This window comes from Macrotis lagotis, chromosome 1 (assembly GCF_037893015.1).
Source record: "Macrotis lagotis isolate mMagLag1 chromosome 1, bilby.v1.9.chrom.fasta, whole genome shotgun sequence".
In the NCBI taxonomy this organism is placed as follows: Eukaryota; Metazoa; Chordata; class Mammalia; order Peramelemorphia; family Peramelidae; genus Macrotis; species Macrotis lagotis.
In genome coordinates, this window is record NC_133658.1 from 25,135,500 (window position 1) to 25,207,588 (window position 72,089).

A 72,089-nucleotide genomic window follows, 5' to 3' on the forward strand; every position below is an offset into this window, starting at 1 on the left:
AAAAAAAACTATGTTTCAATCTGTATTCTGAAGCCCATTAGTTCTTTCTTTGAGGATAGATAGCATTTTTTTTTTATCATAAGTCCTTCAGAGATGTCTTGGAACATTGTATTTATACCCAATTCTTCAAGAGGCCTTTTCTAATTCTCCCAGTTTTTAGTGTCACTTCCTACTCACCATCCTCACCTAAAATCCCTCCCAAAATGCACCAAAGCAGCATGGGGTTGCTGCTGATAGGATTCAAGCTAGACTTGTATTCTGGCTCAGTTGAATTGCACACGCAGTCTGATAGGATCTTAAACAAGTCCAAATCTAAGTAAGGGAGTTGTCTGGAACCTTAAGCTTTGATTTTGGCTCCAAGCCTAGGAATGGAAAGGAAAAGACTTCATTTTAGTCTAGGCACATTGTCTGTCGTTTTAGGGGCTGTGGTGGTCTGGTAACCTGCACTGGCAGCCTATCTCTATCAGGGCGATGCTCCACTTGAGTGGAGACTGGATCCTGAAGAGGTGAAGCCCAGCATCCTACAATAGCGGGTAATGCCTTACAGGCTTGGCATCCAGTAGCCCATGAAACAAGGACTCAATGCTCAGAAGCAACCTGAGACCAGTAGAACGATACTTAGTGGAAGCTACTATGCCTCATCCACCATGAGATCAGTGGAATAAGACCCAGCCAGAAATAGCGGGGCAATGTACTCAGTGGAAACAATGGAACAGTGTGAGAGTAGTATGGTCTTCTCATCAGAAGGCCTCAGTTGTGCTGAAATGTTGCCCATCGATGTATATGCCCAGGCCATGGCTGTTCTCTATGAGTGGGCCCCTCATGAATAATCTTTGTTTGCCCTACCTTTCCATTAATGTCATATTTGTTGGGGAATATTTTCCCTAGGTTCATGTTAAGTTTATGAAGGGGGGATGTTCAATCGCAAGTTTTCTTACTATACGAGTTCACTTAACAACTTAGTATGTCTTTTGATTGACTGGGAAAAAGTAAACATATTGCGAGGGGGCTCATGATTTGCAATTTTAAGTAGCTAGAGACCCATGGAGTATTTTGAACTGGGGTGGCTATTTTGGGGACCAGATTTGTGCCAGGGTGACTCAAGTGTGACATTTGTTAATATGGTATATTTATTTATTTATTTGTGACAACTCCATCTTCTCCCTGTGATCTCTCACATAGTTGTCATTTAATAAATACTAATTGATTTTTTAATTGATTGATAAGACCTAGAAATTCTGGGAAATGCAGGGGTTTATTGAATCATAAAATCTTAGGCGGTCCTTCAGAGCTAAGCTAATTTAATTTCTCACTGTTGCAGAATCGTTTCTTTGATATCCCTAATATGTTATCATCTGACTTTTACTGGAATGCTCCCAACACAGTGCCTTCTAAGACAGCTCATTCTTTTGCTGACAGTTTAAATGGTTAGATAACTCTTTGTTTAGTTAAACTGAAAACTGATCTTTGCTTCCCTCTTCCATGTTGTAACTTCTATCTACTATTCCTAATTCTTTCATCTGCAGCTATAGAGAATAAGAGGAATCCTTTTTTTCCAGGTGACAGCCCTCCATATATTTGAAGGCATCAGCTATCATGTCTCCCTTAAATTCTTTTGTCTCCAGGCTTAACAACCCCCTCAGTTTCTTTGGTTACTTTCTACATGACAAATTTCCCTTTCATCACTTTCCTTTGGACAATCTAAGGTTTTCAAATCAAGGAGGAGAATATAGCTGTGATATAAGAACTATCCTCCCAAACCCCAACAGTATTCTTCTTGGCAATTAGAACTACTGCAAGGTAAAATGGGCTGCCTCGGGCGGTAGCAGATTCCTCATTATTGGAAGTCCTTTGGCAAAGGGCGATGACATTCATTAGATATGACGTAGAAGAGATGTTTATTTGGGTTTAGTTGGACTACATCACTGTTGACATCTCTTTCAACTCTTCCAACTATGACTGAGTCTGTGACATTAAAAACGGGAAAGTGACCAAAGGTTCTTGAGTTCTTTTCCCCAACCCCATGATTTTGATTTCTGAAGTGGGATGTTTTGAAAAGAAGGCAATTGTGACTTAGACTTGACTGCACCAACTAGGAAGAGTGATAGAGAGCTTGATGGAGCCAAGCATGAGGGCATCTAATGTATTGAACCGCTGTTGACTCTTGCCGCTGCACTTTCCTTTCCGCTGTGGCCTAAAAATCATCACACTCAAAATTCTCAGGACTGATTTCTCTTGGGGCTAAGATTATCATGATCTCATCCCTTCCCTTTTTGGTGACTGAAAATCATTTGGATTCATGTGTTCTTTGATTGTTCTGGTCACCTGTGTTCTTCCTTTTGTGGAATCTTGTATGATGTAATAAAAGACAGAATCTCAAATTCAATTCAATTCTGGAAACATACATAGTAGGTCCAGTTACTGAAAAAGCTCTATTCTGTTTTTAGTGCAGGTAGTTTTTCCAACAGTTGAAGATGAGGAACCAAGGGTGGGAGGTCCCTGGGTAAGAGACTAAGAGTGAACAAGTTCTAAAGTAGGGGCCCATGTTCCAAGGAGACCGGATAGAAATTCAGAAATGGTCAGTACCAGAGGAAGATGGCATGTCTCTGCCTGGCAATTTTCTGTTTTGCTTCAATTAATTCTCTGATTTGGGTCTTAGGCCAACCTCTACTCAATGGGGTCATTTATGGGATGAATTGACTCTCCTGTTTCCTTTAAGCAACCCCCACTCCAGGTGTGTGATGCTGGGTGAAAACAGGCTCAGGTGATCCGCTTCCTTCCTTTCCCCCTTCTCAGACTTGAAAAGTCTCCTTCCCTAACCTCCTCTAATTCCCTCTAAACAGGAAGGTTTTGTGATTGTTATTTATACCTACTGTCAAACTAATCAGTTGGAGCTGTGGATCAGAAGGTTGGGTTAGAGGTAAATCTATGGTCAAAATTAGGGGTTAGCCATTGTCTGGGTTCAGGGGTCCAACAGTGTCCAAGGTTTAAGGGTAGTCTGTGGCTGGGATTAAAGATCATTTTGGTCCAAGGGTAAGACTTCGTGTCTGGAGCTATGGGTTCAGTCTGTGTCCAAGGTGAAGGATCAGTATATGGGCAAGTTTGGGGCTAGAGTCAAGGTCCAGTATCTGATGCATCAGCATTCTATATTTCCATGCAGTGAATAGAGCATGACCCTGGAGTCAGGAGTCCCTGAGTCCAAATGTGACCTCAGACATTTAATAATTATCTAACTGTATGACCTTGGGCAAGTCACTTAACCCAATTGCCTTGCAAGAGCCTCAAAAAAAGAGAATATTTCCAATTCTTTCCTTTTTAAAACTTACCATTAGGTGAACTAAACATCACTTAACTGACCCAGCAATGAATAATCTATGGATTGGCACTGATTGATGTGACTCTTGAAAATCAAGCAAATGATGACATCAAAGTCTGCCTTGTTTCCTTCTTCAGTACATAGAAAATTGATGGAACCGGCGGCATCACCTTCCTCATGGCATGGTCTTCTTTAAGAACAGAGTACAAACTACAACAACTATATAGCAGGGAGTTTATTTTGAGAATCTATCCTCAGTAGATGAGGACACACTGAGAAGCTGACCATAGACTGCCCCTGTAACCTTTCCACTGACCTTTGTTAATCCTGATCATCGGTTGACCTCTAACCTTGTCCAGAGACTCACCTTTAGTCCTGTCCATATACTGGCCATTAATTTCAGTCTGACAATGACCTCTAATATTGAGGACAGAATGACCTCTAGCCCTGGCTGTAGTTTGAATCCTTATCCTGGACACAGAATGACGTTACCCTTTGTCAGAGCCTTTTCTCATACTGGTCACCAATTGACCTCTAACCCCATCCACAGAATGATCCCTTGCCCTGCCTTCAGAAAGAGACAGCTTCATCCGAGACCATTCATGATCTCACCAATCACCTCACAAATTAGTGCCATTGGTCAGAATAGGGAGTGAAATAAGGAATATGGCCTGGTATAGGCCATCCCATGCTGCAGATATAGCTCGGGCTGTTGGTTCTGCTCAAACTGGAGCCAGAGAGGAGTCTCTCTATCCTGAGCATCTTGTTAGTCTCCTCTCTCCACTCTTGGGTCTCTTCCATGGTCAGACATCTCCATTGGCTTGACCTTGATATCAGGTCACCACACACCTCCCGGCTCACAGTTTGTTTCCACAGCATCCCATCTGTTCCCCCTGAAACTGGGACACTGCTACCCACTAAAGTAATTAAACAGCAATTGGAAGGAACCCAGCAAGACTGGCCCAAGATTCAAAGAACATTTGGCTCCAGGAAATCCCATGAGAAGAAAAACTGATGAATAATAGCGAGCTTGAAATGGATTAGAGTCTTAGTACAAGTGATTGAGGTGAGACACTGGGAAGGCAAGTTGCCCTGACAGTGAGGGATGTCCTGGAGCCATGTGGGGGGATTCCCCTTACTCATGGTCTTTGAAAATTGGAGAGATTTTCTTTGGTATGAGATCATAGGATTTAGCCATGGAAGACATTTTAGAGCTCATTTGGTCCAACCTTCCCTCTTTTTTTTAACTGAGGTCAAGAGAAGGTGGCATAGTGAGTAACTAAAGCTTGTGTGATCCTGGGCAAGTCACTTAACCTTGTTTGCCTCAGTTTCCTCATTTGTAAAATGTGCTGAAATGACCAACCCCTCCAGTAGCTTTTATGACTCTATTTGCTAATCCTGGAACAAGACTGGGACTTTTGATGACCTATCCTCATGACCAGAACACACTCTCTCCTTGTCTCTACCTCCTAGCTTCCCTGGCTATCTTTAGGACAGTTTAAATGCTCCCTTGTACAGGAAGCCTTTCCCAGTAACCTCCCTTGTCTATGATCACCTAGATCTTCCATCAGAATACCTTTCATCAGAATGTAAACCCCAGGAGGGCTGTTTCCATTGAGATCTGACCTACCTAACCCCTGCTGCCTCTTGCTCTGCCTCAGAAAGCCTGGCTGGCTCACCTGGCCTGAGGGCAGCACTTGGGTGAAAGCTGGTGGGGATGCCTGGCCCTGTCTCCACAGTAACTATTTTGCTCAGATGATGTCTGTGAGAGTTGCCATGGATTTAAGATTGGCACTCTGAGGATGCTACCTCTTCCGAGGCTCTTCTACCTATCTGTCCCTTGAAGCCAGTTAGTTGTTGAATAGAGGAGACCCTTGTCTAAAGTGAGTTCTTCCCTCAAAGATGGTTGTGGCAGCTGGGCTGGAAGCAGGTCTGATGTACAGAGGAGCATCACTTTTCCCAAGGCTCAGTCTTCAGAGTTCTAGGCTTTCTCCATTAGGGTCTGAGGAGAGATGGTGGCAAGGTGATGGCGGTTTGACTGCCCACTATCTCTCCCTCAGGCTGCCCTGCTTCATATGTGGATGCAAGGGCACTGTGCTTGTATGTGTGTGTGTGTGTGTGTGTGTGTGTGTGTGTGTGTGTATGAGAGAGAGAGAGAGAGAGAGACAGAGAGAGAGAGACAGAGAGGCAGAGACATAGACATAGACAGACAAAGAGACAGAGAGTGAGACAGAGCCAGAGCCAGATAAAAACGAAAGACAGAGAAACAGAGAGATACAGACTGAGAGACAGAGAGAGACCAAGACAGAGAAACAGAGATGGAGTCAGAGAGAGAGAAGGAGGGAGGGAGAGACACAGAGAGAGACAGAGAAACATGCAGAGTCAGAGACAAAGTCAGAGAGAGAGAAGGAGGGAGGGAGGGAAAGAGAGAAATACATACAAATACAGAGACAGAGAGACAAAGAAACAGAGAGAGAGGAGGGAGGGAGGGAGAGCCAACAGCTGAGAAATATGGGAGCTTGGACCTTTCCTCTGAGTCTAGTCCCTAATATGTTACCCAACTTTCTCATGGCAGTTGTTGGTTGAACATAACATGTTCAAGCCAACATAACATAACATAACATAACATAACATAACATAACATAACATAACATAACATAACAACATAACAAACATAACATAACAGGAAGAACACTAGAGATTATCTAGTTCAACTAACTTATTTTGTAGCTGAGAAAATAGAGGACTAGAGAGATATAATGACTTAACCCAAGGTCACATAGCTAATAAATCCAAGAACTGGGCCCAAGGCATTCTGAAGCCACGCTTCCTTGATACATGCCTATTAAATGAATTAATGACTGAACACCAGTAGGGGGATGGACTTGTTGGTTCCTGCAGCTGAGTTGTTCCCTGTCTCCTCACAAATCTCCTTTATCCTGTGTGAGCTGGTTAGGTGGCTTGGTCAGCCAGAGGCTTCATTGTTTCCTGGGTTATAAACTGGAGCATTTTTTGTCCAAAACACCCAGCCTTGTCCATTCCTGAGTCAGAATGGGCCTTGCTCTCCCCAGGGCCTGTTTTTCAGGATTAAAGGGTCATTTTCTCAGTCGCCCTGTATATCTTCTTACTGTTGGAAGTACTGGCAGCCCTGGTCAAGGACCTCCCCCTGGGTCTGGAGAACTGAAACCATTTTCTTCAGGTTTCTGATCACAGCAGGGGTGGGGGGCAATGCAGCTGCTTCCCTGGCACAGGAATCAGGGCTTTAGCAGTGTGGAAAGAGCCAGGAGAATTGGATTGGAGTCTGGATTCTGAAACTCGTTGGCCCTGTGACCTTGAACAGGTCATGACAATTCTATTGGCATCAGTTTCCCCCTGTGTAAATAGAGTCTACAAAATGAACCTCAGATGTAAAGTGGAACATTTTGTGGGATTTAGAGTTGGAAAGGAGTCCAGGGGCCACAAACATCAACTTTCTCTTTGGTTGTATGATCCTCACAAGTCACTCAGACTCCCAGGATTCCCAGCACCAAAGCTACGAGTTGCAGAGGAGGTGGTGACCCATATTTGTTGGGGATTTTTCCACATGTGGGAATTCCTTATTCTAATGAAACTCAGGTCTTGTCCCTATCCCTTATTTTACAGAAGAGTAAAATGAAGCCTAGAGAAGTGAAGTGATTTGTCCAAGGTCACACCACTGGAATCAAACAAACATTGATTTAGGACCAGAAGAGACCTTTAAAGGCTATCTAGTCTAATCCCTTATTTCATGGTTGAGAAACTGAGGCCCATAGAGCTTAAGTGAATTGTTTGATTTCACAGGGAGAAAGTATTCGGTCTCCATTGTTTGTTCCTCTGCATTGCCCTGTTTTCACCAATGTGAGTGATGTCCAAGAGTGAAGAGTTCCTCTTATCCAATTTCATGAAATCACAGAATATCAGAGTTTAGGACTTATGCAATTATCTAAGGATTGGGACCCATTTTGGAGAAAAGACTCCTTTCTATAGAACAGGTAAGTGTTTCAGTTGATAAAGGATTGGACTTGGAGTTAGGAAGACCTGAATTCAAATCTAGCCTCAGATACTTACCTCCTATGTAGCTGTATACAAGTTCCTTAAACTCTGACTCTTTCATTATCATTATTTATAAAACAAGCTATAAGAAAGGTTCCTACCTCTCCGGAAGACCTAAGTTCAAATTTTCCTTCAGACATTTTTGAGCTATGTGATACTGGGCAAGTTACTTAACCTCTGCCTACCTAAATTTCTTCATCTGTAAAATGGGGATAAGAATTGTGCCTACCTCCCAGACTTGTGAAGATAAAAATGCGTTAATCTCTTTTAAATTCTAGCTGCCATTATTGCAACACAGACAAGAGAACAATTCTTTTCAGCTGCGTCTTTCCCTCTTCACTGACTCCTTCCTATCAATCTACAAGAGTTGGGATTCCTTGATTAAAAATAACAGCAACAACAAAAAACAGTCCCAAAACCTCTTTCCCTCAACTTTTCAAGAAATATTTTTTTGTTTTTTTGGTAAGGCAATGGGGGTTAAGTGACTTGCCCAAGGTCACACAGCTAGATACATTATTAAATGTTTGAGGTCGCATTTGAACTCAGGTCCTCCTGACTCCAGAACCAATGCTCCATTCACTGCGCATTCTAGATGTCCAAGAAACATATTTTATGGACATCTTTTGTTTGCATATCACTTAAATTTCTGAATCACTCCTCTCCCTTACTCTGTGAAAAATATAATATTTAATATTTATAATAAAGTAATAGAATAATATAAAAATGAAGGGATAAAAGTTCAGCAAAAATTATCAACTTATCACCCAGGCTGATGATCCGCTTGAGTTAAACTTCAGTCACTCATCAACCTTTCATGAATGGTGCCAGATATCCTGCCAGGCTCTGTGGTAGGGATAGGAGCGAGCCCTGTAGCTTCAGTGGCATAAGGAAGTCCCAGATGCTTAAACTCCCTCTATCAATACCAATGGTCATCTTCTCTGCAACCTCATAATCTTTGTTATGGAGATCTGAAGTGGATAAGTGACTTGAAAGGTTTATAGAACCAGCATCCTGTCTGAGGTAGGACTCAAACCCTGGGCTCCCTGGCCCTGATGACAGCCCATTTTGTTACACTATCCTGCCTCTTTGGGCTCTATTGATACAAAGATACAAATAAAACAATCTCTATCTTCAAATACCATATGTTTTGGGGAGGGCAGAGAGAGGAATGAAAGTCTATACACATATAAATAACTAATAAATACAAAATAAATAGTTAAGTAAATACAAAATAAAAACAATATTTGTGTTTTTTAGGGGGTTGGTTACTAGAAAATGAGGGGTCCCATTTTAAAGTTAACCCTGGACTTGAATCTATTTTTTTTTAGTTTTTTTTTGCAAGGCAATGGGGTTAAGTGGCTTGCCCAAGGTCACACAGCTAGGTAATTAAGTGTCTGAGGTTGGATTTGAATTCAGGTCTCCTGACTCCAGGGCCGGTACTCTATCTACTGAGCCACCTAACCACCCCCTTAAGTCTCTTTCTAACAAACAGAAGAAGAGGAGTGAGTGCATTCCAAGCCTTTGCAAGGGCATGGAAAGGGGGAATATAGAATGTCATTTGTGAGGGACAGCAGGAAGACTCTGAGGGAATAAGCATTTATTGAGTGACTATTATGGGCCAGGCACTGTGCTAAGTACTTTAAAAATATGCTCTCATTTGATCCTTATAATAAGCTTAGGAAGGAGATGCATTTCACAGTTGGAGAAACTGAGGCAGACTTGCCCAGGATCACACACCTAATTAATGTCTGAGATTGGATTTGAACTCAGGCCTGCTTGATTCCAGGAAGTACCATACCCAATGCCTCACTTAGATTAGCTGAAGTAGGTAATGGGTGAAGCAGAGTGATTGGAAGTAAGATTGGAAGGTTGCCTGAGAAGATATTTAAATGCCAAATAAGAGTTGGTATATAAATGAGCTCCTGGAACTTCCTGAGAATATCCGTGTCACTTTGGAAATTGTATGAACTGCACTGGTGACAAGCCAAATAGAAATAGATGCCTGCTTCTTCATATTGATTTAGAGAGCTATGATGCTTTATGTTATATTTATGCTTATAACTATAATTCTATTTATAAACCTCTATAAATATAAATATATCTTTATAGTTATAAAACTACTATCTATATAGTGTATCTATATTATATTACTATATTACTATATCTACTAAAATGACTATATAGTATATGTTATATTACTATTTTATGGTATGTTTATATTTTATATTATATAATATTTGTATGTAAATTTATATTTTATTTGCTATATTTTACATTTTTATTATATTTTGCATTTATATTTTATATTTATTACAGTTTTATTTATTTTGTTAAATATGTCCTGATTACATTTTAATGTGGTTCTTGGGAATTGGAGCCGGGAGTTTGTCATCTCTGAGGACTGAGTTGAGGTGTGTGTTTGTGTGAGGAAGAATTGAGATAGGGGACCCTCTCTGGAAGTTACTGAAATAATCCCGGTAAGAGTTGATAAGAGTTTGAGGTAGTCTGGTGGTAAGGTGGGTGCAAAGGAGAGGAGTGGATATAAAAGAAGTTTTTGAAATGCAATCAAAAAAACTTGATAACAACTTGAAAGTATGGGGGTGAAGGAGAGTGAGGAGTATGACATCCTACATATTTGGGTGGCTCAAAGAATGATGGTGTCCTCTGTAGAAATTGGGGAGTTTGGAAGAGAGGTGGATTGAGGTTGGTGGAAATAATGAATTCTGTTTTTTGTCTCATTTTTTTTAAATCCCCAGAGTTTTAGCATATCTGTCACATAAGTTAATTTATGTTTATTGATTAGTTGGCTCTTTGGGACTTGTTGAGATTTTAGATGCTTATGGGACATCTGGTTGAAAATGTTCAATATATAATTAATTGTTGGTACAGGATTAGAGCTCTGGAAAAATGAAAATTGAATTCACAGGAAATGATGAGATCACAGAAAGGGAGCAGAGATGACCTAGGATAGAACCTTAGAAAACTCCCAAAATTAGGGAGTGAGATAGGAATGATGATCAAACAATGGAGACATGGAAAGATAGGTCAGGCTAGAAGGAAGAGAACCGGGAGAAAGCACCGTCTTGAAAACACAGAAAGGAAAATGGTAAGCACTGTCAGATGATGCAGAAAAGCAAAAAATCAGAAAAAGGTTGAGGTCTAAGAAAATGCCATCCAATTGGGCAATTCAAGAAGACTGACAAATTTGGAGAGAGCATTTTTAATTGAGTGATGAGACTAGAAGCCAGATTATAAAGGGTTGAGAAGCAGTGAGGAGGGGTAGTAGAGACAGTGAATATAAATAGAATTTTTAGGGCACTTCACTGCCAATGCATCCCTCTCCTGCCTTCCATTGTAAAAGCTGTTGAAAACCATGCTTTCTCCTGATGACCCCATTTCCTTCCTACCTGCTCTCATCGTGGTCCTCTGCCTTCATGGTTATATGAGGATTTGGATGAACTGACTGAAAAACAGGGTGGTATAGTAAATAGAAGTCTATATTTGGGATCAAAGTCCACCTTCGAATCTGTATAGCCATGGGTGGCACTTTTGTCAGTCTCAGTTTCCTTATCTGTAAATTGAAAGGATTGATTGGATAATCTCATGCTCTAAATCTATGATTCTATGAATTAATCAATCATCAAGCATTTATTAAAGTCCTTTATGAGCCAGAATTAGGGATCCAGGGGCGGCTAGGTGGTGCTGTAGATCACCCTCCCTGGAGTCATGAGGACCTGAATTCAAATCTAACCCCAGACACTTCATAATTACCTAGCTGTGTGACCTGGGGCAAGTCACTTAACCCCATTTGCCTTGCAAAAAAATCACAAAGAAGAATTAGGGATCCAAAGGAAAGATAAAAATCTAGACTCTGCCCTTAAGAGATCACATTCTAGTAAGGAAGATGATGTTCTAACAGTTCTGCTCTCAAAGAACTCATATTCTAGAGGGAGTCACCATTTCAGTAGTCCCTTCTCTTGAGGCGCTCACATTCTAGCGGGAGACAGACCCCGATCTCAAGGAGCTCATATTCAGGCAGGGAAGACAGTGTTCTTACAGCCCCTGGTCTTGGGGAGCTCATGCTCTAGAGGGAGACAATATTCTAATAGTCTCTAGTCTCAAGGAGATCACATTCTGGGAAGATGATATTCTAACAGTCCCAGCTCTCAAAGAGAGGAATGCTAGTTGGGAAATCAGAGTCCTGCCTCTAATGAAGGAAGGTAAGACCCTCTACTGTCACCAAGGCAGGAACTGAGGAGAGACTAGACTGTGGGAAAATTGAGCAATCAAACCCAAGTGCCTTTCTCCAGATATTTGTCTGTAAAGGGTGAGGGGTTGGGGAAGAGATGGCGTGGTAACTGAATGGAGTAAAACTACCATTTACCCTTCCTCTCTATCAATCCCTTATTATCCTCCTTCAGTCTAGTTTCTACACACTTCATTCAGCTAAAACTATTCTCTCCAAAATTACTGATGGGCTTTAACAAATAGGTACATGCATGATTTGCTCCTCTGTAAAATGATGATGATAATAATTGTGTTGCCCTTCTCAAAGGGGGGTGATATGGATTTGATTTTTAATTTATTTTTGTTTTTTTTGCAAGGCAATGGGGTTAATTGACTTGCCCAAGGTCGCGCAGCTGGGTAATTATTAAATGTCAGAGATCGGATTTGAACCGAGGTCCTCCGGACTTCAGGGCCTGTACTCTATCCACTGAGTCAAGTTAACTGCCCTGGATTTTAAGTGAGATAACACAGGATGTCTCAAAAGTCTTAGTGCAGTTTCAAACTTTGTGCTAAATATTTTTGGGACATCCTATATATCTAAGGCACTTTGCCAACTGTCAAGATCAATATGTGTCAGTTATTATTTAGGCATCTCAGATTTTATGAGCACTCCCTCCTCCATCTTCCTCTGCCTCCTGGACACTGTCCATCTGCCAGCTGGGCAGGGGACTTCTTGGACCTAGACCTGGGTACAGAGCAAACACTGGCTCTCTGTGTTCTCCAATAATATGGGCAGTATGGGTCAGCTGCTCTCCTGATAGTTCCTGGCTCCTAGAAGAAATGATGACCCCCCAGTCAGTTTGCTGCATCAGTCAAATAAATTCTGCTTTCAGGGTCCTGGAATCCTGGCATGGAATGATGATCTCAAACTTCCAGAGTCGTTCCAAAGACCCCTATTTGCTACATTTTTTCTAGAGCCAATGACCTCTTCCCTGGGTTTGGAATGTTTGTTGTGCGACCTGTCTGCCCTATTAATGTTGCCTTTGGAAAAGGGCTACCAGCCCTCCTGGGGAAGGAGGAGGGTGCTGGCTGCAAATTCAACCCCTATTGTTTTTTTGGGTGTAGAGCTGATAAACGACTCAACTTACCTGAAGCCAAATAAATGGGTGGTCAGATAAAAAAATGCAATGCTTTGGTCAACTTTTCCTACCTCCTCTATTGGCCGTTTCCTCATTTTCCTGTTTAGAAGTTTTCTTATTATAGGAGGTTGAAAAAAATAAGGGGGCATCTCCTGTCCAGCAATCAGTGGCACCCCCAGCTCTGGTCAGCCTTCTTATCAATTGTGTTCAAGAGAAGAGTGTGGGTCGTGCCATGTCAGCCTTTCAGGTTGAATCAAAAAAAAGCACTCAACTCAGATTCAGGCCTGCATCAGGGTTCAAATCCTCCAAGTAACACTAACTGGCTGTGGGGCTTTGGACAAGTCACTTGGTCTCTTTGGCTCTCAGTTTTCTCAACTACTAAATAGAAACAATAATGCTAGTATTTTATAGTGACTAGAGATCCAGCCCCTTGATGTCAGGAAGCCTGGGGTGCAAGACACACCCTGGCTTATGACTCTGAGCACAGAAACTTTCAATGCCCTGAGTCAATTCTCTTAAACTGTAAGTTTCAGTGAAAATGTTAACTTGCATTGGTGGAGGGACCTTCATCCCTTGGGAATTCTTTATACCAAAGAAATCCCAAGTCCTGTAGGGTACAAAATTTATAAATATTACTATATATATATAATATACAACTATTTAATAAATATAAAATAAGAGAAATGTATAATATTTAATAAACAATTATAAATATAATGAAAATTTAGGGATATACATCTATATATAACACACACACACATATATATATATATATATATATATATATATACACATATATGTGTATATATATGAAATTGGCAGAGAGGTTAATTGATGGGTGTCTAAGCCTGGCTTCCCTTTGGTAGGTCATCAATCTGTGGTAAACACCTACTCTTATATGAGGACTGGAAATTCAAAGACAATAGCCAAAACAGTCCCTGGCCTTGAGAATTTGCATTCTACTGGGAAGGAGGATAGCAGGTGAGTAATCAGAAGATAATTTGACATTTCCAGGAACGAGGATGATCCTTTCTCTGTTCTGCTGTTCCCAGGTCAAACCACATATGGAGAGCCATGCTCATTTCTGGATGCCATATTTGCCAGAAGAAAATAAACAAACTAGAAATCCAGGGGAAGGAAGCAAGCTGGAGAAGGGCCTTGGGAACATGTTTAGAAGATTTATTGAAAGAACTCATGATATCTAGCCTGGAGAACAGATAACTTAGGGTAGACATTTCAACTCACCAACCTCAAAAGTTTATACCAATTTTGTGATTCTAAGAGCATCATCCAACCTTTACTTCCCTTTTTTAGAACTTGTTCCCCCCTCTTAGATTTTATAATTTTTTTTTTTTGGTTTGTTTTGTTTGTTTGACTCCTCAAAGTTTTATTGCATGTATATAAACGATAGCCCAAACAAGTGTGTCAGTCTAATCAGAATAATCTTGACCAGGAGCAGTATGGCTTAGTGGAAAAATCCCAAAGCACCAAAATGATTTCTAGACCTGGTTCTGTTGCTAATGTGTGAGTGACCTTGGGTAGGTCACCTAATTTTTCTGTTTCCTCTGGGTCCTCATTGGTTCACTGGGAGTGGTCGCCCACTTCCTGGGTTTTTTGTAAAGATCAAAAAACAAGTGTTGTTATGCTTTTCAAAACATGTGTGTTAATATTTTTATTATTACATAATGATTATTCCAGTTACCCTTTCCAAAAATAATAAAACTGCTCCCGGTTCCATCTGTCCCCAGTAGCCAGGACCAGCCCTTGCCCTTCAGAGATCACTGCAGACACAGAAGGAGGTAAAGGAAACTGCAATAGGCAGCAGATGATGGACAGCTCTGGGTCAGAGTGGTTGTTACCTCTGCAGGGGAGTCATAGGGCATAGTTCTACAGTCAAACGGTCTCACTCTAATACTCAGCATTAAAAGAATTAGACATGGCAGTGAATGCAAATTTGCTTGCTCCTTTGAGGCATTCTTTTTTTTTTTTTTTTTTGCAAGGCAATGGGGTTAAGTGGCTTGCCTAAGGCCACACAGCTAGGGAATTATTAAGTGTCTGAGGTCAGATTTGAACTCAGGTACTCCTGACTCCAGGGCCGGTGATCTATCCACTGGACTGGTGTTCTATCCATTGTGCCACCTAACCACCCTGAGGTATTCTTAAATTCCAGTCCTTCTATTTACTGAAGAGAAAACCAAGGACCACTGGCACTAAAACTCATTCAAGATCACTCATGTAGTAAGTGGCCAACCAGTGCCTAAAGTCCAGCTCAAATGCCTCCAGGAAGGCCTCCTTGCTTAACATCAACCAGATGTGATCTTTTTTCCTTTGTGCTCCCCATTGCTCCTTTCTCCCCTTTTATTTCACATTCACATTTTATATTATGTTATGTTTTGTTATATTATATTAATTATATTATAGATATATTAAATATATTAATTAATTATATAGTTTTGTTATGTAACATTATATAATTATTATAGTAATTTATACAATCTTAAATCTTTATAATAATAATAGTTAGAATTTGAAAACACCTTAAAGTGTTTTGCAGAGTGCTTTACAAATATTATCTGATCTTATCCTCACAGGAATTTGAGGAGGTATTTTATTATCCTTATTTAGAAGATCAGGAAACCAAGAGACTTGCCTAGGGCACCCAGCTTGTGTCTAAGGCTGAACTTGAACTCAGATCTTCCTGGCTCCACCTTGGTCCATCCACCCACTTACTGCCTAACTCTTTATAGCAGCAGTATTATCTGGACTAAAGCCACTATTTCAAACTTTCCTTTTGTCTTCAACCCTCAGCTTCATCTCACCTAAATCTATGAAGCAGAACTGCCAGAATTCCTTTCCTTGGCTACAGTTCCCTCAAAGGTATTCTGTCTTTCATTAGAATAGAAGTCCCTTGGGGGCAAAGACTTTCTCTCTTTTGTATTGGAAAGCCCTGCTCTTGGGCACAATTATTGGAACCTCACAAGTCTTTCAATGCTTAGTGATTTCCTCAACTGCTGGTGCTCTGACTCCCTAACTGCCTTGAATTTGCTTAGAATTTATTCATTCTGTATCTACTCATGTATGATCCTTGGTTCCTCCATAGAATGTAAGTCCCTTCAGAGGAGGGGATGTTTTAGTTTTATCTTTTTTCCCCCAATACCTATCCCAATCTGAAAGGACACTGTGGGAAAGTTTCTTGATTGAAAACAACCTCCCACTTCCAAAGTGAGTCACTCAAGTCATTCTATGAGTCTTTCCTCAGTTTACCTTCTCTCATCTTCAAATTGCATCATCCTTCATTTTCTTCTTATTTATCCTGTTCTCTGTCTCTGTCTGTCTCTGTCTCTGACTGTCTGTCTCTCTTTCTCTCTGTCTCTGTCTGTCTCTCTCCTTCCCTCTCTCTCCTTTTCCCTTTCCCCTTATCTAAACTTATGATTTCATCTGAATATAGTGTTCTTAATTCAGGGGACTCCCTTTGCCAGTGAAGGTCATTGACTTTCCAGCACTTTGTAAGTCCTTAGAGAGTTGCCTGGGGACACTGAGAAACTGTGACTTTCTATGGGGTCAAGGCATCACCCTGTTATGTCACTGGTCCTCTTTGAAAATGAAGACAAACAACCACCCAGCTAGTACAGGTCAGAGGTAGGGAGTGAATCCACAATGGTCTTACTGATGCTAAGGCTGACTTTCCATAAACCTCTCCATTAAAATTAGAGAACATTTGTGTAGTGCTTTGCAAATATTAAAATGTCATATAAATACAACTTGTTTATTATTGCTATTTTAATTATTTTTATTTGTATTTTTTTTTACTCCTCACTAAAACCAGTCCTTCTATGTGAGCTCTCCCCCTGCAGTAGGAGTCATGGCCTGTTGTCCTTATCTGTATCTCCCCAGCTGGCTCTGGAGAAGAAATGAGGCTGCTGACTTTACCTAGCCCTCCCTCAGTTAAGTTTAATTCACTTGAATGTCATGGCATTCTTGATGTCTTGGTCCTCTTCAAGAACTAATGACGAGCCATACGATGATGAGAATAAAAAGAGAAAAAAAGAAACAGTCCCTGTCATCAAGGGGCTTGCATTTTATGCTCTTCTGTCCTTTAGCCACCTTTGGATTCTTGCTCCAGTGTCATTTTCCCACCTGCTTCTTCAATCTCTTGCTCTCCTGGGTTTTAAGCCTTTAGACTGAGGTCAGAAATGTTCCCACCAATCTAATTTCCTAAGCTGCTGATGTGGGGGTGACATATGTCTGTTTTATCTCCCTGCTTCATTTGATCACAATGGTGAGACATAAGATAGGAGACCCATTTCTTCCAGACACTCAAGACTGGAGTGAGCTACTCAACTCAAAATGTTCTAAATTCTGCCTTCTTTTCAACAAGGGACCAGGTTGTCAAATGTGTATGTGATTGGAAATGGAAAGAGTCAATTTTGATAGAATTTGAAGATGGATCAGCTATAGAAAAGATGCTGACCTGCATTGACAAAGAGAGTTCCCTCAACTAAGAACCATATGTACAGAAGAAACTATTTGTCCCCCATTTCAAAGAGGACCAGTGCTATTACAGGTGATATGTTGACGCCCTTGGATTTAAGAGAGGGAGAATTTCACAAAATCACGAGCCTCATTCTCTCTTTCAGTCATGAGATCCCAGTGGCAAAGCCCATTCAGGATTGGTGACCTTGGTGTCTTTGATATCTGATCAAGCTCCAAGCAAAGCATCAGACTCTGCTTCCTGCCTTTGTGACTGTCAGAACAAATTGTTCTCATCCACCCATTGCCCTGGGGAAAGTCTTCATCCCCTCCCAGCCCAACCTTGAAGGACTTTTCAACCACACCTTTTCTCTCCCCTAATTTTCCTTTGAAGCATCCATGTCACTTCCCAACTATTTCCCAGCAATAATAACCTCCCTGGCCATCTTCCTCTTGATGTGTTGTCCTCTCCCATTAGAATGGAAACTCCTTGTTGTTTTTAGGGTGGTTGGTTAGGATGGAAATGGTTGATATTTGACTCTCAGCTGCTTAATGGTATGCTCTTGGCAACCAATATGTTCCCCATGATGTCTAGCCCAGCCAGAGTCAGACCAGTTTACATTCCTTAAACTAACCTTGACCCAGGAGAGAAGGGTGTATCTGTGGGGATGGGGTGGGGCCGTGGTGTTTTGGGATGAAAGGGTTGCACCAGATCATCCTGAAAGAAGAGAAGACTGGGGGGAGACGATGCCTTCTGCAACCATTCCAGTGGGTGGCCCTCCCATTGCCAAGGTCATTCAGGGGCCTGGGCCACCCAGGGGTTTTCTGTTATTGGAGCTTTAGGAATAGCAATGATGACCCCAATGTCATGGCTCTCTCCTACTGCAGTGGCAATGACATGCGGTTCAGAGAGGTCCTGGGCGTGAGAAACACATAGTTGTTTTGTGCCCCTCTGTTAGCCTCACCCAGCGGGGCTCCCTGACCTTTGAGGGACAAACAGGAAGTTTGTAATCTTTCTGGGGTGGGGGCAGGGACAGTTTTTGGTTCCCATTGCCCTGCACAGTAGAATCCTCTTGAGATGATTTAGAGAAAATAAAAACAAAACCCAATCACCAAACAACTCACAACTCCTTAATATTTTACAGTTACAAAAATTCTTTTCTCATGCCAGACCTGTTTTGTTTATTGTATATTTAACATATGAGGACCCTGAGCTTAAAAGACATGGAATGACTTGTCTAGTTTCACATAGCTTGGAAATGTTGAGCCCAGTACTCAAAGTCCGGCCATAGAATTATGGATTAAAAAAAAGGACCTGAGTAGTCATTGAATAAGAACTCTCTTCATTGATGGATGAGGCCCAGAGAAGTTAAATGACTTGACCCACATCACACAAGAGACCTAGAATTCTCACCCAAATACTCAATATAAGTGCTCTTTCCACGGAGATGTTGAAACTGAAGTGACCTGATACAGTCACTTACTGTACTCATAGAAGAATGTTACTCACCGTCTGCTACTTACAGCTCAGATTTAGGAATCTCAGAAGTCACGTAGCTCAACCTGTTCCTTAACAAGAATCTCTTCTATAATGGAGTCATCCACCTTCTGTTTTAAAATCTCCAGAGTGTGTGAATCCAACCACCTCCACAGTCATTTCTCTCTTGTATAATTAATTGTTAGAAAAGTCTACCTCATTCCGGGGCTAAATTTGCACTAATGATTAGGGACATGATCAGGAAAGACCTCTTGTAGGAGATAGCACCTCAACTGGTTTCGAGATTTAGAAGGGAAGGGCCAGACTGGGTCTCTCTTCTGTGTCTGACAGAACATACTCTTGTGTGTCTTCATCTGGAATTCTCATGATTGAGCTAGTGACTCTTTTGCCTTCAACTGTGGTCACTTAGATAGGAGTTTACACCAAGTTTTATCCTGAAATCTCCCAAAGACAACTCTAGTTGGGGTTCCATCACTTTGGAGTTAGTGTCATTCTATTGTCTGAGTTTGGGGGCCATGGGTTACAAAACATATTGATGGTTGTAGTGTTGATAATGAGGATAGTGATGAATTTATTAATCAAGTTAATTTTAATAAGTTTCTGCTGTGAAAGGCATACTACTAATTAATACAAATAAAGGCAATAGACAGACCCTGACCTCAAGGAGTTCACAATTAATGGGAATTAAATTCATTGGGTAATCAGATAACAGACTTTTGAAGCATTTTCAGATTTATAAACCCCCCCCCAAAAATCAGTGATGTGGATTTTGTAAGTATCATTCTCATTTTACATGTGAGGAAACTGAGATTCGGAAAGATTATATTACTCCATTAGAGTTGGGTTGGTCTTTATTCTGTCATTTACTAGCTAAGACATCAGAGATAATGACATTTTCCCCCTTTCTCTGTGCCTCAGTTTCTTTTTGAGGTGGTCAACCTTGATGCTTTAGGGATAATGTGGTATAGTTGATGTTGGGCTGGACCTGGATTCTGTGTGGTCCTGGGTAAGTCCCTTTGCCTCTTGAGGCCTCAGTTTCCCTTATTTAAAAGGGGAGGGGGTTGACTTTGCTGACCTCTAGGGTCTCTTCTCACTCTGAATCTATGTTTTTCTGAGCTCTAAGGTCTTCCATCTCTCATTCCAAGATTCTCTGCTTTTGCATTGTTACACCCATGCAAATGAACTCATTTCAAATGAGGGAGATGGTGTCCACAAATCAATAAATGGTCCTGTATGCTCGTCTGTTATGAGTTGGGATCACGAGGGTTGTGGCTGACTGCTGGAGTGGCACCTTGGCCATACTCCAGTCTCCTGAGTACACAATTCCTGAACACCAGAGGACTGATAAAAAGACATAAAAATAAACCCAGTGGGCCAGCTGCAAAGTGTCCAGTTGCCCAGGCCTTGTCCCCTGAGCTGCAGGCCGGAGTCCCCAAGGAGTGTGACATGCGACTCCACCAGAAAACAGCATTCTCCAGACCCTTCTGTTCCCTAACCCCAGGTCCTCTCTGGCCAAGGGCTCTCATCACATCCTTTGAAGAAAATGAAACACCCAGATTAGGACTCAAGATTGATTGACCCTAAGTCATCAGCACTTATTCTGTAAATAAGTTATTTCTGAAAAAGCAAAACAAAACATTAAAACAAAAACAAATCTCTTTCAAGTGAAATATTTCCTTGCCCCATAATTTCTTGGTGGGGGAACTGGAGGTCAGAGTGGAGGCATGAAGAGGTTTTTTTTGTTTTTTTTGTTTTTTGAAAATGGTTCCCACACAGCAGAGCTGAAGATCAAAATCCCTTGAGCCCTTTGTCTTCTCTGGGATAGACTTTGAGATGGTACATTACAATGATAGACACTTCTACCCTGGGAAGCAGGCCAAGGACCCCAGGAAGAGCATCCTTTTTTGCATCACTGTCTGGAGGTGGTAAATGAGTTTGGGAGTGGTGGAGAGCGAAAAGCAGGGAAGGGATGGGCTGATCTTGTTTTTTAGATACAGATCCAGTTTTACTCCACTTGGGAAGACTAGATTTTTGGAGACACAGGAAGGTTCCCCCATCCCCTTAAAACTTCCCTTTGTCTTATTATTAGTACCTGATTTTTTGTCATTCCAGTGTAGTCATCTGGTTAAAGATATTTTCTCCAGAGGACCCTGTTAGAAGATTACCTGGGAGCGAAAACTATAGTAATATTGTTGTGTATTTCAATGACATTTTTGGACTTATAAATCAAGCCTTTATTGATATTCTTTATTTAATATGCTTCTCACAAAACACATATAGAAAAATGACAGCAAAGGGTTATTATCTCCATCTAGCTGATGAAAAAATTAAGATCTTTTCCTTCTTCCCCACAGTTATTTCTTTGTCTCTCTGACTCTTTTTCTTGATTTCTGTCTCCATCTTTTGCTCTATCTCTCTATCTGTCTCTCTGGGAAGGGGGAGTTTGTCTCTGTCTATCTATCTGTTTGTCCTTCCCTCCCCCTATCTCACTCTCCCTCACCCCCTTTTCTCTTTATTTTGGTTTAAATCCCCCCACAGTACCAGAAGGTGAGATCAAGATCCATAAAGATAAACTGCAACATTTAATCTGAAGAAGGCCTATAGACAAGAACAGGGAGGGTTCTTCCCTTCTCAAATATAGGAAGAGCTATCACACAGAAGATAGGCATAATGGGAAATTGCAAAGAAGAAAACTTAAGCTTTGTGTAAGAAAAAAATGTACTAATAAGGAGAATGATTTCAATGCAAAATCGGTTGTCTTGGGACATATTGAGTTTGTTCTCTCATGAGAGGTCTCTGAGCAAAGATTGAATGACTATTTGTCTGATAGGTTTAAAAGGAGATTTGAATTTGGGTACAGACTTGCCTAGGTCAAAGGATCATGGATTCAGAGCTGCAAGGGAGTGGGGAGCAAAATGAGACCCAGTGAGATTAAGAGACTTGTCCAAGGTCACACAGGGACTAGTAGGAAAGGTGAAATTTGAAAACAGGTCCTTAGATTCCAAGTCAGCACTCTTCTCCATTGTACAATGCTTCCCCAAGACAAGATGACCTCTGAATTTCCTGTCAACTCTGGGACTCTACTGGAATTTCCCCACAGACTCAGCCTCAGTTAAAACTCCATTTTGGCCTCCTCCTGCCCTTGCCCTGGGTCCAATCACACATTCTTTCTGAAAGAAGGAAATGATTTTCTTATGTAATCAAGCTGGTGGCAGGGTCCAGCATGATGGATGTGCTGTTTGTCTTCCCCAGCTGTGGACGTGAGCCCTGGTCCATGCATCACTCTCCTTTCTGGGCTCACTTGTATGATGGAAAGGGCTCTTGGAAAGTTGAATGTGTAAATCAGCTTTCTGCAAAGGGAGCCATATTTTATATATACAAGGAGAATTCATGAGTTAGGAGGCTCTTAGGACAAATTCTTTTGTGATGCCTGTCTTGTGGGCTCTATCTTCTTCCAAAAACCTTCTCCAGCCCTCACCAATGTCTTCTTCCCTGCCCTGTGGGACATATTGTTTGCATCATATGTTGTGGATGCTCAAAATCATCAGATTTAAATCTGTAAAGGACCATGGGATCATGTTGCTTTTGTTTTCAGTCATGTCTGACTCTCCGTGACTCTATTTGGGATTTTCTTGGCAAAGATACTGGAGTGGTTTGTCATTTTCTTCTCCAATGAAAACGAGACAGTCAAGTGACTTATCCAGGGTCACACAACTATAATTGTCCAAAGTTGAGTTGAACTCAGCTCTTCTAGAATCCAGACCTAATATTCTATTCACTATACCACCTGGCTGCCCACAGAGGCCACTCAGAGATCATCTCATCCAACCTGCCTGCTTTATAGTCGAAGAGCCTGAGGCTCTGAGAAGGAATTCAGAAATCAGAAGTCCCACAGAGCTGATATTTGAACTCAGAGCCCATACCATATTACTCTGTTTAGTTTGGCACTTCATAGGACACTAGGCCTGCTGTCACACAGATGCTTACTAGCTGGGTGACCCTGAACAAGCCAACCAGCCTCTGCTTACCTCACCATAAAAATGGGTCATAATAACAGTATCTCCCATGGTTATTGAGAGGATACAATGAGATGATATTTATAGAGTGCTTAGCCTATAATAGATGTTCTATTCATAATAACAATTATAATTGTTATCATGTTTATTCTCTAATTGTTGTGTTGGAGAGTTAGGGCTTCACAAGCCAACTTAAGCTTCTGCTTCCCCCATAAGGCTTAGCACAGAAGGGCATCCGTATAAGAGGGCATCAGTAACTAATTGTCTCCTGATTTATTTATTTATTTTTTGTCAAATTGGATTTTCATCTGCTGGGTTTGTTTGAAGCAGAGCCCAGCTGTGAGTGGATTTTTCTCTGTATTCATCTATTATCTGTCTGCCTTTGATGGGGCCCAGGGCTGCAGGAGCCCAAGCATCGCCTGCTGATAGGCTATATTGTTCTTGGGCTCCCCTCGATTTCATGGGTCTGATTGCTCATTTTCCCAATAATGGTATTAGCTAATCTCATTTCCACCCAGAGAAGCTAGGCCAAGAGTGGACACAGGTCACCTGAGGAATAGCTGGCGACTCCCCTCCCTTCCCTCCCTCCCTGACCCGGTCCCCCCAGCCCCCTTGTTGTGATGTGTGGGGCAAGATGTAGCCTCGAGGAGTGTAATTCAGCATTTGGACAGCGCCTCGGAGGCATCCGGCCAACTGGTGATCCACCAGCAGATGAGGAAACTGAGGCCCAGAGAGGTTTGGTGGTTAGTCAGGTTCACACAGTCAGGCAGTCAGTCTACAAGTATTTTGAAAGCATGAATAAATGCTCACCAGTTAAGTGATGAGGATGCAAAGAACGGGCAAATACAAGGTTACTGAGCTCAAAGAACTCATTTTCCAATGGGGGGGGGTCAAAAGTCAAAAAACGCTTTGTTCAGGAAGTTTTGAGCTACTCTTGGTTGGTTCTTGACCTTCATTAGTAAAGAAGACCAAAATGGCATCTCTGTGTTAGAGACAATTCACAGTGTGTCTGACTGTGGCTGATCAGACTAATAAGAGCTTGGAATAAACTGCTCTCTCTCTTTTTTCTTTTTGCAAGGCAATGAGGTTAAGTGACTTGCTCAAGGTCATGCAGCTAGGCAATTATTAAGTGTCTGAGGCAGGATTTGAATTCAGGTACTCCTGACTAGAGGGCTGGTGCTCTATCCATGATGCCACCTAATTACCCCAGAATGAGCTACTCTTAAGCAATCAATTGTTCAATCAATCAATCGGAAGACATTTATAAAGTGCCCACTATGGGCCAAGCTAAACTTTGAATATTATATTATTTGAATATTTTTTGGATATTCTTTGAATTGCATATAACATATGGTGAATATTCTTCAAATATACTTTGAAGATTATATTATATATAAGTGTCTGAGGTCACATTTGAACTCAGAGCTCCCTGACTCCCGGACCAGTCTATCTGATCTGATATAGTGCCACCTAGCTGGCCCCTTACTGCCCACTTACTAGCTGTGTGACCTTGGGCAAGTCATTTAACTCTAATAGCCTCATACCCAGAGTCTTCTCCAGTCATCCTGATCCATATCTAGGCTCTGGAAGAGAAAGTGAGGCTGGGGACTTAGCACAGGCCTCCCTCACTCCAATCCAGTTCATGTGCTTGTCATGGTATCACCCCTCTGATGTTGTAGTCTTCTTCAAGAACAGAGGACATCATCAGTAGCATCATATTTTTATATTAAACACACATGATATTATAGTTCTATATATTTTATATGTAGTCAGAATATCCCAAAAGTTTTGGCATAATTTTAATCTTAAAACACATACATACATATATATATATATATATATACATACATACACACATGTTGTGCATGAACATATAAAAATAATGATGTATATAGGGTGTTCCAAAGTATTTTTGAGATATTTTTGTATACAAGATACATTAATTCTTTTTCTCCATCTCTCTCATTCACACCCCCCCCACACACACAAACTCAATTTACCTAGGGGGTAATTGAAGAGGAAATTCAATGTTTGAGACAGTATTTGAAACCTGATTTTCTGACTCCATGACCATTGCATCATCCCCATCCGAGTTCTTGCTGCCCAACCTAAGGAAGCCTGGGGAATTTAGTAAACTGAGACAAGAATGGCCTCTGCCCAGTCTTAACTAAGATAAGGTGATTAGGGCTTTGCCCCAAGGTGCTAACATTATGGGGGCATTAAAGCTTCAGCCCTGGGGCTATCATTCTCTGTAGTCTCCCAGTGACTCTGTTCCTTCTAATATCATAAAGGTCTCAACCCTCTCTCCCTGCTTGTCCCCCACCCCAACTTTTTCCTGGGGGTTGTCCACTGTCACTCACTGAGTTATTGCATTCTTCTTTTGTGCTGCATGTGCTTTCTGCCCCCCTCCTCTGGGCTTCCCTGGGAGCAACTGCATTTGCCCGGGGTAGACTGTTCTCTTTGAGCCCTTTCTCTCAGCAGACTGAATTTGCTCCAGGTGCCAGAATTCCTCCTCTTCAAGGGGCATCTTGAATGATCTCTACTCCTTGGCTCGGATCCAAGGGCTAATCAGTGTCATTTCAAGGGGCAGGAGAGGAAGTCAAGGGAATAAAGAAGACCAAGACATTAGACCCTGGACTCAGAGACAATACTCACCCTTTGATGAGTCAGTTTGGAGCTCAAGGGAAGGAATGATACGTGCAGTTACCCAGTTCTGGAAACTTCTGAAGACCAACTCCTCTGCTTGTGGGAAAATAGCTGTAGGCTGATGGGAATAATAGGAGCCACAGCTGTAAGTGCTGGCTCTGCTATTAACTGTATGACCTTGGGTAAGTCATTATCTCTTTGTGTCTCAGTTTCATTTTATATAAGAGAAGGGCGATCAGTTTGTCCTTTCAACATATCAGGAACATTAAGAAAATAAAGTCAGACAATTTTGATTGAATGAACATATATTAAGGACCTGCTGTTTGCCAAACACTCTGGCAGGCTCTGAGGATATGAAGGCAATATGTCTCTTGCCATAAAGGAGCTTACATTCTAATAGGGGTGGGGAGGGTGAACCACATACACACATATATGTAAAGTTATCATAGGAGCATCCTTTGGTTCTTAGGAAGGTAGGTGCTAAGGAAAACCCAAACCTGCTTCTTATCATCTCTAACCAGTTTTTGATACCCCAGTGGATCTGCATTGTCTCCTACTCCAGTTCTCCTGTCATTATCCAGATATCAGGGGAGCTCCTAGGCCTGGGATCCATCACACTTGCCCATATCCCTTTTTGGAATCCCACTGTTGTGATGACATCTTTCAGACTATTTCTCCTGCCTAATTCTTTGTTGGTAAGATATGCTTACCCACATCATTCACACTCTGTGGCACTTTAAAGTGACCCCCAAATTTTAATTCTGTGGAAGCAAAGTGATGTAGTGGATAGACCATGGGCCCAGAGGCAGGAAAACACAAGTTCAGACCTGGCCTCAGATAGACTGTAGCTGTGTCATCCCAGGTAAGTCATTTACCTGCAGTCTGCCTCGGTTTTTTCCAACTATGAAAAGATGATCACCTTCCAGGATAACTATTCTGGGTGAAATGATGAAATGAAATATTTGTTATGTGTAGCTCCCTGCTTGCTATGTAGTAGGTATTTAAATATTTCCTTTCTTTTCTCCCTCTCTTTCTCCTTCTTTCCTCCCTCCCTCCTTCTCTTCCTTCTTTCCTCCCCTCCTTTTTTCTTTCGTTCTTTCCTTCCTTCCTCCTCCCTCCCTCCCTCCCTCCCTTCCTTCCTTCCCTCCTTCTTCCTTTCTTTCTCCCTTTCTCCTCCCACATCATCATGCAAATCTATTTTTTCACTGGCTATAAAAAAAAACAGGATGGGAAAATCCTATTTTTAGGACTAATACCCCCCCCACCAGTATTCTGATAATTCCACCTTATCACAGGTTACTCAGACAGCTTGATCAGTGCCCCAGCTTTGTTCCATCTCTTCACTTCATTTTACTTTTCCAATCAATTCCAAAAGCATTTATTGAGCCCCACACTGGATCATGTCCTCAAGGAGCTTACATTTTCATAGGAGCTACAATAGACAAGTTAAGTGCAAGGGAATTTGTGAAGGAAGAGTACACTAGCAGGTAGGAGGTGGCTCCTAAACGTTGGAGAAAGCCTTGAAGGCAACTGTGGCTTCAAAGAGAAAGTGGTGAGAAGGGAACGCGCACCAGGTAGAGGAGTCTGTGCAAAGGTGTGGGCATGGGAGAGGAACGGTGGAGTTTAGTGAATGGTATGTGGACCAGTTTGACTGAAACTGAAAATCATGTGGGCTTCACTTTTCCTTCCCATCATGGGCTTCACCCTAAGGATAGGTTGGATTCCCTCTGAGGTACCTTCTCACGCTAAGGTGGAGGATTCTGTGACTTTTCTCTTTCCGAGTCTTGTTGATAGAAAGAGGAACGGATTTGGAGAGAGAAAAATCCAGTGTGACTGGGTTTTTTGTTCTTATTTAATCATTTTTTAGTCATATCTTACTCTTCAAGATTCCATTTGAGATTTTTCTTAGCAGAGATACTGGAAAGGTTTGCCCTTTCCTTTGCCACTTCATTTTACACACGAGGAAACTGAGGCAAATAAGGTTAAGTGAAATGTCCAGGGTCACACAACTAGGAAGTATTTGAGGCAAGATGTGAACTCCTTTCTTCCTGACTCCATGCCTGCTACTCTATCCACCACACTGCCCAACCGCTCTGACCTAAGTGAGGGCTGCTGGGTGGTGCAGTGGGTATACCATCTTTGGAGTCAGGAGGACCTGAGTTTAAAAGCCTCTTGACTTTTACTAACTGTGTGACCTAGGGTAAGTCATTTAACCCTGATTGCTTCACATTCAGGTCATCTCCAGTTATTCCTATCTGGCCACTGGACCAAGATGACTCTGGAGGAGAAAGTGAGGCTGGGGACATAGCACAGCCCCCCACCCCCACCCCCATCCAATTCAGGTGCTTGGCATGCATGTGTCACTTCTTCAAGAACAAAGAACAAACAGCTTTTTATGGGCAAATCATGATTTTTATGGGATGCCTTAGTTTTTCCTCTGCAAAATGGCCCTAACGCATTTGATTCTCCTTATCCCGTCGATGTATTTAATTCCATCTTCCTTACTTCTTGTAGCTTAAACACAGAATTAAGGAAACTAATGGGTTCATTTCTCTTTTTTATATGTTATTTTTAGTTTCTCTCACACATTCCAGCCCTACATTTTTTGCAAGCTGGTTTTAACTAACAAATATTTGATAATAATAATAGTCTTATCTATTCCTTCTTTTGGTACTTTGTAGTTCCCAAAGTATGCTCAAGGATGTGATCTCATTAGATCCCTCAGGACACTAATAAGGCAGGTGCTCTTAATCTCATTTGTCATGGATGGAGACGAATGAGATGGAGATGCTAAGTCACTGACCTAAGGTCACACAGTGAGATGAGAACCAGATTTCAGTTCTTCGATTCACAGTGTACTGACAGAGTATTCTCCACTTTAATTGGAGAAAATCCTTTGTCAAATTGGGCATGGGTGTGTGGAGGGGGAACCTGCCCCCAGCAGACACTGCCCACACCCTCAAGAATCTTACCTACAGAGAGCACAATGATGAATTATCCTTGGGAACAATTCAACAGAGAAACTAAATCATAATGAGATCATAAACTTGTTGAGGACAAGGATCACAGATTTAAGCTGGAAAGGAAGTCAGTTTTTAGCTGTCCCTCCACCCTCCCCATTTCACAGATGAGGAAACTGAGACCCAAGGATGATGAGCAACTTGTTCAGTGAGTAGTCAAGCCTGAAGTTGAAACCATGTAATACAAATAATTCTCTTCATGTTGCAGATGAGAAAAATGGTTGATTTGCCTAAGTATCAGAGATGAGCATTGAACTTAGCCCTCTAGAGTAAATCCTGGGTTCTTTCTAATCTGCCATGTTATCTCATTATATGAAGCATCCTGGAATTTTAGTGAGTTACTTTCATCTCTGTCTGGGTCAGCTTCTATCCCCTGAATACCTATCTACTTCCTTTATGGACCATTTTCTTTTCTTTCCTTTTGGGTTTCTCAAGGCAATGGGACTGAGTGACTTGCCCAAGGTCACACATTTAGGTGATTGTTAATTGTATGAGGATGAATTCCTGCCTCCAGGGCTGGAGATCTATCTGCTGCACCACCTAGCTACTCCTCTTATGGCCCATTTTCCTCCTGAAATGTGATACTGGAAGACATGGGTTCAAATTTCATCTCTGCTCTTTACTAGCTATGAGCTATTGGGCAAGTCGCTTACCAACTAGTCTCACTTTTCTCACCTGTAAAATGAGGAGGTAGGGTTGTATGACTTCCTAGATATCTTCCTGCTCTAAAGCTATGATTTCAGAAGCTGGGGAGAACAGTCTGGGCTGATCTGGGCAGCCTGGGTGAGTGTGGGATAGGGGAGAGATCTGCAGACTGGGGATCATGAGACCTGGATTCAAGTCCAAGGACAGTTATTAACTCACTATGTGGCTTGAGGTCCCTCCCTCGTTTTCCTCGGTTGTAAAATGGACTCAAGGATCTCTGCTGTCCCTTCGGGCTCTAACATTTGAACATCCTCTCATTCTGGCTGGAGCCAGGGAGAGGTGAGTCACCACCTCCATCCAGAAGGCAGGGACAAGCCTGGCTGTCTCAGCCATGGGAGAAAGCACAGCCTGGGGGGGACAGAAGCGGAGGAGGGTTCATTTCTCAGCAAACCTAACTCTTCATTGGGCAGACATCCTCTCCTCAGCTGGTTCTCACTTTGATTGAATTTGCTGTCCACGGTCCTTGCTCCTTGGGAAAGGCTCAAGAATAACATCCGGTATCAGTCCCCAGTGCAAGAGGCCACAGAGAACAGGAACTTTCTGGATCATTGGGCAGTGCATGTTTTCTATCTGGGGCAGGAAGGGAAGGAGGAGAGTGTCACCTCCCCTGAGGTCCTCCTTGGGATGGAGGGGGTTGGATCCAAGATCTGACCTTTCAGGCTTTGCTATCTTCCCTTTCTTCATCCCAGGGGCTTCCCAGATGCAGAGACTCATTGACCAGGAAGCATCACATAACACTCCCCTGTTTTTACAAAAATAAACCAAAAGACCAAATCAAAGCTCTTTCCTCTCTCATCTTACAGAATCATTGAATCTGTGAGTCAGAAGGCATGTCAGCCGGGACGATCAGAGCAGACCCAAGAATCCCCACCAGAAGACGCAACAAGGGGTCATTCAGTGTTGACTTGGAGTCCATGGGGGGAACCTGCCTATTCACTAGCATCTCCGATCATCATTGGATGAAATCCACAGAGCAGGGCAGAGTTTCTCTGAAAGAAAAGACGGTAGTCCTGGGCTACTCAGTCCTACTCAGGCCTCAGTTACAATGCTATTCATATCTGGGAGTCTTATTCTTTTTGGGTTGGGGTTGCAAGGCAATGGGGTTAAGTGGCTTGCCGAAGTCACACAGCTAGGTCATTATTAAGTGTCTGAGACCGGATTTGAACTCAGATTCTCCTGAGTCCAAGGTTGGTGTTCTAGTCACTGCCTCACTTAACTGCCTGCCCCTCCCCCCATTCATATTCTTAGACTGATGAGAGAGCATTTAGAGGAAGGGGACCACCATGGGCCACTCTTGCTATAGAAATATTGTGCCAAGGATTCCCTGTTGCCCCAGAGAAGGTGACCTCTCATTCAAGGCCACTTGGGGGGGGGGTCTGTATCCACTCAAAACCATAACCGTTGTATTTACATTAACTTACAGCAGGAGTTATTGGGATTGTAGAAAACCTCAGAAGTTATCAACTCCAATCGCCTCTTTTTATAGTGGAGAAAACTGAAGCTGAGTCCAGAGTCAAGTGTCTAAGGGGCAGGATTGGAACCCAGGTCTTCCTGATGCCAAGTTCAAAGTTCTGTAAAGTTCTCTATCCCATCTGAAAAAATAACAACAAAGCTCAGCTAAGGCATTTTACAACGTAGCCTAGAGAAACAGTGGGAAGAGTGGCTAAAATGATACCCATGTGTAGAGGGGCATATGACTTAGCGAAATGCCTTACAGGATGTGTGTGGAAGGGTACACACAGGGGAGCATGTGTGAGCAGGACACATGTCTAGAGGGACACCCTCCTCCCCCCCAGCCAGTGCTCATGGTCAGGAGAGGGGTACCCTTGTAGGGAATATATGTGCAAGGGGCATTTATCCTAGGAGGGCAATTCAGAAGTCTGACAATGATACCACCTGCCATTGTCCTGCTTCCCCTGGCCCATCTCCCCATTACTTCTGTTGGACATGCTTCCAGACAGTGATCCTTTTGGTCCTTTTGGTCCCAGGGACATTGGCAGGCATGACTCCAATGAGGATAGTGTAAACTTTTAGTGTTTGACTTTATCTGCAGTCCTTCTCCATATGGAGATAGATGAGAGAGAGAGAGAGAGAGAGACAGAAAGAGATAGACAGAGAGACAGAGTCAGAGAGCTAGAGAGTCGGAGAGACAGAGTTCTGTTATTTAAAAATAATTTCAGTTCATTTATCTATTCACTCACTCATTCACTCATTCACTCATTCACTCATTCACTCATTCATTCATTCATTCATTCATTCATTCGTATATTTATTTTGGCATGGAATCCAGAGGCTTGACTTCTATTCTTTTAGAAAGGTAGTTCCCTCACCCACAGTATCAGATTAGAGGAATCCCTCTAGCTGCTTTCTTCTTCTCTGAAGTGTGGGATACCTTTTCAGAACTTTGGTCTGCCTTTGAAGGCTTTTCCTCTCTGGTGGTTCATGTCCTTCCCAGCACTGAATGGATGGTCAAATTCGGAGTTCCTTCAGGGACATCATTTATTTTTAATTCTTTACATCCTGTTCCTGGTGGGCAGAGTCTTTGCCCTAAGTGTCTCTCTGATTTAGAGTCAGAAAGTACTTTTCACTTTTACTTAACAGCCATGTAAAATTTCACTCCCTAAAAAAACAAAAACACATTTTTTTTTTTTTTTGTGGTTTTCCCTTTCAACTAATTACCACCAGTTGCCTGGCCTCAGGGCCCTTGGTTTTCTCAATCTGGAGGTTCCTTTGGACTCTGCACAAGTCAATTAGAAGGAGAAGAAGCAAGCAACACAAACCACAGGTGTGCTGGAACTAGTTCTAACCTGATTCGTAAGCTTTCATTGTAGCATTTACACCTGGAAGCCCACAAGTAATACAGATCATGGCTGTTCAGTAGTTTCAGTCATTTCTGACTCTCCATGACCTCATTTGTGACTTTTCTTGGCAAAGATCCTGAAGTGACTTGTCATTTCCTTCTCCAGCTTGTTTTTACAGATGAGGAAACTGAGGCAAACAGGGTTAACTATTTAAGTTTGGACCCTGATGGGATGAATACAATAAAAAACAATTGTTTCTATTTTGATTAGAAACCCTGAGTGAGGATCTTCCCCTCCCAGATTGATTTTTTTTGGGGGGGGATTTGGAAAAGACATTAGTCTTTGCTTCATTTCTTTCTTACCTAGCACCTCAAACAAACTGAGACCTGGGAAAGACCTTGGTTTGAAAATATCAAGGTCTCTCTCTCTCCAGTGGTCCTGATCCGTATCTGACCACTAGGCCAGATGGCCTAGGAGAGGAGAAAGTAAGGAGGGTGACTCGGCACAGCCCTCCTTCACTGAAATCCACTTCACTTGCATGTCATGGCATCCCCTCCCTGATGCCAAGACACTCTTCAAGAATGAATCAGAGGTCAACTTTGAACTTAGGTCTTCCTGGCTCCAGCCCTGGCTCTCTATCACTGGGTCCCCTAGCTGCCCATCCCTATTGTGACTTTGGTCTATTATTTTTGTCTAGATGTAAGAAATCGATGGGGAAAAGGCCAATAAGGCTGATTAGATTAAATTTAAACCAGTCTTGGGTACTTTTCTCCCCCTGGGGAGAAACATTTCCCAGCACATCCCAGATAAAACTTCAAGAGAATTCCCAAATGCAAATGTCTTCTAGAAGGCCTCACTTTCTACCTTGATTCTTTTTAATTCTTCGTTTCAAATGGCTTCCTTTCTTATGGCAATGTGGTGAGTAGGAAGTTTCTGCTTATTTGTGGATCCTTTGAAAGGACCTTCAGCCTGTAAATTTTAGCCAAGAGAGGAAAATGGAGAAGGGGGTGGGGACGATTGCTGGCAATTTGAAGAACAGCCCATAGCAAAAAGGATCAGGCTTGCCTTGTTTAGCCCTGGAGCACAGAACTAGTAGTCCTTAGAATATACAAAGAGAAGCCAATTCAGGTTGTGGGTCCCAAATGATCCCTTAGTAATTACGGCTTTTCCAAAGTGATGGGGGCTGCCTAGGGAAGTAGTGGCTTCCTCTTCATTGGAAGTCTGTTAGCAGAAACTGGTGACAACTTGTTGGCAATGTGAGGACAGTATTCTTGTTCAGCTGGGGGTTGTCTTCAAAGACTCCTCTCTGAAATGGGAGAATTCTGCAATTCTATGGAATTTCCCTCAAACCTTGAGAAATTCCTTCATAGTGATAATCAATGAACAATTGTTTATCAAGTTCTCAATAAAGGACAAAGAATGTTTCAAGACTTGAGATGCAAAGAACAAAAAAAAATGGAATAACCCCTGCTTTCTAGATGAAATGTATCAATCAACCCATGGAAGAGCAGAGGGTTTTAATTAAGGTTCCCTTCAATCCGGGCTATTCCTTGCTTTCTAAGGAGGAGGGATTCTGAAGGGAGACTCAGTCTAGGGCAGTCTGATAGAGGATGTGGGGGTGGGTAGGGAACTCTCCTCTCCCCTTTCTTCCCTCCCCTTCCTTTCCCTTTCCTTCACTTCCCCTCTCCCCTCCTCTCTCTTCTCTTCTGCCCTCTCTTCCCCCTCCCCTCTTATCTCTCTTTTCCTTTTTCTCTTCCCCTCTCCTCTCCCTTTCTTTTTTTAGGTTTCAAAGCCTTTTGAGGCAGAAGGGATTATAAAGATCATAAACTTAAACCTTCTCAGTTTAGCAATGGAAACACACCTGGGAAGGGAAGTGACTTATCTAGGACCACACAGGCAATATAAATTAAGATTTGAACTCGGGATCCCTGCCTTTTCCACTGTGTCTCTTTTGGAGGCTTTTCATGCCAGGTCATGTAGAGGTGGCCATTGGCTTTGACTATACTTAGGACTGACCTTATGATTCTGCCTGGAGTTAAGGAGTCTGTGACTAATAGTGCTTTGAGCCTCTTAGCTGGGCATGAATGTTCTCATTTGTCAAAGGCTCTAGTCTCCTCTCCCCACTTACTCTGGATAGCTTCTCCACAGCCACTTGGAGTTTTCTTCAGATGATGACTGCTGATTTAGAGGGGTAGCTAACATTGCTATTGGGGGGGGGCAAGGTAATAGAGTTAAGTGACTTGTCCAAGGTAATTATTAAGTGTCTGAGGTTCGATTAAAACTCAGATCCTCCTGACTTCAGGGTTGGTGCTCTATCCTCTATGCCACCTAGGCGCCCCTAACATTGCTTTTTACCTCTTTCATCACTGACAAATTAAGTTAAAGAGTAAATTATTGCCATTTATCTCCATGGTGTTGCTTCCCTCCATTATTTCCTCCACTCTTGTCCTTGGCAGTACAGGTTTTTCTTTTTTTTTTTCCCTTTCTCTGATGAAAGAAATGTGTTCTCTCTCCCTCACAATGAGGAAGGAGAAGGATGAAGAAGATGAAAGGTGCTAAAGTTCTAACTTTTAATATTGGGGAAAATTGAGTAATCCAAGGCTGGGAATGAAGCTAAGTTAATAAGCCATACAAACAGATCCAAGTGAATAAGACAAGTGAGCACACACACTCACATCCATACACACACCATCATGGAACAGGCATTGGAAACAGCTTGGCTCTGGGGTTAAGGAATCTGGGTGAAATTCCTTCCTCTGACAACTGCTATTTGTATTTTCTGGGGAAAGTCATTTCCTCTCTCTCTGGACCCCAGTGTCTTCACTTATAAAACCAATACCTAGAACTGAAAAAAGACCACAGAGGTTATTTTGTCCAATACCTTAATTTTACAGGTGAGGAACTTGAAGCCCAGTAAAGGAAAGTGATTGTGTCCGGGGTCAGACAACAAATCAGTTAGCACAGTTGGATTTTGAACCCAATGTCCCTTTAGATAATTTACATAGACTGTAATACTCGAAGGAATTTTGTGAAGATAAGTAGAAAGAGGTACGATTAGAACTCAGATCATTTGACTTGAAATTCGTTGATCTTTCTGTTATATCATGTTGATCATCTGTTAGATTCCCCCATGCTACAGATGATGCAACAGAGACCCCCAGATGGGAAGAGAGTTGGCTCAGGTCACAAAGCTGGTCAGTGAGGGTCAGAGTGGGTAGCCTGCTTCCTCATGAAGGGCCCTTTCCATCGCATAATGGACTCAGCTTTTCCATCCGATATCCTGTTTAGAGGGAAGCTTAAGAATTATTTGGCCCATTCTGATTATATTAACTTAGTGGATAGTCTTGGGTTCAGATGTCCCCTCAGACACTTAATAATGCAATGCCGAACAGTTGTTTAACCTTACTTCTAGTTTCTCACCTATAAAATGGAGATTTGGGGAGAAGGTGATGGGATTTGCAATTTCACTGGAATGTGGAACTCTCTGTGAGAAAACTTCCAATGTTTCTCCACCAGCACGAATGGCTGGTAATTTATATTCTTAGAGGGTGCTCGAAGTTAAATGATTTTTCCAGAGTTTAACAGCCTGGTTTTGGATTTTGTCTTGGAGAACGTGCTCTTAGACTGAATCTGCTACTTAGTGTGATGACCTGCTTAGACCTCAGTTTCCTCAACTGTAAAATGAGGATTTCCTGACCTCCAAGATCCCTTCCAACTCTAAATCTTTGATTCTATAGACCTATGACTTCAAGGGATAATAGAGATAGTTGGGGTGGAAATACTGAGCTAATTCCAAGCAGGGAGAAAAATGAGTGAAGATATGCTGATGGAGGAAAGTATTGTTAGAACAAGGGCATTAAATAAATCAAAAATTAGTGCATAGAGCATTGAACCTGGAGCCAGGAAGACCTGAGTTCAAATATGTCTCAGGTACTTACTAGTTGTGTGATCCTGGGCAAGTCATTTAACCCTGTTTACTTCAGTTTCTCCATCTGTAAAATGAGCTGAGGAAGGAAAAGACAAATCACTCTAGTATCTACCAAGAAAACCCCAAATGGGATCATAAAGAATTGGACAGGATTGAAATGACTGAACAACAAAAATGTATATGAAAGGGAATGGTATAAAATATGATTGCAATGGGAGATTTGAATCAAGCTTTGGAAGGACTTAAATGACAAGATCAGGGATATATATATTTTATTGGGAGCCATGAAAAATTACTGAAGGTTTTTGAATGAAAGGTGACCTATTTTTTTTGGTACTCCTCACTGATGCTGATGAATGAATGAAAGAAATGAATGAAATGTGGGAAATGTGAAGGAAATAAAAGGTACTCTTCCTCCTCTTTTTAGGGAGACAAGGGGACACACACACACACACACACACACACACACACACATATATGTATATATACACAAAGACAGAGAACAATTGAAAGTCATCATCTGTCAATCCACATTTCCCCCTGGAAGTTGACTGACTAATTGTCTATTGTAAGAGGGATTCAAGCTCCAGGTACTTATGTGATGGATCAAATGACCTTCAACCTCTATTACATACTAACCTCTTGATTCTGGCCATATGCTGACCCCTAGACTCAACTGAGAATCCAAATCATGCTCAATCAATTGTCATGAAGGCAAATATTGTTGGTTATTAGGGTGGGGGGGAACGTGGTACTATATGAGAGTGTAAGATAGTTCAGAGACATCAGACAAAGATTTTGTTGTTGAGTCATTTCAGTTTTGTCTGATTCTCCATGACCCCATTTTGAGGTTTTCTTGACAGAGACACTGGAATGTTTTTGCCATTTCCTTTTTTAACTCATTTCCCAAATGAGGAGTTTAGGGAAATAGGGTTAAGTGACTCGCCCAGTCACACAATTAGTAAGTGTCTGAGATCAGAGTTGAACTCATGAAGATGAGGCTTCCTTATTTCAAATTCCTCGCTCTATTCATTGAACCATCTAATTGCCCCACATTCCTATAGAAAGACATTAGTTTTATAGCTCTAGTTTGGAAATCACTTTACAAAAAATCTGCTTTGAGCTTCCCTAAGATCCTATAAGGTAGATTAATGTCTATCTGGTACCAGATTTATCCCCATTTGCAAATGAGGAAATTGAGGGTGAGAGAAAGGAAGTGATTTGTTCGCAGCTTCAGAGCTGGTAAATGTCAGAGGTGGTAGAGGAACCTAGTTCTTTTGGCTGTCTCTTCCAGCTGTGTATCCATACCATCCTCTGAAGAAGGCTTACCAGATGATGAAGGTTGTTAACTTTTAAGCTGCTTTCCCCCTCGGATCCTCAGGATCATCTTAGAGCAACAAGGGCTGCTGAGGAAGGCATACCCACCAGAGCACCAATCAGGAACAGAGTTATTCCTATCTCTGTGGCTCAGGCACACTTCTGTGATTGAACGTCATAGCTGTCCTGGTGAGGAGCACTGATGTCTGGGTTGGGATAGCAGAGGGAAACTCCTAAGGGACCTAGTTTTAAACTAAAGAACTTCGTCATTGGTTGAGCAAATGTGACAGTGATGAGGAGAGGAAAGGGAATTTGAGAATAGAGGAGGGCAGGAGAGCTGGATTCTGCAACTCTATATCTAAATGAGACTTGTCATCTTCTCAAATTGAAAAATCTCCTCACTTTTCTGTTTCTGTTAATGGATATCGCCACTGGTTCACCAATCTGAAGACCTTAGGTATCATCGATCCCTGACTTTTCTTCTATCCCACATCTGATTAACATTAAGTTTAGCTAATTCTTTAAAAATAATGTTTTTGCAAGGCAGTGGGGTTAAGTGACTTACCCAGGGGCTCACAGAGAGGTAATTGTCATGTGTTTGAGACTGGTTTCGAACTCAGGTTCTCTTGATATTTATTTATTCTTCATTCTTGAAAAAGACCATGTCGTTAGGGGGAGGTGATGGCATGACAAGCATATGAATTGGATTTGAGTGAGGGGGGGCTGTGCTAAGTCACCAGCCTCACTTTCTCCTCAGGAGCTACCAGAGTTCTGTGGCTAGATATGGGTCAGCACAACTGGAGCTGGCCCTAGTTGTGAGGCAATCAGTTAAGTGACTTGTCCAAGGTCACACAGCTAGTATGGGCAAGTGTCTGAGGCTTTTTCTGACTCCAAGGCCAGGGATCTATCCACTGCTCCACCTAGCTGTCCAAGGTCCATATTTGATACATCTTTTGCACTAAGACATATGCAACCTCAAAGAAATAGAAGTAATGGTGACTAATTGTATAGGAAGAATTTGAAATATTGGGGAAAGGGAGAAAATGCCCCAAGATGCCTAGGAAGACATTGGATTAATGCCTGGGAGAATGTACCATTGAATGAGATTAGGAAATCAGGGAAGAGAGGAGCTTCCAATGGAAGGAGAATGAATTTGTTTTTAGAAATGGTCACCCATGAAGTGCTGGACTGATATACAGGTGGATACCTATCTGGGAGTGTGAAATACAAGTGTAGAAACTCAGGCAAACTGGTATAGTGGAAAGGATTATGGATTTGGAGTTATAGGATCAGTTATAGAACCCTGTCACTGTGTGGCGGGTCTCTCTGGATCTCATTATTCTCATCTATGAAATGGGGTTGGATCTGATGCCCTCTAAGACCCCTACAATGATTTGAACCAATGATTTTATGATTGAATGACATGAGTTAGAATCCTGGTACTACCATTTCCTACCTGTGTGACCTTGGGAAATTAGTTGACTTCTCTGGGCTGTAGATTCCTCATTAGTCAGTAGAATGGGTTGAATTGGATGATCTTTTAGGGCTATTCTAGCTTGGAATCTATCATCCTGTGATTTGCAGTGGACGAATAGCTTTTGAAGCTGTCCCAATAGAGGTGATAGATAAAACCATGAGACTGAGTAAGATCATCAAATGCATCAAGAGTGAAGGGAGACATGGTGATCTGGCCCTGGTCTAAGATTTAGATAGATTTGGGTTTTAAATCTTGCTTCTGCGGCTTGCACTCACTCCATGAAGTTGGGTAAGCAGCCTCATTGGTGAAGCCCTATGTTGTAGAGATGTAGACTTATATTCATAGAAGGTATACACTTTTAGTCAAAGAAGGCATTTTCTCTGCCAGGAGTTCCAGATACCAGGGGAGTCCTATACCCTCTCTTACTACTTGAGTTTATTCCAGGGTTTTCTCTCTACTCTTTAGAATCCATCTTCATTATTTTTCTATGGATTTAACTCCTACCTGATCCTGTAGGTCATTGACATAGGGAAGGAAATTTAAAGGCCCTCAGTTCTAACCCCATCATTTTATAAATGAGGAGACAGACTCCCAGATAAGTTGAGATTTCCCCAAAGTCAGAGGTAGAAATAGCAGAGCTGGGGTTCTAACTTAAGACTTTGGATTTCAAGCCCCAAATAACCACTATGTCTCCAATTGAATGTCTGTGATGAACCAAACATGTTGGAAGCACAAATACTGAATGCAAAACAAGCCAAAGAATTTAATTCTCAAAGAGTTGATAATCTGGTAGAACACCTGGTCTGTCCTAAGTAAAGGCTTTATGAGATATTTTCTGAACTGAACTAAACTGATGGGAGAAGGAGTGTGGCTATACCGTGCTGACTGATAAGTAAATAAGAATGCTAATCTGAGATGGAGAAATCAGGAAAGGTTTTCCAGAGGACCAGGCACCTGGGCTGAACCTTGAAAGAAGCCAAACACCCCAAAGGGAAGTGAGGAGCAAGCTCATTCCATCCCTGGGGGATGACTTGGTTAGGGGTGCAAAGGGAGATATGGCAGCCAAATTTAGGGAACAACAGACAGGGAAGTTTGACGGGCCCAGAGTGCTGTGAAGGGGAATCCTGGGAGATAAACTTGAGAATGTAGTTTGGAACCAGCTGGGAAGAGCCTTACAGGTCAAATTAAAGGATTTCTTATTCCCTCCCTCCCTCCCTCCTTCCCTCCCTCCCTCCCTTCCTTCCTTCCTTCCTTCCTTCCTTCCTTCCTTCCTTCCTTCCTTCCTTCCTTCCTTCCTTCTTTTCTTTTCTTTTCTTCTTTCCCATTCTTCTCCTCTCCTTCTTGAGACTAAACTCTGGAAACTAACATTTGTCCCTTATAAAGATAAACTCTGAAAGTTAACACAAATTTATTTTGTTATTATTTTTAAGGCCAAACACAGAGGTCCTCACAAGTTAGTAAAATTTCATTCTTTTTTTAGTTTTTGCAAGGCAATGGGGTTAAGTGGCTTGCCCAAGGCCACACAACTAGGTAATTATTAAGTGTTTCAGGCCAGATTTGAACTCAGGTCCTCCTGACTCCAGGGCCAGTGCTCTATCCACTGTGCCACCTACCTGCCCCACAAGTTAGTAAATTCCATTCTTTCAGCAGTTTTCATCTAGTTCTGTCTTTTGTCCCTACCTGAATGATGTTTGTTTACTTGCCTAGCAGTTGGAATACATGTTCTGGGAAGGAAGCTCATCTCTGATTAGCCATAGCAGTTCGATGCATTGTGTCCTTTGTCCCTCTAAGGTTGGGATCTAACAATCCATCCATTACCAACAAGCATTCTTTAAGGTGTTTCGTGTGCCAAGAACTGGGAATACTAAGACAAAGACATCCCTGCCCCCTCAAGGAGTTTCCATTTTTATCAGTGAGCATTTTTTCCTTCTTTCTCCTCCCAGGGCTGGTAACAGTTGCCCCTACTTTAGTTAAATTTCTCTATGAATTCATTTTAGACCCTTTCTTGAAAGCAGATTTTTCTTAGGAAGAAAGACCTACTGGGGTGGCTGAAATAACACTAATCTGGAGTCCGAAAAATCTGGGTTTGAATCCTGCCTGCTGCAATCTTATCAGCTGGGTAGCTTTGGAAAAGCCTTTTAACCACTCTGGGTCACATCCTCATCTATATCCTCATCTATAAGGGCAGCTAGCTGGTTCAGTGGATAGAACTCCAGCCTGAAGTCTGGAAGAAGCCTATTCCTGATCTGGCCTCAGACACTGTTGACCCTGGACAAGTCACTTAAACCCTGTTTGTCTCAGTTTCCTCATCTATAAAATGAACTGGAGAAGGAAATGGCAAACCCTTCCAGGATCTCTACCAAGAAGTGGGTGGCAGCCAGATGGTGCAGTGGCTAGAGTGTCAAGCCTGAAGTCAGAAAGACTCCTCTTACTGAGTTTAAATCTGCCCTCAGATACCTTGGGCAAGTCACTTAAGCCTGTCAGTTGCTTCATCTGAGATATGAACGGAAGAAGGAAATGTCAAACATCTAGAATCTCTGCCAAGAAAAGCCCAAATGGGACCACAAATGTTAGCTGACTGAAGAACAACGCTTCTAATCTATAAAGTGGGGATGAAGAATATTTGTAGGAAAAGCACCCTCAGATTGTTATGGGGAGCCAAGGAAATTTCTAATATCATAGAAATGCCACTGATGTTGTTGATGATGATGATGGTAGTGAAATTATGACTAAATTCAGAGAGCCTGTGTCCAAATCCATTTTGTGACCTCTTTGATGTCATTTGCTCCTCCCATTCTTCACTTTCTTCATCTATGAAAAGACATGCTGGCTCCACGACGGACTTTCCTTCTATCTCTAAATCTCTGACAGTGTGGATTCATGGATTCATTCTGCAAACTTTAGATGTCTCTTTCCTGGGGACAGGGGGGCACCCCTGGTGAGGGGGAGGGAGGAGGCAGAAAGCACTGAAGAAAGAGATTTCCTCTTGTCCTGGCCCTGGACACACACACACACACACACACACACACACACACACACACACACACACGGCTTCTGCCTTACTCACTCTTCTCTCCTGGTGCAGCAAAGATGGGAAGTGGATATTAAAGACTCTTTGCCAGACTCCTGGAAGGCAGACTCTGCCCATCCTGCCTCAGTGGCAGAGTCTCTAATTCCCATTTGTTCTCTCTGTCTAGGTCCATATGCCCAACCTGAGGCAGCTGCTAGTTCTTGATGGGCTGGGAATGGGAGTGCTTACCTTCCCTAGACTTGCATTTAAATAGGGGAGAGAAGAGAGGAGAAATCCAGGCAGAAGGCATGGGGGTTTTTCTTGACTGGCAGCAGGCTACCCCAGTTGGTTAGTGCAAGCTGTTAATGAGACCAAGGACTCAGGCAAATTAGGTTGAGATAAGTTAGCTTTTTGCAGAGAATAACTGAATCCTGACTGAAGATGAATTGAGGCTAGCTTTGGCAGCCACTGACTGACCTTGAACTTGAGTTTAGGGCTCACTTTCACCTCAGTGTCCCCCTAACTCCACTATAACACTTTAGAGGAGGTTCATGTTTCTTATAGAGCTTAATTTCTTGTAGACCTGTGTAGAGACTCAGTTTCCATGGGAGCCTCTTCCAACTCGAAGATTTGATAATTCTATGAGACATGTGCCCTGGGTCCCAAGTGGACCTGGGTGACGATGTAGCTCCTCAGTCTATTTTGTCCCCACTGTCAGGAAACAAAGATCAGAGTATTATCCTAGAGAGAAGTGAACACAGAGCATTTAGGACCATTGAGCATGAAGGGAGCTCAGAGATCACCCAATCCAGTTTCTACACTTTCTTTTTATGCATCATGGATCCCATGGGTAGTCTCATGAAGTCTTTGTACTCTTCAGAATAATGATTTTAGATGCATAAAATAAATACAAGGAATTACAAAGGACACTGATTATATTAAAAGACAGCTTTCAAAATATTTCTTTTTTGTACTTCATTTATTTTAAAATTCATTTTTTCTTTCAAAATATTTCTTTATAAAGCTCAAAGATTTTAGATGAAGAACCATTAATCTAATGTTCTCATTTTATAGATGAGGCCCAATGACTCACCCAAGGTCACTTAGAGAATGTCAAAAGGTAGGATTTGAACCCAGGATCTCTGACTCCATAGCCCCCTTTCCCCTTCAGCACCTTGAGAATGGCCCACTTATTTTCCATAAAACTCAAATTTCACAAACATTTCATTAACTCTTGCTGCTTTTTTCCTTCCTTCTCAAAGAGGGTCATCCAATCAGGCAGGTGATACTAGGACATGCAAGTAAATTGGATTTAAGTGAGGGAGGTCAGAGTGAATTAACTCCTAATTATATGCAGAACACTGGGCTGAACATAGTCTCTTACTGTCTTGGAGATTCTCGTCTGGTGGGAGGAGAACAACAAAAACAGGGCCATCGTGTAACGTCTAAAGCAGAAGTGTTTCACCTTTTGGGGGGCCTAGGCCTCCTTGGCTGAAGTCTGGTGAAATTTATTGATCCCTTCTTAGAATCTTAATTCTAAATCTATTTAAACTCATTATATTGAAACGCATCCTTTCAATCAATCCCATGCCTTTTGGATCTCCAGAAATCTGAATGAAGCCCTGATTTGGCATAAGAACTTTGTTTAAAGCCTTCCAAACTTCATAGCGGAAGGGGCTGGAAAACGAGGCCCATGGATGATGACTCTGCATCCACCTGCAGGAAGGTGAAGAGCCATTGAGCTCAGGGCTGGCACTGCCTTGTTGAACATTTTCTCCAATGATTTGGATAAAAGCAGACATTTATGTTTATTAGGTTTGTGGATGACACAAGTTGGGAGCCTGGGAGGCATGCCAGATGATAGCATCGGCATGCAGAAAAGATCCTGACAGTCAGAATGCTGGCTGCAAGCTAAGACATTTGATAAGGAGAAATGTAAAATCCTATGCTTGGGTGAAAAAAAAGAGCTTCTCAATAAGAGATAGATGGCTATGTGACTAGAAAGCAATTTTTGTACAAAGGGCCTGGGGATTTTGGTGACTGCAGTGATAACATGAGTCAGCAACAAGATGCGGTAAGTGAGAAAACAAATTTGGTCTCCAAGTGTATTTGGAGAAGCCCTAGCTTCTGGACTGAGGGAGGGGAGAGGTCAGCTGTCCTCTGCCTCTAGCTCTGGGGGGAATTCTAAACAGTCATCAATTCCAGAAGTCTTTGAGGTTTATAAAATACTGTACAATAATATCTTGTTTTAACTTCATAAAGAGGAGGCCGTTATCCCTATTTTAGAGATGAGGAAACTTGAGGCAGAGTCAAGGGACTGTTCAAGGTCACACGATTAGGAGGTAATTGAGGCTAGATTTGAATTGAGATCTTTTTGACTCCAGTTGCAGCAGTTTATCCACTGAGTCACCTGGCTGTCTCTAAAAATCAGGAAAGTGTTCAGAGGATTACGTCACATAAAGATGGGTTTATTCATTCATTTGTTTCTTCCTTCTTCCCTCTTTCTTCCTTCTTTTTCTCCTTCTCTCCCTCACTTCCTTTCTTTCTTCTTGCCTCCTTCTCTTCTTTCTTCCTGCCTCCTTCCTCCCTACTTCTTCTTTCCTTCCTCCTTTCCTGTCTCCTTCCCTCCTGTCCTTTTTCCTTTCCTTCCTTCCTTCCTTCCTCCCTTCCTTCCTTCCTTCCTTCCTTCCTTCCTTCTTTCCTCCCTCCCTTCCTTCCTTCCTTCCTTCCTTCCTTCCTTCCTTCCTTTTTTCCTTCTTTCATCATTTATTAAGTGTGGTCTTATGGCTTTGATCTGGATATACAAAAATAAAAATGAAAGAACTTGGACTATTTAAACTATGGAGAAAAGAACACTTAGGAGGGATGTCAGATTGGTCATCAAATATCTTCTGTACAGGTTTAGAACTAGAAGGGACTTTCTTATCTAATGCTCTCCTTTTATGGGAAAGGAAAGAGAGCCCCAGAGATGATTAAGTGACTTACCCAAGGTCACATGTCCACCAGACAGGAAAAAAAATCATAGTCTTAGAGTCAGAAGGAGCTTGGATCCAATTCAACTCATTCATTTTGCATATTAAGAAACTGAGGACCATTGAGTGGCTTGTCCCTGGTCACTTGTTTAATGCATGTCATATAAGGTAGGATTTGAACACAAGGGCCATAATATGGAAAAGAACCTTATTCGACTTGACCCTATAAGACTGACACAGGAGAACTAGTAGACCAAATTAATATTATGTGAGTGGAAACTCTGGAACGATGAGACTAATCCTAAAGTCAATGGGATGTCCGAAGCATAAACAATTATTTTATCTGTTCTAAAATTTATTGGCCTTGATTTTATAAGCTACATTCTCTTCTTTTTTTTTTAAAAAAATTGGATCAACCCTTGCCCTTCTCCCATCCTGCTGGTCCTCTCCAACTATCTATGATCTCACTAATACCACTACTGGTACCTTGACCAGTTTTTTGAAAGTTTGAGGATGCAGGTCACTTGGGCCATGTGACTTAGCCATTATGATATTCTTACTTCTCTGGGGGATCAACCCCTTGTTGGTTGGTTTTACTCCTCCATTTACAGAATGCAAAAGCAAAAGATTTGAGAAACTTGATTGTCTCTCTCTTGTCCTTCCCTTCATGGATTTAGAAATTGGGAGGGCCCTAAAGAACAAGCCGTTTGATCAGTTTATTTATAGAGATGGAAATAGATGTAAAGTGGGCAGAGACTGGCTTAAGGTCATCAGCTAAGCTGGATTTGATGCCAAGACTTTTGACTCCTGTGTAGTGATTCCTTCTCTTCCTGTGTAGTTAATGTGGATTGGGGATGCTGTGGTCCAATGAGAGGGAACTGGATTTGGAGACAAATAGTGATTCTTATTATTAACTACCTGGATATCTTGGCCCAACATCTTGGCCCAATTCCTTGTCCTCTCTTGGACTCATAATCTTCATCGTGGACATGATGGGGTTGGTTAAGTTGATCCTTACAGATCTGTACAGTTTTCAAATTCTTAGATTCTGTGGGTCTCAGGTATTAGGGTCTCTAAGCTTCTCCGAGGTTAATTCTTCCATGCAGGGGTAGACTGCCTGCAGATATAGCAAACACTTACTCCTCTCCCATTCACAGCTGATCTTTTCCTCTGAGTCTCTGAAGTTCTGACTTCCCTTAGTCAGACCATGTCCCTATCTGCCTGTGAGATTCATACACCTGGGACAACACTACAGTCATCTCTCTCCAACCAGCCATTGTAGAAGAGACAAGAACTCCTCCCCCCCCTGACAAAATCCAAGAATCCCAGAATTGAAAGGGATCTCATCTATCACTGCAACTAACTGAACAGAAGTCACCAGTTTCTGCAGGGAGGTGGACTCACCACCTTCCCCAGAAGACTTCTTTTGTAAAATTTCAAATGGTAGGGAGTTCTTCCTGAAATCAGCCCAAATCTGTATCTCTGGACTTTCCATTTATTGATCTTGGCCCTACCCTTGGGGGAGTCAATGAAATCTGAGGCTATCTCATTATCTACCACACCACACTGAATGAAAAATTGGATGAAGGGCTAGATCTACCATCAGATGACCTGATCTCCAGAACTTAGTAGCTGTGTAAGCTATGGCAGATCACTATACGTGTCTGAGCTCATTTTTTTTTTTGTTAGGTTTTGCAAGGCAAATGGGGTTAAGTGGCTTGCCCAAAGCCACGCAGCTAGGTAATCATTATTAAGTGTCTGAGGCTGGATTTGAACTCAGGTAATACTGACTCCAGGGCTGGTGCTCTATCCACTGCGCCACCTAGCCACCCCCTGAGCTCATTACTACATTTATTAAAAAGGATAGATGAAATGAACTCCAAGTAACCAGAGTGGTTGTTGAAAGTAGCTCCATCTTCTCTCTATTGCCCTTCCCTATCAGCTTCATTGATTTAGAACTAGGATTTAAAAAGCATCCAATGCAATTCACTTTGTTAAAAATATTTTCTGGAAATTTGTAAATAGAAGTATAACTCAAGTGACCTATTTGTGATAGCATGACCAAGTCTTCATGGCGACATAAGAGATTCTGAAATCCAGATGGGCTTACAGTATTTAGACAAGGAAAGGGCCTTGGAGTCCATTTCATCTATCTTCCTTCTATTTTATAGATAGAGAAATGAGCTCAGACAGATATAGAGATTTATCGGGTCTGAAATTTCATCTCTACTGCTTACCTGGTCATCTGATGGTGGATCTGACTCTTCATCCAATTTGTCTTTCAAGTGTGGTATGGTGGATGGAGAGCGGGCCTTAAAGACAGAAAGAGATGAGTTCAAGTCTCATCTCTGACATAAGATGACTATGTGATTCTGGACAAGACTCAGACTCTAAGTTTCATTGAAGATACTTATATGAATTATTAATGGAGCTCCCATATCTGGAAGTTCCTGAGATCAATGAAAGCACAGGTTCAGTTTGTCACCTATTAACACAGTTATGAAACACTTTCTATGCATTATCATGCTAAATGCAATCATGTTGCTTTCCTAAAATTGGTGTAGCAAGAAGAGCATTTGATTTGTCTGGGGATCTGGGATCTAGGATCTGCGTTCTAATCTAGACTCTGCTATAACTAGTTGCTTCATCCAGGACAAGTCACTTAACCATTTTTGATGCATTTGCAAAATGAGAGATTTGAATTTATCTTTAAGGCATTTGAGGCATAGTGGAAAAAAAATCAAAGGGCCTAGATTTGAGTCTTTGCTCTGCTTTTACTCTCTTTCTAGTCTTTAGAAAGTTTCCTTCTCTTTCAAATGGAGGATTGGATTAGATGATCTCCAAGGTTACTTCTGGCCCAGATTCCTGATTTTAAGATGTTCACGCGCAAACCCAATCTACTATTCTATAAATGGCCCCAGTGTCCTCAAAGGCCTCTAATTATCTCTGGGAGCTGCTTTCATGGGAGGGGAATTTTGCTGCCATTTTTCTGATGAGGAGGAGAAGAAATCTATTAGAAACTATTGAAGGGCTAGTCAAACATGAACTAAACATTTATTGTTTTCAGAGTGTTGGAGAAAAGGTCACAAAGTGAGAATGTTGGGGCCAGTCCAAGACATAGGCAGACCTGGTGGCTATTTATACTATGTGATTAAAGAATTTTGAAAGGCTCACCCTATTCCTGTATACCTCTATTTAGTTATTTTATAATACATTTATATATTTATATTTCGATATTTTATGTATTTCTTTGTTACAAGATGGTGCTCTATAAATCTTTCCTTTCCATTTCATTTGTTTCAATAAACACTTATTCTGTTCTGGGGAGGTTCTATTCTAGGAGGTGAAAGTACAAAGGCAAAGGCAATGTTGTCCCCACCCTCAAAGGACTTATATTCTATTTTGGTGAGGGATGGTAACAAAGATAAATATGAAATACATACAAAGCAAATAAATTCTTTCAACAAATCTAATTTAATCCTTCCAGAGACTCTCTGAGGTGATAATATAGTTGTTGCTATCTTTTTGGTCACTTTCAGTTTCATTGATGTTTTGTTTTTACATTTATAGATTCCTTTTATTTCATGAGAAATCTCGTGTAATGAAGGAAAGCAATTAAGTGAAATTAAAATCATTATTCCCATTTTATAATTGAATAAAGAAAGATTTAAGAGAATTTAACTGATGCAAATATGGAAGGAATGGCTGTTGTGCTGAATTAGGGTCCCAAAAGAGCTCAATAAGTTATAGCAATTGGGTTGAATCTAATCAGGTGAGATGAAATAGCAATGAATATCAGTTCTTATATAAAATCAACCCATAAGATTAACATGGGAAAAGGTATGATTAGATAGTAGTTTGTTGAAAAAAATATCCAGGGTTTTTAATGGACTCAATATAAGTTGACTGATGAAATAGAAACCAACAATGGAAGTATGATCCTGGGCTTCATTAAAGGAGATAAAGCTTCCTTCCAAGAACAAGGAGGTAACAGCGTTTCCATACTCTCTTATTTGGAGTATTACATTAAATTCTAGGCAAAATGGTCTGGAAAGGACTTTGATAAGTTGATGTATATCTAGAGAAGGGTCACTAGGGATCGGTGGAATAGATAGATATATAATAAACAATAGTGAGTGTCCACTGTAATCTAGGTTTTTAAACCCGTAGATTTAAGCTTTGGGGGGGGGTAGCAACTCATTATTTGACAAAAGTTGCTTATCAAAGCCCTCTCCAGATCCTTCCCCCCCCACAACTGGTAGCTGTGTCTCTCTTAATGAAACCCAAAGTTCCTATATGATATGTTAAAAATAAATAAATAATACATTTAAAAATATAAAAGGGGGCAAATTGAGAAAGACTATGGAGATGCTGAAGAACCTTTAGTTCATATAATATAGGGATTGGTTAGAAGAGCTAAACATACTTGGACTTACAGAGATGTGACTGCTATATTCAAGTATTTGAGGGGCTGTCTAGTGGAGAAAGGATCAGTTGTGTTTGGTTTGAGCCCAGCAGAAAGAATCATGAGAAACAGGGAGCAAACTTAGGTCTGAAATTTGGCAACACATTTTGTCTTTAAGGCCAGTGCTCCTGTCACCTACCACTCCTAAGTTAAGACAGGGAAAACCCTTGATGAAATTCAAATTCCTCCTACTCCCTATGCTTTGGGAGAAAGGGTAGTTGTCCTAAACTATTCCATATCAAATATTTAGATAACAATTGAAAACCTTATCATAACATTGCCCAAGGACTCCTTGTGACAGGTAGGTGAAAATAGGAGGGTATATATAGTAGGGGCATTATGTTTCTGATGGGAAATGAGACTCCATTGAGGTGATAGGAGAACCAGAAAGCAGAGTGTAAGGAAATCCTAAAACAAAGTCAGCAACTTCTCTATTGGGGTAGGGACAGGGAGGAAGTTCTCTGGGTGGAATGATTAACAAATTAGGCAATGCCCAAAAGCAATAACTGACAGTTACATAGAAAGACCGGTAAGCCATTTTATGTACATTATTTCCTTTGATTTGGGGGTACCAATTGGGTGGACCAGGATGATACTAGAACTTAAAAAGTCACAATAATGATGGTGGTTATTTGTCCTTTATTTTTGAAGAGGACCCATGACATTATTGGGTGATGACTTGGGTGTGATTTGGATTCAAGTAAGGGAGAGCTGCACAAAGTCATTAAAGTCCAGTGGCAAGAGAAAGGTCAGAAGGACCAGGTAATGACCTGGGATATAATGGATGACCTTGGAGTCTTTGATTTTTGATCCAGAATCTACTTCAGCCACCTTCATGACTGTTGGAACAAATTGTTCTCCTTGGCTCCTTGTGGGGAAAGTCTTCAAATGATTGCAATTTGAGGCCTGTTGGTTACTCTCTGCTTTAGTTACATCCATCTTCTGGATGTATGGAGTAAGGCCATTGCACAAACTATAGTTTAAAATACCAATGATAATAATAATCATAATATCTAGCATTTACAGAATATTTTAAGATTGCACATGTTAATTCATTTGATCCTCACAACTTTGTGGGGTAAGTTCCATTATTATCCTTATTTTACAAAGGAGGAAATTGAGATTGAGAGCATTTTAGTGACTAACCAGGGTCAGGAAATGTTTGGGATTGGATTTGAATTGAGGTCTTCCTGACTCCAAGCCTAATTCTAGATATTTTGCTAAGGATACTATGTCTTGTTATGATATGAAGGTCCGCTAAAGAAACTGGGAATATTTAGTCTAAAGAGGAGGAGATTTGGAGGGGGGGGGGCATTTCAAGACTCTCATATGGAAGTAGCTAGATAGTAGATAGAAACAATGAGTGGACACTTCAAGGAGGAAGATTTAGGCTTGAAGTAATGAAAAGTTTCCTAACCTTTAGTGCTATCCCAAAGTTGAATGCATTGCCTCTGGAGGCAGACAGTTCCCAATGGAAGCACTCAAGCAAAGACCTCATGTTGCTGGTGTTGGAAAGTAAAGTCCTTTTTAAATGTAGCGTGGCATAGAAGGCATCCTATCCAACACATTCTGTTTCTCAGATGAGAATCATAGGATCCGAGATTCATAGCTATAGAGTTGGAAGGGATGTCGTTTTATAGACAAGGGCACTTGTCTGTAAATGAGATCAAATGAGACCAAGGAATGGTCTCTTCTACACGATTATATCACTTTCTCCTTCCCTTCAAAGACATGTGTCCACCATTAGCTTTTACTTTAAACCTTACCCCTCCCCCTTAACAACACTCCAGCCAAAAATTAGAAATAGAAAATAAAAAAAAAAGTAGTTACTGATTTCAACCGGAACAGTAACATCCCAACTAGCGAAGGGTGATTGTTTCTGGTTTGGGAGAGGAGAACCATGGGTGTGGGGAGGAGGCAGTTAAGGAAGGAATGCAGTCTTTGTCCAAAGACTCAGATTTAGGTTCTTTTGCTGTTCTCAGGACCTGGGGCTGTGACACAAATTGGTGATCAGTAAGGATAGAAGGCAATTTTCAGAAGAGAGAAATGAAACAGCTGGACAATTTCTATTAACACAATTCTGATTTAGTTGACATGCTCACTTCTACAAACCTCCCTGGCTTGTAAGCGAACATCCCTAATGAGCTGAGTTTTGGATACGGAATGCTGGTCATGTCCTAAATGTGAGAAGGCGCCTGAGTTATTTCCACCCCCAAAGCCTTGGGTAAAGGATAGAGGGAAGTGTCTTTTGTCTAGGAGAACAAGGGGCAAGAGGCCTTATTTTAAGACAATAAAAAGGAGGTGGCTAGGTGGCCCGGTGGATAGAGCACTGCCCACCCCCACTGGAGTCAGGAGGACCTGAGTTCAAAACCAGGCTCAGACACTTAATAATTACCTAGCTGTGTGACCCTGTGTGACCCCATTGCCTTGCCTAAAAAAAAGACAATAAAATATGAACCCTGTTTGAATGGGGAAGAAATGAACCCTGCATTCAGAAAGTCCTTAGTCTGATGAAACAGAAACAAGTCCTGATCTCAGAGAACTCCCCCCCCCACCCCAAATCAGATGGTAATTTCCATTGCTGAATCTTTTTTTTCCATTATATAAATATTTTATTTGTTTTCCAATTATATACACTGGTAGTTTCTACTAGTCATTTTTTTGCATGGCTTTGAGTTTTACAATTTTTCTCCCTCCCTTCCCTCCTTCCTCCCCCCAACATAAGGTAATCTAATATAATCTTTACAATTGCATCTGTGATATGCATAGATCAAAATTGAACTTGTGAGAGAAGAATCAGATCCAAAAGGAAGAAGGAAAACATTAGAGACAGAAAAATTATGTAATATATAAGACAACTTTTAAAAATTGAAGATAATAAGCTTTGGTCTTTGTCTAAACCTCTGGATACAGAGGATATTCTCCATCACAAATCCCCTAAAATTATTACTGATTATTGCACTGATAGAACATGTCCATCAAGGTTGATCATCACCCCATCTTGTTAGTATGTCCAATGTTCCTCTGTTTCTGCTCATCTCACTCAGCATCAATTCATGTAAGTCTTTCCAGACTTTTCTTAAATCCCATCCCTCATGATTTCTTATGGAACAATAGTGTTCCAACACGTACATATACCACGATTTGTTCAATCATTCCTCAGTCTCCAATTCTTTGCCACTACAAAGAAAAACTGCTATGAATAGTTTTGCACATGTGGGATTTTTACCCTTTTTCATGATTTCTTCAGGATAAAGACCAAGTAGTGGTATTGCTGGATCAAAGGATAGTCATGTTTTTTATTGCTCTTTGGGCATAATTCCAAATTGCTCTCCAGAAAGTTTGGATCAGTTCACAGCTCCACTAACAATGCATTAGTGTTACAGATTTCCCACATCCCTTCCACCATTGATCATTTTCCTTTCTGGTGATATTGCTCAATCTGAGAGGTATGAGCTGGTACCTCAGAGATGCTTTAATTTGTATGTCTCTAATCAATAATGGTTTAGCATTGTTGATTCTTTTAAAATAAGCAAAGATGTTTTTAAAATAAAACGAAGCCATGGTACTCTGGACATGTTATGGTAGTAGAAACAACTCAGGTTTTTCAGTCTTGGGTGGTTAAGAAATTTAATTTGTCTGGAAGATAGAATGTTTTTCATTGTTAGATAGTCATATCATACCTTCTTCATGAAAAATAGTGCAAGTACAAATAGTGTGGGATTTGGATTCAGAGAAACTGAGTTAAAAATCCATTTGCTGAGACTGACAGTAACCATGAGCCAATTATATTCCTTTTCGACATTTGTTTCCTTATTTGCAAAACTGTTGTTGTTTGTTGTTTGTCTTTCATTCTAGATGAGGACCATGACATCAGGAAGGTGATGTCTTGACTTATAATTGAATTGGCCCTCAATGAGATTGGACTGTGCAAAATTGCCAGTCTCACTTTCCCCTCTGGAGTCATCTAGAGCCAGATAGTTTTCAACATTTATTTTTTGGTAAGATTTTGCGTTCCAGGCTTTTCTACCTCCCTCCCTTCCTTCCCCCTTCCTCTAGCAATGGTAGAGAGATAGCCTATATCTTGAGCAATAAATAGTCTTTTGGCTACTAGGCCAAATCTCAGAATGTATGATCATGTTGAACATTTTCCATATTAGTCATTGAAAGAAGAATCAGAACAAAAGGGGGAAAACTATTGAAAAGAACATTTCTTAAAAAGTAAAAATAGCATGTATTTTTCTGCATTCAGATTCCATAGTTCTTTCTTGGAAATATGAATGGTATTTTCCATCACAAGACTTGTCTTTGTAGTTTATCATCACATAATGTTACTATTAGCGTATACAATGTTCACTTGGTTTTGATCACTTCACTCAGGATCAGTATAGGTAAGTTTTTCCAGACTTTTCTTAAATCCCATCCCTCAAGATTTCTTATAGAACAACAGCGTTCCATCACATTCATAAACCACAATCTGTTCAGTCATTCCCCAATTGATGGGTATCCCCTCAATTTCCAATTCTTTACCACTACATAAAGAGTTGCTCTATATTTGCACAAGTGAGAGACCTTTTTAAGCTAAGATTTTATTTATTAATATTTATTTTTTTAGGTTTTTGCAAGGCAAATGGGGTTAAGTGGCTCGCCCAAGGCCACACAGCTAGGTAATTAAGTGCCTGAGACCGGATTTGAACCCAGGTACTCCTGATTCCAAGACCAGTGCTTTATCCACTGTGCCACCTAGCTGCCCCTAAGTTAAGATCTTAACAGCTCTCAGTTTGACTGAGGCAATGCCCATTCAGTGATTAAGGCTAGGGTAGAAATGAAGCAGAGAGTAACTTCTTTTACCTAGTTAAAAAAAATCAATCCAGGAGGGGAAGATCCTCAGGATTTCTGGCCAAAACAGAAAAGAGTGCTATTTACATTCACTCTGAGCCACCAAGGCCAAAACAATCATTGGATTAGTAGACTGTAGAAGTTTTCTTCTAGTTTTATATCCTTTGAGTGAAATGAGTAAGGACATTTGCTATGTCAGAATGTACATATGAATTGTGATTAGTCATTTAAGCTCCAACCTTGTGCCAGTCATTATGATAGGAGGCCAGAAAAATAAAGACAAAAAAGATCACCCCCCCCATTTACATTTTACCAGGGGAAACAACATGTACACATACCATAAAATACAGGGTAATTTTAGGGGCTATTGGTTCATGTGTGTACATGCTTAACTAAGTATGTGTGTGTACAGTACATATAAGAGGGGAAAGAAGGTCAGATGCATGTACTAGATCTTCAAAAACACAAAGACTAGTCCCTCAGGAGACCAGCACTTGTTCTGACTGATAAAATCAATAAAATAAGCCCTTGAGACCTTCCAGCTAACTAGGACAAATCTTAGAATTTGAAAAGGGGAAAAAGCTATAATTGGAGATCATGTGACAGCTAATTGGTCTGCTTCATCTTCAGTAGGAAGAAACCAGGAAAAAGTCTATACTGTGCCATGTTTCATTCTCACCATTTGAGGATTGTACCTAGGAGAGTTGGGTGTTGAGGCAGGGGTTGAGAGTGTAGGAATTAAGAATCATTCTCAGGTATTCAGCTAGCCAGAATAGCCTGGAGCTCATGCAGGGCCAAATCTACTATCTTTTGGGAACCAAGGCAGTAGGATCTAGCCATTTCTTTCTCCACTCTTTCTACATATAGACTTAGACCAGAGGGATCTGTAAATGATTCAACATGTGAGCCTTTAGCCATATAGTCAGCCTCCAAGGGCAACAACTCTTTTGCTAAGAGCTGTTCCAAGGGACCTACATTTGGACCCAGAGACTTTCACCTTTCCCTCCTTTACTGAACAAAATTGGTAATTGGAGGTGCAATGCTCACCTGTCTGGATGAGGAATCAGGAAATAGATTTTTAGTCATTTTAGTTTTGTCTGACTTTTTGTGAACACATTTGGGATTTTCTTGATAAAGGTACTGGAGAGCTTTGCTATTTCCTTCTCCAATGAATTTTACAGATGAGGAAACTGAGATAAACATGGTTAAGTGATTTGCCCAGAGTCAAGTAAGTGCCTAGCTAGATCTGGACTCAATTCTTCCTGATTCCAGGCCTGGCACTCTTTCCTCTGTACCACCTTTCTTCCCTAAGTTCTGAGTTCAAATCCTGATTCAGACACTTATTAACTCTGTGACCTGGGACAAGTTGCTTAACCTCTCTGGGTCTCTGCTTCCTCATGAACAAAATAACAGAGTTAGACTTTAAATAAGAGTAATAGATATGATGAAATGCTGTGTATAAAAAACAAGGGAGATCGGAAACTATGATCAGATGACGTTAGTGAAGTGCTCCGTAAACTTTAAAGTGATACAAATGCCAGTTATCATAATTATTTTATTTGATATCACAATCATTTGGTGATATAGATAGCCTGAACATAATCTCCATAATGCAAATGAGGAAACTGAGGCTCAGATGAATTGTTATTTGGTCAAATTCACATAGCTAATAAGAATCAGTGGTACAATTTGAACCAATGTTTTCCTGACCGAGAGTCTGGGGTTCATCATCGTTCTCTATCATGCCACCCAAATTGCTTGGAAAATTGCAACATTAAAATACTCTATAAATACCAATTGTTATTATTATTATTATTATCATTATTTCTTGGACAGGAACTTCAAAGCTCCAAGACGACTCCATCACTTCAGATCTAGTAATCTGTTTCCTTCTCTGAAATTTGGAGGTGAGAAAGGTGATTTAGAGGAAACAACTTCATATATTCTACATTTCCATTTCTGTAATTTTCTGTTTGACAGTACCAGCAATGAGCTGAGGGTTACTTGGGCAGAGTGAGTCATCTTCCTTCACTTCCTCCATCTTGGCATCTCATATCATTCTTGATGCCAACAATACAGGCAGATGAATGGTGAGCCCCAGTTTTAAGACAGATACAGGTTGATGGGGTGGTAATTGGACCAGTTGCTTGGTAATCCACCTACAGACAGTCCTTTTAGCTCTCTAGAGTTCTGTCTCTAGTTCATTTTCAGCACCCTGGAGAAGGCATATCTAGCTACTGCATAATGAAGTAAATCCCATGGCCCCAAAGAAAGGCATATCAATGGTTGACATTATGCTGGAGAAATGGAGAGCAGGTGGTCTCTACGTGTATCATGACATCAGTGAGAAACAGCTTTACACAGCTGTGCCCAGTCTTTTCCAGGGAACTAGTGAGTCATTTCCTGGCTTACTACTTCTTCAGGCAAGTCAGCCCGATAAAGTGTTCTATACAACTAATAGTCTGCCCTAGCCATTTTATTTTGAACCCATTCCCCAATGAAACTATTATTTTAAAAGTCACCAAAGTTCTCCATTGGTCAGCTTGGTGGTGGAATAAATAAAAGAAAAACATTTATGAAGTGCCTACTAGAAAAGGAGGTGGGAGGGTGAAGGGCAGGGGAAAATGGGGGAGAGAGAGACAGAGAAAGTTCCTAACTTCAAGAAGCTTACATTTTAATGGTGGAGATACCTAGTGACCAGGAAAGGGTGTTTTGAACTTGGGCACAATAAGAGTGGTAACTTAATAAAATAACTGACTGATATTTCCTTTTCAGTAGAAATTATGACCTAAAGGTCCAAAATTGGAAGGTGAAGTGATACAGATAGGTAGCTAGTGACAAAGAAAATGGTAGATGACTAGAAATGATCATGGTATCATAGATTTAGAGACTGAAAATGTCTGAATCCAACCCTCTTCATTTTGTGGAGTAGTAAACAGAGGCCCAACTAAGAAACAACACTTACCTAAGCTAATATAGGTTAAAAAAATGGCAACCAGGACTTGAACCAAGGTCTTCTCCCTCCATTTCCAATGCTATTTCTAATTCCTCAAATTGCCACTCTAAAAATGGCATTTGGAATTAGAAGATCTGGTTTCAAGTCCCAGTTCTGCTCTAGGAATTGTTCTCTGTGTAACCTTGGGTAAGTCACGAAACTTAGGGGGTTCCAAATTCTGTGAAGTCCCATGCCAATTTCCCAGTCTTACTTGGAACACTGGGCTTGACTGGTTGGCCATGTCCTCTTCCTGACTGCTGGGTCGCTAGTTCAGCGGTTTTTCTGGCTCCTATTTCTCTGTATTTTTCCCCATTCAGTTGAACAAACATTGCTACTTCCTACCTTGTACAAGGCATTTTAGTGGGTGTTAGGGTTATGAAAACAAAAAACAAAAGAGGCCTTTTTCTCAAGGATTGTGCAACTCCTTGGATGACTACATTTCTCAGATAAATAATCTGTATTGTAAAGGAGAGAACAGGATCCAGGGCCATCAAAGAAGGATTCTCAGAGGAGATGGCACCTGAGCTGAACTTTGAAAGATACAAAGGATTTGAAGAGGTAGAAATGAGGTAGGCAGATAGTCCAGGCTTAGGGGATGCTTTGCGATAACAAATGGAAGCAGGAGATCAGATGTCAAGCTTGGAGAACAATGAGTTGCACAGTCTAAGTGGAACATAACAGAAAGGAGAGAATTATGAGATAAAGGAAGTGAGGAAGGCTGGAGATGGACTGTGAAGGTCTTTAAAGTCAGATTAAAGAGTCTATTTTATCCTGGAGCCAATAAGGAGCTATTAAAAATATTGAAATAGGAAGTGACATTGTTTGACCTGACTCTTATATGGAAGGTGAATAAAAAGGGATCAATGAGACAGAAGATTATTGCAATATTCAGATGAGAAGAGACTGAACTATGGTGATGGTTGGGTGAGTGGAGAGAGGTTATCCCTGGAGGATTAGCCTGATCAGTGATTAAGGAAGCAAAAAAAAGCATTTATTTAGAACCTACTCTGTGCTGAGCACTGTTTTAAGCACTTATTAGTTTTTTCAAACATTGTCTCATTGATATAACCATTCTCAGAGGAAGGTGATATTTTTATTTTCATTTTATAGTAAGGTAAACTAAGGCAGAAAAAGATTAAGGGGTTTGCCCAGGGTCAGATAGCTAGCAAATACCTAAGGCTAGTTTGGGATTTGGGTCTTCCAGATCCTGTGTTCTCTCTGCTGTGTCACCAATTGCTTCTGCTTAAGGAGGGTGACAGTGAGAATCACAGTATTTCAAGAGATAGTAATCCTTTGCCTTTTTAATTTTTTTTTATTTTTGAAAGATTTTACTTATTTTGAATTTTATCATTTTCCCCCAATCTTGCTTCCCACCCCCCCCGCCCCAGAAGGCAGGAGTCTTTAAGTTGAATGTGATGAGAGAGAAAGCATATCCTTAAGGAAGAAATATAAAGTATGAGATAGAGCAGAATTGCATAATAAGATAACATTTTAAAAAATCTCTTGCTTTTTTTGAGAAAAGCTGCATTGATAGTGGGAAGAAAATGAAAATAAATGAAATAAATAAATAAAATGAAATGAAAATAAATAGTCTTGATTTTCAGGAATTAAATAAAGATATGAATAAGTTCTTGGTTTTTAGGGATTGTTCTCTGAAAACAACATAGATGAAAGAGGTTATTATTCCACTGCAAAAAAACTCTCATAGACCACATGAAGGAGGTGGCGGTGGCTGTTGTCCTTGGTTTTCAAAGAGAACCAAAATGACATCACTGTGTTAGAGTTAAATTGCGGTGCATCTGACTGTCACTGATCTGATCAAAATGAATTTGGGCATGTAGGAAGCCTGATCTCACAGAGCAGAATAGAGAGAAGTGGGAGGTAGAGGGAGTAGAGGGAGAGAGACAGAGAGGGGGATAGAAAGAGAGCGTCTCTGTCTTCAAGAAGCTTACATTCCAATGGTAGAGCTCTCTGTCTTCAAGAAGCTTACATTCCAATGGTAGAGCTCTCTGTCTTCAAGAAGCTTACATTCCAATGGTAGAGCTCTCTGTCTTCAAGAAGCTTACATTCCAGTGGTAGAGACACCTCATATATAGGAAATAGTGGTTCAAAGAAGGGAGTTTCCAGTTAAGGCATGACTAGAGTGGCGACTTGATATATTGAATAGTTGAGACTTCCCAGTAAACTTATGAGACTGAGGCTACAAGAGAAGAGTAGGATCCACTCTTGATGGCTTGCACAGCCCCCAAAGTTTCCACTTGGCTCTTCCAACAATAACAATGTCATAATAATAATTATACAGGAACCAATCCCAGTGAGCTTATTATGCCCTTTGCCTTGTCTCTTCTTCAAAATAGCCCCTCTTTTGTAGAAAATGGAGTGTTCTGATGGACCTGTTGGGGGTGGGGTGGGGAGGGTTGGTTCTCTTAGTATACTAGGAGTATCCAGTCACCACTGTTATCCAAATAAGACTGAAGTTTTGGAGAATGCCTAAGGCTTATTTGGGAGTGAAGGGACATTCCTGCCCTTGCAGCCATTGTTTTGATCTAATTTTTTTTTTTTTGTTAAGAAACCAATGTTTATTTCCCATCAGCATTTTTCCGACACTATCAGAGCATCTGGGTAAAACGTAGGACCACTCTGTGGTAGTTCCTACCCATTCAGTGGCCTGAGCAGTAGGAACTGCAGATCAGTCCTCAGTAGCTGGCTGAGCACTCCAGTCTTCAGTAGGGAACTGCTGAATGGGCACAGATGGCACCTGGATGCCCTCAGACCAATCAGCCACCTGTGTGAGCAGCAGTGAATTCTGGGACAGGTGTGGTCCATTCACCCTGAAAGTCCTCCTTTGTTACTGCCTTCTCAACTGTGGCCAGCTCTTCCTTTTCAACTTCCTCTGGATCTCTGTAGAAGTAAAGCTCAGGCATGACCTCCCATGGGTGCTCATGGGAGATGGTACCATGCATCCGCAGGACTTCTCGGGCCAGCATCCACCACATCAGACCCACTGAATGAGCTCCCTTGTTGTTACATGGAATGGCAATGTCCACATAGCGAAGTGGGGAGTCTGTGTTGCACAGTGCAATATTTGGAAGGTTAACATATGATGCTTCAGTCAAAGGCTGATGATCTGCACGAGGATCAGTGACCACCAAGAGGCGAGGCTCCCTGAAAGCTGCTTGGGTCTGGTGAGTGAAGGTGCCCAGGGTGAAGCATCCAGCAATAGGTGTGGCGCCAGTGGCAGCCCCAAATTTCAGAACAGCTCTCTGGCCAGTGTTCCTGGATGAGATGACACTAACATTAGCTGGATTTTCAATGGCAACAATGGCATGAGCTGCCAGCAGAAGCTTTCCCAAGTTCTCTTCAAATTAATGATATAGATGCCATCACTCTTCCTTTTGTAGATATACTGTTCCATCTGGAAGTCCAAATTGGTGCCACCCAAATGGGTGCCTGCAGTGAGGAATTTGAAGACATCCTCCTCCTTCATCTGCAAGACATCCAGGGCTCCAGACATTGTGAAAGTTTCCCTTGAAAGTTACGACGGAAACCATGAACAATGCCATATGGACTCCTCTTCTGGGCAGTGCAGAAAGGCTTGATCTAATTTTACTAACACCCCACACACCCAATTATTTCATTTTCAACCTCAAGTTTCAGCAGCCACACCCTAAATTTCTTAATAGGAGGGCATATTATTAGTCAATGACTCTTTCTTCTGAGCATGATTTACTAGCATAGACAACCATATTTGCTAGGGCAGAGCTCTCTCACACAAACATCACCAAATAGCTGCTCATATCTGTATGATGGCATACAATAGAAAAGCCATGGCTAGTTGCTTGGTTGGTTCTTGTCCTTTCTTATTGAAGAAGACCAAAATGACATCACAATGTTTGAGACAAATAACAGTGTGTCCGATTGTGGCTGATCAGACCAATGTGATCTTGGAATTCTCTACCACAGATCAGGCACAGATAGTTCATGTGAACTCCTTGGGTTCTTACTCTAAAAAACTCTTGACTAAAAACCTGATACCACTTACATGGACCTTTGGCCCAAAGGTAGAATATAACTGTTTCTAAAGCAGCATAGTCATAACACATAGGAATAAATGGATCTTCCCTTCACATTATAAGTAGTGTCTAAGTAAAACTTATAGATAATATTATAATAATGTTTGTCTTTCATTTTTGAAAAGGATCACAATATCAGGGAGATGATATCAAGACAAGCACGTGAATTGGGATTGAGTGAGGGGGTGCTGTATTAAATCACCAGCTCCACTTTCTCCTCCAGAGCCATCAGGGTTCACTGGCCGGATATGAATCAGGATGACTGGCGATGGCCCTGGATGGGAGGCAGAGTTAAGTATAACTTGCTCAAGGTCACACAGCTAGTGAGAGACCAGTGTCTTAGGTTGGATTTGAATTTCTGGCCTTCTGACTCCAAAGCCACTGTTCTATCCATTGCTGCAGCTAATATTATTCTATGTACAAATTTAAGGCTGGAGTTCTTTCCAATAAGATTAAAGGTAAGATAAGAGGAGATAAAACCTCCTCTTACCTTAGTTCTGGATATGAAGGACGTTGGAGTACTTTGCTATGACACTTCCTCTTTCAATAACTGTGTGATTAGTGAGGAAGACAGATGGCACTTGGAGGCTTTCAGTGAACTATAAGATGCTGAATATCATTGGTCCCAATCACCTTGGTTATTATTGACTTTATCAATGCCATTGCTATTCAGTAGCTTCAGGTTATGTGTGATCCATCTCACCAATGGTTTTTTTTAAATTTTATTCATTTAAGGCAATAGGGTTGAGTGACTTGCCCAAGGTCACACAGCTAGGTAATTATTAACTGTTTGAGGTCACATTTGAACTCAGGGCCTCCTGACTCCAGGCTGGTGCACTATCCACTGCACCACCTAAACTGTCCCTCACCAATGTCTGTTTAAAAATCTATTTATATGGTTGAGGATAGTAAAGAGTAAGCTGAACTCTTAATTATAACAATATGGTGACCAGAGACCTGTAAGTGTCATTATTTCCTGAGGATATTGATGTTCACCATATATTCATGACTAACATATGTCAATGGTTGTGGTGGTAAAGACCCTAGAGTGCATGGTGGCCAGCATGAAAAATAAGGGATGAGAGACACATCTTAAGAAAACCTAGGCTCAAACATGTTTAATCAAATTTTGAGGAATGCAATAGAGAACTCAGATTATAAGAAGGAAACAAATTAGTAAATATAAGAAAGAAAAAAACCCTAGTAAATAGTAAATTCTTTTATTATTTACTAGCCCAGCAGGGATTGGTATAGGGTGCTATAATAAATAGGGTAGCCTTGAGCAGAGTGAACAATGCTATGAACACTAACAGTGAGCATTAGAAGAACCTAACAGCAATGTATAGTTGAACAAAGTAGGGTAAAACTCATCTCAAATCTCTCCTCCTTCAGTATTTCAGTTAAAAAAAAACACATAGATTATGATCTCCCTGATGGCAGTGATAGTGTCCTCTATCACTTCCAATGAATTTATCCCCAGGGTGAATCCTATTAGTATTCAGATATGTGTGTGATCAATGAAAGATTAATTGATGGCACAGATACATGCATGAACATTAGAGATACATCCATACCCAGTATAATCTACACACCTGAAAAGGAGTCAGTCAATATATATATTTCTTAAGTACCTAATAAATACTTAGCAGTGTGTTAGGTGTTACGGCTAAAAAGCAGGCAAATGCCAACAACCACAACAATAGCAATAATAGAAAGCCAATGTTCCTTGCTCCCCTTTCCAGCTCTTGACTTGCATGGATTCCTTCTTGCTTTTGACAAGAAGCCTTTCTCAATCTTTCTTAATTTCAGTGCCTTCTGTCTCTTGATTATCCTCAATTCATCCTGTGTATAGTTTATTTGTTTGTAGTTGTTTCCATATTATTCCCTACCTGAGACTGAGTTATTATAGAACAAAGAGTATCGCCATTTTCTGTATCTCCATCTCTCAACATAATTTCTTGGCACAGAATAGTATTTCATACATGTTCATTGCTTAATTTGATTTAATTGAAGAAACTTATTTTCTATGATTGAATATATTACAGTTGAGTGAAGGCATGGCATCTGGATCTCTAGTCATTCATTTTGCATTTTAGCAAAATGATTCAATGGAAAAGAAAACCTTTGTATTCCTTGTATAGTTTGGTTATTGCAATTGTTCTGTAGTTTTGGTAAAGTCTGATTCTTATGATTCCATTTGGAGTTTTCTTGGCAAGGATACTGGATGAGGAAATGAAGCAAACAAGATTAAATAAATGTCTTGCCCAGGGTCCACAACTGGGAGGTTAGATTTAAATTTATGAAAATGAGTCTTCCTTACCCTAGACCTGAAACTACCCATTGTAGCACCTAGTTGCCCAGAACTGGCTGTAGTTTTGGGCAGAAGTTACCAATATTGACCTAATACAAAAGGAAATAAACTAAAAAAAAATAATAACCAATATTTATATAGCACTCTAAGATTTCTAAAGTGTTTCATATACATTATCTTACCTGGTCTCCACAATAGAACTATTATTATGCCCATTTTACAGATGAAGAAACTGAGACTCAAGTAATGAAGTGACATGCTTAGGGTTATATAGTGTCTGTATCAGGATTTAACCTACAAGTATGAATGCGATTCCAGAGAGAATATTTTTGTTACTTTGGTTCAATTCAAACTCAATAATCGTTGCTATGTTTTACTATGTTCTTGACCCTGTCCAAGGTGCTGGAGGGATTACAAAGGAAACATGAAGACCCTGTCCTCAGGGGGCTCACTGGGGAGTTGAGATTCAACAACATAATAAAGCTAGTCATTATAATAATTATAGTGATGTGAGACTTGTAAATCAATATGATAAAGTGGGTAGTGGATTGTCCTCAGAGGCAGGAAGAACTGTATTCAAATCTTGCCTTTGATATATACTCACTGTATGACTGTGGACAAATCATCGAACATCCCAGTTAATGGTAAAGTAGCATCTGCTCACTCTTCTTGAAACATAAACACACATTTATATCAACCTTACCTGAATATTGCTTGTCCCTGAAAGCCAGAAGTTTCCAGAGCACCCAAACACTTTCTTTTAATTTTTTCTTATGAGCAGGGTAGAAAACAATCTGAACATAAGTGACCAATCAACATAAGTGATGGATTCTAGAACCTCTCTGAGTCTTTACACTGGAATTCTTGGTCCCCTCACCTGTGCTTCCTAATCTCATTGACTTTCTTCAGGACTCAGCTTAAGTCCCACATGTTTCAGGAGGTCGTCCCTGATTTACCCCTGTTGGTGATGCTTTTACATCTCAGAATATCTTTCATCTACTCTGCATATGTCATATATCATATATCACATATATGCATGTATACATCTATCTGTCTATCTATCTATCTATCTATCTATCTATCTATCTATCTATCCATCTTTTGGAGGATAGTCTTCTATCCATTTTTCTAGGTTTCTTTTTTCCTTTTTTCTGTCTTTTTTCCTTTTTTAGTCCTTCTTCCTTTTTCCTTCTTCCCTTCCTCCTTCATTCCTCCTTCCATCCTTCCTCCCTTCTTACTTCCTTCCCTCCCACCTTTCTTTTTTCCTTCCTTCCTCTCTTTTTCTTTCTTTCTCTTTCTCTCTCTTTCCTTCCTTTCCTCCTTCCTTCCTCTTTTTTCTTTCTTTCTTTCTTTCTTTCTTTCTTTCTTTCTTTCTTTCTTTCTTTCTTTCTTTCTTTCTTCCTTCCTTCCTTCCTTCCTTCCTTCCTTCCTTCCTTCCTTTCTTTCTTTCTTTCTTTCTTTCTTTCTTTCTTTCTTTCTTCCTTCCTTCCTTCCTTCCTTCCTTCCTTCCTTTCTTTCTTTCTTTCTTTCTTTCTTTCTTTCTTTCTTTCTTTCTTTTTTCCTTCCTTCCTTCCTTCCTTCCTTCCTTCCTTCCTTCCTTCCTTCCTTTCTTTCTTTCTTTCTTTTCTTTCTTTCTTTCTTTCTTTCTTTCTTTCTTTTTCTTTCTTCCTCTTTCTTTCTTTCTTTCTTTCTTTCTTTCTTTCTTTCTTTCTTTCTTTTTCCTTCCTCCCCCTTCCTTCTTCCCCTGCTTCTTTCCTTCTTTCTCTCTCTTTCTTTCTCTTTCCTTCCTCCCCCTCTTCCTTCTTTGTTTCTTTGTTTCTTTGTTTCTTTTTCTTTCTCCCTATCTCTTTCTCTTTATCTCTCTCCTTCCATAATTCCTTCTTTTCTTGTTTCCTTCCTTCCAGAAGCAGAAACTGTCCTTTTACTTTCTTTACACCATGAATACTTAGCATAATGTGGAGCACATAGTAAGAATTTAATTCATGATTATTGATTTGACTTATTGACTCACAGGGATCAAATCCTGAGAAGTGTGATAATGAATCTTTTTTTAAGGGTTTTGCAAGGCAAATGGGGTTAAGTGACTTGCCCAAGGCCACACAGCTAAGTAATTATTAAGTGTCTTAGACCGGATTTGAACCCAGGTACTCCTGACTCCAAGGCCGGTGCTTTATCCACTACACCACCTAGCCACCCTGATAATGAATCTCAAATACAAAATTTAGGTTCTAGTTCCCAGGTCTTCTGACTCATTGTGTAATCTTAGAAAGCCACTTCACCTCTCTGGACCTTAATTTACCAATCAAAAATGGAGATATTAAGATCTGTCTTATAAAATGTTTGTGAGAATCAAATGTTAGAATATATTGTGAAAACACTTGGAAAAGTACAAACTTCAATAGACATATTTGTCATCAAAACATTTGAATGGTTGACTGAGGCAGGGCATTGAGACTCTCCCTGGAGGATTTCAGGAAGAGAAGCAGCCATCTGACAGCCATCTGTCATAGATGGTTTAGACTAGGGCTATACACATTCTTTTTATGAGAGCTTCCTTGGATTTCCCTGAAATGCTTTGATTTACTATATAGGTGCTCTTAAAAGATAAGTGAGTGAAAACTTATCATTAATGAGCTGTACAGTGTGTCAGCAATACATTTACTAGAGTTCAGTAAGAGCAAGATAGTTCATGATATACAAGTGGTCATTTGGAAGGAGTGGAGGAAAGAAGATGGGAAAAAGTGGGACAGAAGAACAGTAACTGGTTGGAGAGAAAGAGAAGGTGGGACAGAAGAGGAGAAGAGATTTGCAAGAGAGGAGAAAGAACAAGGAGGGAGAGGGCAAGAAGAAAAATAAATTTTGTTATTCTTGTGGCAAAGATAGAGACATAGGCTAGTGGAGAGGATAATTAATTGGATGAATGGCCAATTATTAAGCATCTTTTCTTAAGGCACTGAACTTTCCTTCTCTTCTCTTTACTTCTTTGCCTTGGATGAATGGTCAAAATTAGTTTTTAATGAATAAATATCAATAGGAGAGGAGGTCTCCCAGATTCTATGGATAATCCTAAGACAGTGATTTGAATGCTAGATGCATCAAATATACAGATAGCAGAAAATTTGGGAAGGAAATATCTCATACACTGGGTAAGATACAGAAAGCTAGGACATAGGCAGATTGGTTATGGAGGAATAGAGGTCTGCATCTGGAGACAGAAGATTCATCTTCTCTAGTTCAAATAAGATCTCGGACAATTATTAGCTGTATGACTCTGGGCAAGTCACAACCCTGTTTGCCTCAGTTTCCTCATCTGTAAAATGATTGGAGCAGGAAATGTCAAACCACTCTCTGCCAAAAATACTCTCAAGTGACATCATGAAGAGTCAGATATAACTGAAAAATGACTGAGCAGCAAAAGGAATGAATCTAATAAAAATTAAATAATTCTAAATGTCTTTCACTTGAGTTAAAAAGAACAATTTCACGAGTAAAATATTGGGGGGAAGAATATGTTAGGCAATAACTTGTCTAAAAAACCCTGATAATTTTGAAGTTGGTGTACATTTAACATGAACCAACAACACATCCCAACAGAAGTGAATTTGGGTTGCATAAGGGAGAGGCAGTGTCCAGAAGAAAGCAGGTCATAGTCTCTATCTTATACTCTGCCTTGCTCAGTCTATATTTCAAATATTGTCAAGTTCAGTTCTAGGCACTACACCATAAAGATGAAATTGATAAGATGGAAAGCACATAGACTCATTCAGAAAGACAAAGGGCCTTGGACTGATGACATGGGTAGATCAGTTAAAGAGAACTTTAGGATGGAGAAGAGAAGATTCAGGGAGACATGATCATTGCTTTTAAGTGTTTCAAAGGCGATCGGGTAAGAGAGGAATTGGATCTGTTTTGCTTCTGCCAGGAGGAGTGAGAAGGATTAAAAAGATGACATTTGGAGGTTTTGTATGGATAAAAATTTCTGACAATTAGAGTTTTTGATCAAAACACCCAGAAGTAATGATTCAGGCTCACTGGAGATCATTAATGTGTTGAGGAAGGAATCTAATCAGTTTACAGGTTTGACTAACTGTTTGACTAACTCTGAAGTAATGTGATTGTGAAAAGAGGAGAGAAGGAAGCATTATGGGGCCTTAGAAAGAAAAGGGAAAGGGGGAGAAAGATGGATGAGGAAAGACAGTAGAAAAAGAAGATCAAATTATAGGGAAGAAAGAGAGAGAGAGAGAGAGAGAGAGAGAGAGAGAGAGAGAGAGAGAGAGAGAGAGAGAGAGAGAGAGAGAGAGAGAGAGAAAACAGGACAAAGAAATGGGATGGACAAGGCAAAGAAGTAAAGAGAAGAGAAAGGAAGTTCAGTGCCTTAAGTATAGAAGATGCTTAATAAATGCTAGGTAAAGCAGATGGGATCACAGGTGATGGTTTAATTTGGCTTTGAGATACAGGTAAGATGCCAACCAAAAGGTGGGACATTATTACAGGGGCAAGGAAGAGTGGGAACAGAAGTACAGAGGAAAACCACCTGGAGCACAGTAGACATTCAATACATATTTGTTGAATGGGGGAAATGGTGCATGATTTTTGTCCACATAATTTACAGTCCCAGAAGACAAAAGGCAAGGACCAAAGTGTAATACAAATTAAAATATTAGGAACAATGAAAATTACAATGTATTTGAGGGAATTTTGAGACTAGAATGATGACTATAGCTGAGGGGATTGGAGAAGGTTTTATGCTTCCACTTGAATTGGACTCTGAAGGAAAAGACAATGGAAATGATAAGGGTGCATATTCCAGGCATGGGGAGTGTCTAATGAGAATTCTTGGTGGCAGGAAAGGACAGAGTAAGTGTAGACAATATCTTGTTGTTCAGGTCGACTGTGATGTAGAGCGTGTGAAGGCTAGTAATGTCAGCTAAGACTGAAAATGTAAACTGAGGTCAGATTTTAGAGGGTCTTTGATGCCAGCCTTAGGAGTTTGTGGCTTATCCTCGAAGCAATAAAGAGCCACTGAAGATATCTAAGCAGGTCAGATGCTCACATCTGTATGTAATTTTATTATTATTATTATTATTATTTTAACTGTGTGAAAGCTGGATTAGAGAGGAGAGACTGGTAACAAGAAGACCAATTAGGAGCTTATTGCAATAAAGGCAGCTAGGTAGTATAGTAAGTAGAGCCTTGGATCTGAAATCAAGAAGCCCAGACACTAGTAGTGTGATTCTGGATAAGCCTTGATTTGCTTCAGTTTCCTCAACCATATAATGGTGATAATAATAGCATCCATCTTCCAGTGTTGTGAAGACCATGTCAGAAATTGTATATAAAGTGATTAAAGTGTCATATTTCCTCCCCCCCCCTTTCTACTTCTTTCTATGGGCAGAGAAAGAAAATACTGAGAGATGTTAAGGAAACAGAATTGTTATGTCTTGGCATCTGATTAGAAGTTGAGATGTTATGGAATTTAGAGCTGGCAGAGGACCAGTTGATCCAGCACCTTCACTGAGCAGATGAGGTAACTGAAGCTTTGAAGGCCCACTTCCTTAAGTCACACAGAGTAAGTTACAAATAAATCTTAGTGAAATAAATGAATGAATGACTTCAATATGATCTTTCTCCTTGCCAATATTACCTCTTCTCATATAATGATTCTTCTCAGAAATGCCCAGATCTTGCCATTTCTATCTTTTCACACACACATACACACACACACACACACACACACACACACACACACACACACACACACACCCTTATATCCCATTAGTTCAGACTTTCATCACCTCTTTTCAGAGATGGTTATTGCTGCAGCCTTTTCACTGGAATCCCTGCCTCAACACCATCACTCCTTTGTCATCCTACACTCTATTATCAGGGGAAGTTTCATTAAATACTGATAGAACCAATTGCATTTCCTACTTATTCAACTTCAGGGACTTCCCATTTCATGTAGAATGTAATATAAAGTCTCTTTAGCTTTTCAAACACTTCAAACCTACTCCCAACCTATCTTCCCAGCTTCATTGGTTGTCACTCCTTCTTTCACACTTTGGCATACAGACAGTTCTTCTCTTTGTTTCTTACACATGAGACTCTATCTCCCTTCTTATTGCCTTTGGTTTGGAGGACCTCAATCCCTGGGAGGCACTCTTTCTTTACCTCTGTCTCAGATAATTGAGGTTTTTTTTTCCTTTGAGACACAATTCAAGCAACAGTTTCTGTTTGACTCTAAGTACTTGATCTCTCTCTCTCTCTCTCTCTCTCTCTCTCTCTCTCTGTCTCTCTGTCTCTCTCTCTCTATCTCTGTCTCTATCTCTATCTGTTTATATTTCCATATAATATCTATATCTAATCATCTATATCTACATATATAATTATATCTATATCCATAGTATATCTATATCTCTCTCTGCATATCTCTTTATATTTGGGATATATACACACATATAGGCATATATACATCAACACACAATATATATTCAGTTGTGTTTGACCTTTCATGATGCCATTTGTTTTCTTTTTGGGGGGAATACTAGAGTGGTTTGACATTTCCTTCTTCAGTGGATTCATTTTGGCAGGTTATCAGAGATTAAGTCTCTTGCCCAGGATCACACAGCTAGGAAGTATCTGAGGTTGAATTTGAACTTTGATTTTTCTGACTCCAGATCCAGTCCTCTCTCCACTGAATCACTGGCACACACATGTATCTATGCATGCATGCAATTACATGAGTATGAATGGGCATACATATGCATGTATGCATATGTATCTATGCACTATGCATCATATATACACATTGCACCCATACATGCAAACACATGTATATATGTATACATGCCCCATAAAAAGACATGTACACACATGTTTCTATATGCACATATGTGTGCATACATACATGTATGTATGAGTTTGACTCTAACTTTGGTATGTAAACTTACTGTGACTAGGGCTGGTTTCCCATCCCTAGTACAAGCTTTACCATATAGTTGATGCCTACTCAATACTTGGTAACTACTCAATATGACTCCTACCTCCAGTTGTAGGAGAGAACAGTGGGGAGGGAAAGGAGGGGCCATTTTCCTCTCCTTCCATCTCCCAGTTGCTCTTGGGAAAGAGCACAAGGCTATGTTGTCATGGAAAAAGGGAAGCAATGGGCTCTGACCAAAGCCTTAGACTCTCCCAAAGAAATCAGCCCCCACAGCCGTGTTCACAGCCCATTTGGGCTTCCCCTCCAGGGCCCAGAAGAGAGGCTCTGGGAGGGAAGTTGAGGTCACTTGTCCCTGTGGGGGCCAGGGTCCCTAGACTCCTCAAGCAAGGCTCAAGAAAAACATCTGCAAGTCAAGCTAGAGGCTGTGGGGGAGGAAGGGGCCCAGTCCTCCAGCTTTCTAATTTTTTCTACTGTAACCACCACTCATCCCACATGCCCAAACATAGAAACATATACTCCCTCATATATTTGAGTGTGACAGAGATGGGAAAAATAGGCATACATGCATAATAATACTACGGATGAGGGATTTTGAGCCAGGAAAGAACTTTGAGAATACCAACTCAGTTCCCTCTTTTATAAAAGAAATTTAGATCTAGAGAGACATAATATACATATATATTATATTCATATACGTTTATTTATTCATATACACACATTTACCTACACGAGTGCCAACACTCAGAGAGATATATATGCTTGGGAATACAGACAGAAACCAATATGATCCCACACTAATTCACAATGATATACTCATCCATTCAGAATATAGATGTTCAATGCTGTAACTAGAAGTTTTGGAACACAGAGGTAGAAACTTGAAAGAGTCTGTCGGGTCCAGTTGTTTTTTTGGGGGGGTATTTTGGCAAGGCAATGGGGTGAAGTGACTTGCCCAAAGTCACATAGCTAGGTAATTATTTAGTGTCTGAATCTGAATTTGAACTCAGGTCCTCCTGACTCCAGGGTCAGTACTCTCTCTACTGCACCACCTAGCTACTCCTAGATCAAGTTTTAAAAATAAATTCAGAGTGGGAAAAGTTGCACAGGGCAATATCTTCTCCCTCAGGACACTAGATTCTTTGGTGGGAGAGGTCTTGCGAGACTACTTCATGGTTGGGAGACAAAGACCCCCTAGGATAGAGTTACTGAGTTGGGGGAACAGGGAAGAGTTCATCTGTTTTGCAATTGCTGGGTGAAAGGCAACCCTGTAGATATCTTCTTATTGTAGATTCATGATTCCTGCTAATAAAAACCCTAGGCTTAGTTTTTTTTTTACTTTCAGAAGGAATTTAAGTGGTTTCAGTATCATCTATATTTCAGCATCCTAAGAGAAAGCTCTAATCACCACCATTTTTGTTATGATTTAGTATATCCATGCATAAAAATTTCAGTAGTTTCTCCCACAGAGGCCGTGGGAAGGAAAAGACGCAACTGAGAGTTTAAGTGTGATTCTCGGTTGTCTTTGACAGCTGGGCTATCTAGAGTCTGTGTGGGATATTGAGAAAAAGGACTGAGAGACCTTCTTTCCTAAGAGAGTGAGTCTAACCCTTATCTTATAAAGAAGCATCAAAAACACTTTTGCAGAACCTTTGACAAATATCCTGCAATTGCTGAATGGTGGGACTGAGTTTCTAGAATTGAGAAACAGTGATGGTCAAAGTGATTCTGCCCGATAATTTTCTCTTGATTAATACATTGTAAATCATTGACTTTCTTTGCTTTATAGTTTGTTATGCCATTAGTAAATTAAATACCCATAACCTTGATGTCCATTTAAGCCTAAATCTAGAGGA

At 40.9% G+C, this 72,089-nt stretch overlaps 1 long non-coding RNA gene across 2 annotated transcripts; it reads left to right on the forward strand.

The window, feature by feature from the left end:
- Nucleotides 1-2,478: 2,478 nt before the first annotated feature.
- Nucleotides 2,479-30,138, forward strand: LOC141512923 (uncharacterized). Of its 2 annotated transcripts, none has more exons than XR_012475629.1 (3): nt 2,479-2,578; nt 13,620-13,734; nt 29,912-30,138. It is a non-coding gene; the product is annotated as an uncharacterized LOC141512923 (long non-coding RNA). The 2 variants fall into 2 exon arrangements; XR_012475630.1 differs by lacking the exon at nt 2,479-2,578 and adding an exon at nt 10,434-10,493.
- Nucleotides 30,139-72,089: the final 41,951 nt, after the last annotated feature.